The following is a 71305-nucleotide window of genomic DNA, read 5'->3' as shown; positions in this document are numbered from 1 at the left end:
TCGCCGCAAATCAGAGCGCGCTTAGCCAGCGGCGCTCAGCAAATCACGCCAGGGCCCGCGGCATCGCTCGTGCTTATCGATGCGGGCCAGCGGGCCACGCAACGGTCACTCGGGAGGGCCAAAATCACAATTAAATACAAATAACAACCTTCAATTTTAAATAATCATCGACAATAACAGCAGGCTCGATCTTTCGCAAAAAACATATAGAAACTTCTAGAATACTAAAATACCGTTAACACCATCTCTGTTTTTCTTCTTTTTGCTAATTCCCAGACAGCACAAAACATCCTCAGGATCATCCTGAATATGTCCAGGACGGTTCAGGACATTTGTAGGATGTTTTAAGATATTATTATAAATATATTTATAAAAATTTAATATGCATAATTATTTTTAGTTGTGTCGGCTATTTAATATAATTTAGAAATCTTAAGTATTATAATAAGTATTAATGTCCTATAAATGTCTACTGGATAACCCCTGGATGTCTGTAGGATATATCTGCCCTGTCTATTATATTGGATGTCTTTTGGATTTCCAGAGGACATATACATGTACAATTAATTGTTAACATTAATTCCGTTTAATATTAATAATTGAATTTGATGCGCACATTTTCATATATCCAAAATTATTATTTATTTAATATTTTATGAGAAATGTTACTGTTCGCAACATTCCAAAAACTTTACAAACAGTAGTATTCAACCGCTAGTTTGTTTGTTTACCGCTATGCGACACGCGAACTCGTATTTGAGATTTGGTCATGAAAATTATATAAAGCTTGCAAAGAGCAACTGACAGGAAATTACAAATGTAATTATTTTCTATCAGTTCAATTTCTGATGCAATCCCAACATAGGGAATTCAGATATTGGATTGTTTAGAAAATATTACACAACTCAAACCCGGGAGCCAAACCTAAAATATTCATGTACAGCATGAAAGCCTCAAATATTAAAGAACGGTGAACTATTTTTAATATTAGATTTTTAATATTGGCAGTAAATAACAAAACATAATTTTAATTTATATTTAAATTTTAAAATTTGCTCCTTGAAACATACGAAAAATATCCCTAACATATCCTATAAAAATCCTTAGGATGTTCCACAGGATCTCCCTGGATTCTCCAGAGGTTAATATACGGCTATCATTTACTCTTCCTCAGGACATCCAAAGGAGATCTAAGGATTACAATGGGATATCCTGAGGATATCCTACATTTATGTCCTGGATGCCCTTTGGACGTCCTAAGGACATCCTTGTGCTGTCTGGGTATGATATAAATATTACAAAATATTACATTGTGATATATCGAAATGTAATATCTCAGTAATATTTCCGTAATATTTCATTTTTATTCTAATATTACTGTAATATTGTAATATCACTGTAATAATACTGCAATATTACATATGTGTGTTGTGTGAGTTGTAATGTACAATTCTCGTTCCATTCTCGTTCCAAGTCGGCAAACACGTACTACTGACATAAGTAGGAAAATACACGAAAAGTGTTGATAAATAGAATGCAATAACACTTATATCCATTACTTACTTGAAATATAATAATTCTGAGAGAAAGGATGTTCAGAAAATATTTACAAAAGGAATATTAAAAACTATATGATTGAGATTACCAACTTTAAAAATGCAGGAAGTGATGAACAACAAGTATCTAATTGCAATACACAATAGTATAATAGTTAACAACAGTAGTGTACAACAGTAATAATCAAAACAGAAAAGAATAAAGAAAATATAGTGGTTAAACGAAGACATAGGAAGCCAAATGAGCAAGAAATCTACATAGAAATTAGAAATTAAGAATATATTTTCACTGTTGATGGAAGCGGAGAAAGATCAAGGCAATTTTAATATGGATATAAGTAAGGAGATAAGAAAGAAGATAAATACAGAAAAGCAAGAAAAAGAATAGAAGCCACTAGAATTGGTATTGCATGGCAACATAAATGATGATGCAGAATTTGTTGAATTAATAGAGCAAAGCGTTGAAAATAAATTCAATATTAAATACCATGAAGAAAATGTGGTAATATTATGATATAATAAAAATGATTATGATATGTTGAATAAAGAATGGAAGGACAGAACATCAAATTTCATACATATACACCGAAAGATGAAAAAAGAAAAACATATTATACCAGCAAATTATTAGCAAATTTAATTATGATATTGCAGCATGCTTAATATAACATCGATTAAAAGAAATCACTTTACTTGCACTATTCCACAATACCTTTATTCGAAACTAATAAAATAGAAATAAAACATATTTAATGTAAAATATTCACACAATCACATATTGGATCATTTTTTATCCTATAAAACATTTTCATCAATTTCTTACACTCGTGTGGTATTTGTGTTAATTCTAAACGGTTGTTAACGGTTGATTGGAATGAATTTTATATGAACCGGATGAGAAGGACGAATTATAATATCGGCGGTCAACCGAACATCCTTTAAATAATCAACGGGCTCCAAATAAAAATTGTGCACCAAAGGAGCTATCATAGCTTTCAACTCCAGCAGACCGAATCGTTGACCTACAATTCAAAATCTTATCAAGAACAATCGGCATAAGAAGAAATATAAATCGCGAGCAATTTACCTATGCAATTCCTTGGTCCTGCACTGAACGGCAAATAGGAATAAGGATGACGATTCTTTATCTTCTCGGACAAAAATCTATCCGGATCAAATATTTCTGGATTTGACCAAAAATTGGGATCTCTATGAACTCCGTAGATATTAAGATATAAAATCGTTCCAGCAGGTATAACATATGAATCTGAAAAGCGTATTATAAAATTACAAAATATTAAAATTTATAAAAATAAGAGTCCTTTTGAGAAATAAAATATACATAATATTGTATTCTTTGAACATTAAAGCAATTGAACTTATTTTACATTTGAAAATATATATACTTCGTAAAATGACATATTCAAAGATATATGCAAAAAAAGTGATTAATTATTACGTAATTTTACATCCTCTTCAACGTTTCGTAATATGAAAGATACGCTGGGATATAAACGTAGCGCTTCCTTTAAACATCTATCTAGTACTGGTAAATTTTGCAACGATCGCATTGTAAGTTTCCCTCCGTTCTCCTGCATCGTGTTATCGACTTCAACCCTCACACTTTCCTATGTCATCGATAATAATTAAAATGTATTTCTTAATATATATATTCTATTTTTTATATACATGAATACAAAAAAATTTAATAAACAAAAAAATAATAATAAATTCCAATAAAAGTTTGATACTTGTATTAAGTAATTTGAATAAAAATCGCAATTTAAAAAATATATCGCAATATACTGAAAAAATGTACCTGGATATCTTTGTGTTCAGCTAATAGTAATAAAGCAAAGGTTATACCCATCGCTGTTGTATCGTGACCCTGTAATCATCGTCATATCATTAAACGAGCTTACATAATGTGTACCAAAAATAAAACAAGAAGATTATAAATATATACCTCAAACATAAAAGTATCGACTTCTTCTCTGATGTCCAAATCAGTTAAAAAGTTGTCTCGAGATGCTGCTATTAAGAGATCCAACATAGCTAGCCGCTTTTTCTTAACTAGAAATAAAAAAGCACATTAGCGTCGATCTTATTTTTGTATGTTACGCTTTAATTATATGACATTATACTGGTTTAACAAATCCAGATTTTCTATAAGAAATAATAATGATTTAATTTTACGGCAAACATATGTTGCGTTACGTGTGATATTATGCATTTAGAATAAATATTACAAGCATAATTTTAAATATTTTAGATTGCGTCAACAAACTAAAATAGAAGCTGTGATTTCTTATGTACCTCCAAATACTTCGACATCATGTATCTCCGTCTCTTTGTCATTTTCAAGGTTTTTTAAGTATCGATCATTGGTGTGTTCGTGATAAAGTTTTCTTTCCGCGATGATCTACATATGAATAAAATATTAAATTTTTAGATTTTTCTATTAAATAATAATATCACATCGTACTATACCATAAATATTAATAGCATGATGTGTTATTAACATTTACGATTAATCACGTAATCTTCCGATTCGAAGATTACCAGATTTAGTATAATTTTATATAAAAAAAAAGAGAGTGGAGACGATTTAAAATATTATATAATTTATAGCGTACTTTTTCCGTAAATCCATGCAATATTCTCAAGATTTTTTTTTGCTTTCTTCCTTGTGGCGATAATGAGAATAACAAATCGTTATAGAACCAAGGCCTGAATGTTCTAAACCATAATTCAAAAACACTATATAATTTCAAAAATGATATAATTTTGTAAAAACCTTATTTAAAGCCGTCATAAAATCTGAGAGTAATCTTTAAGTAATCTTATAGATTGTAAAGAATATAGGTAAAAAAAATTTTTTTAATTATGTGTGGTATTTAAAAAATTCAAAAAACATAATATCTTTGTTTTAATTATAGATTTTTTAATTATAGATAATTTCTCTTCAAATTTTATTGCGCAATTTATTTTATTTAATATTTTAATATTCTAACAATTTTAATATTTTCAACATTTTAAAAATTGCAAACAATTTTTATTTAAAAATAAAACATTTAACGAAATGACGTCTTACACTAATTGTTTACCTTCATATGGTTATATAACAATAATTATATTTTTTTCAAAGTGTATGGCAATATCACAATCATAACTGGAAGGATCATATAAATGTTACACAATTATTTACTACGTAATAAGTTACCTATAAACCACCAATTCGATTATGTCGTGAGTCGCATTTCGATACTGTTGCTCGAACTCACCAAATTTTTGCAGAGAGATGCCCATGGCAGTTTCTACAAGTGCATTTATTATATAAGATACACAGTCGAAAATTGTCAAAACTGAATATTTCATGAATAGTTTTGAGTATAAAAAATCGAATATTTTCTATTCTTCCTGCAGCATCGATACTTTGTATAGGAGCAAATTATCTTCTAATCTTAACCAATCATATCATTTAGAATGACAACCCCGTACATAACTTAGGACAATAAGAATTTTGCAGAAACTTTACCGCATATGGCGTTGAGCGTATGTTCGCTAATAAATGGTATTAAATCTTTTACAACTGTTCCTCCGACGTCTTTCAAAGATTTTGTCATACAATCGCCCTCCTTGATCAAGATATCAACAAATTGATTCAATATACTGAAATGGAACGTAGGTGTTAATATTTTTCGTCGTGTATGCCACTTAGCACCTAAAACAAAAACGCAATAACGTAAATTATGCAATAAAATACAAATAATATTATATAAGATTATTCTCTCTATTAGTTTAATGTTTATTGAGCAATTCTCAAATAATATTATTATATTACATTAATATTTTTATAATTTTTTAAACTTTCTTTTCATGAAATTTTTGTGATAAACGGAGGTGCAAATATCAACTTGAATTTAATCATTATTTTGTAATTAAAATTTTATGGGTTGGTAGATCGAAATAAACTATAATTTATTAAAAAGCCTGTTGCGTGATGATGTTCATTGTTATAGAATATATTCTTTAATTGAAACATCTATTACATTTATTTACTTGAGAATATATGTATCACGGTGAAATTATCTCTCAATATTATTTCATTTGTGATTTTTTTTTAAATTTATTACTTTTTACAACGAAAAAGTTAAGTTATGTAAGAATTCATCGTTAAAAATAATATTCAAATATAATTCTTACATTTTATTTCATTTCTTGTGATGAAAAATCGAAAACAAAACTATAATAATAAAGTATGTACGCTCATATGTTAAGGCCATTATGTTACCTGTGCTCGTGAGAAGACCTGTACCAAGCCAAGGATGTAACAAGTTATATAGACTACCTTTCTCGATGTGCTTGGTGCTACTTAGTATTGTCTGAAATTATCAAAAACATGTTAAGAACGAAACATTAGTTTATTATATCACTCAATGTTAGATACACAAATAATGTATTAATCGTATGTCGAATATATAATTTCGATCAAGTATCGATATTTTCTCTATTCTATCATTTTAAGGAACCTTTTTTTTACGAACAATAATCTTTTTATGAATCGCAAGATTTTTAAATCTAACTAAATTGTAATATCTACAGAAAATTGAATTTCTTTTATTACCTCCAGATCATCTGGATGACGGATTTGCACAATATTTGTGAAGATAATCCTCAATTTGTAAATGGGATAATAGTTGTCAGATAGACTACAAAATAGTTTCCAGATTTTTTCTGAAAATTATATTATAAATATCAAAAATTAATTTTATCATTATTTGGTTGCATCTTTACTCATATACGTTGAAAATAAATAATTAATAGTTATGATAATGATTTGCAAATGGATATTGCTGAGAGAAGAACTAAAATATGTAATCTGTATGTGGATATTTTTGATAGATATACGTTCCAGAGCACAAGGTTTTATGAATTTAACTTGTGCTTGTATGTGTGCATGAATAATGAGTTGATTGCCAATTAATGTAAATAAATTAGAAATTTTATACTTGCCTGCTGAAATATGAAATTGTAATGCATTGCCAATAATCGGATCACCCAGTGGTCCCGGTAAAAGATTAAGGAGTCGCATAGTTCTTCCATAATGTACGTAATGATAATATGCCAATAAAATAAACGTGGATAATAATAATATAGTGATAAACATTGTTTCTTGATGTTCTTGACCGTTTAATTGAGCTTGATCTTCTTTAGTTTACTGTTTTACTGATCCTTGAATACATATTACAAGAGCCTTTTTTGTTTTTGTTGTTTATTTAATTTATTTAAAAGTTTTTGTAAAAATAATATAATATGCATTTAATAAGATTATAACAATCGAATCAAGCTAACTTGCGGTATTTGAGAAAATTTATGTAAAAATAACGCGTTCACTCATTGTGATATTATTAAACATTATTTAGATTTTGCAATAAAATGTTATAAAGTTTTCATTTTATACAAATACTACCGATTATATAAGAGATTCACCTTATGCGAAGATCAGTTGAAACACATTCAAATGTTTGAAATGGAATTGCAAATATCTTCAAACAGATACATGTGCTGGTAAAACAAATCTATGCGAACTGATAATAAAAATTTAAGCCACCTATATTTATAGTCGTTTTCCAGTTATATAATCTCGATTGCTATAGTCAATTTGTCCAATCAATAGGCTTCGTCTATCGTCATCGCTCATGTCAGAGCAAAATTCAAAGGTTAGTATCGATAATCATCATTATTAATCATCATCTTTCAATTGTAACAAAAAGAGCAGAATATCAGAGAACAGCGTATAAAGATCTTAGTTTGCTGAATATAAGTCTCTTGCATCTGCATTTATATATCATTATTTAATGAGTTTGCGTCGTAAAAAAAATTAACATTGAAGCCAATGAGATAATAAAACAAGATGTCAGTCCACGCCAAAAAAATTGTTGTGCTAATGAACATTGCCAAAGTGTACATGGTCGAACAATTAAGTTTCGCGACTCGCTTTGCATATCCGAAAGTTTGATTCGTTTGTGTTGCCATTTTAGAGAGAATTTCGAATCTTAATATTTCGATCGTGTACATCTTATTATTTAAAAATCTGCTTTTTTCTGCAAAAACAATGTTATACTTTTTGAATATTACGGTCATTAGAAATAAAGAGAGAGAGAGAGAGAGAGAGAGAGAGAGAGAGAGAGAAAGAGAGATGAGCACCATAAAATTTTATTCTTTTCATTTAACATGTTTTTAAAATATCAAAAATTTAATGTTATACAGATATATTACCGAATCTAATCTATATTACCGAAACTAATATATATATAAATACATTTAATATTATACATTTTAAATCCTATTTAATATAAATACATTTTATATTACGTGTTATTTCTGTGTTACATAACAGTTATATTCTGTGTTTGCTGGGGTACTATCATAACTAGTGTAAGCGCGTACTTTTTACATAAGTTTTCTTAAATACCATAACCCATTGTTGTGCCTCCGTAGAGGCACGGTAGTTGGGATCGTTTGCCGGAAGGAATTTAAAAATTCGGGCTTCGCCCGAGAACTTCACTAACTTTATTTAAATAATTCAGACACTTTCCACATTAAATAAATAGATAAATATTAGCTTTATTTGTGGTTTGGCTTATTTACAATGTTCCCGCACTTTCGCTCGCGTCGCGTATCGCGATAGCGGATATCTTGTCGTGCGCGTATCTAGAGTCGAGTTTCGGTCTCGAGACTCACTTCTTGCTTCTTTGTATGTATTTCTGTCGACTGCGTGGCTATTCAATATTATAATAACTATTGACACTCGCTTTGACACTCGCGGCTGTTAGCGATATTACTCGCGTAAAGGAATAAAGATTGCGCGCGTATGTAAATTAATGATCAAGACTGCCCGCGTAATATTAATGATAAAGACTGCCCGCCGTTCGTTAGCGCTGGGCCTTTTTATTAACTCCTTTTGGCTTCCCGGGAGGGGGTCGTTTAGCGACAAGGCTGTGTGTCGTGTCGCTTGATTTTGGCAATATCCGGATGCAAGCTAAGAAGTTCTAAGTAAGACTTCTTTGTTTGCACTTTCGCAATTTCTTTATTCTTTTTTATTTCGCTTTTAAGTAGGACTTCTACGTTGCATTTTCGCAATGTTATTCTTCCGCTTACCCTGATTTCCGCATTTTCGCAATGAAATGATTGCACGGTCGCTCGGGCTTCACGCGTGGCTCGCGTTGTCAGCGCTTTGTTCAACGCTCGTAACGTGATCTGTATTCGCGTTACACGTTGAGCAATCATATAAAATAATATGTATTTAGAATAATATATTTAATAATTCGTGTATAGCCTGTTCGGGCTATAACACCCATACAGCACCGAAAGATTGCAGAAATGTTGCATAGACCTTGCATTGAAACATTGTAATATTGTATGGAAATTGCGAAATGTTTCTGCAATGTTACTGCAAGTCTGCGTCAAAGTTGAAATGTTCGCCCTTAGAAATATTACAATGTAATATTACAGTAATGTTACGGTGCAATGTAATATTGAAATGCGTTGCTACAAATATGCAGAACCCTTCAAATTTGATAGATAAACTTTGAAAATATGTAAAGACATCTATTAAAATCTGAAATATCGTGCATATTAAAAAATTATTATCAAATTTTTGGTTTTATATAGGAATGGAAACTATTTAACAATTTCCTGTTATCTAGTTAACATCGCTATTTTATAAATAATTTAAAATTTTACTTATATAGATATTAGACTCTATTTTACATCTTAAGTAGACAAGTAACAAATAATTTTAACTTTTTCGTATATTTATGTATCCGATTACTGAACAATCAGTTCAATATCTGAATTCCCTGTGTTTCGATTGTATCGGATAAATTAAACTGATAAAAATAGTTATATCTTCAATTATATTAGCCACTCTTTGCAAGCTTTATGTAATCATCGTGACTGAAACTTAAATGCGGGACAGATAACGCAACGCGCGCCGCATAGCGGTAAACAAACGAACTAGCGATTACCGAAAACTGTTTTTTGTAATGTTTTTGAAATGTTGCTGTAACTTTCTCATGAAATATTACAATTATATGTTCCAATAATGTCTCAACAATATTACATTGCAACTTGCAAGATTGTAATATTACTGCAATGTAATTGCAATGTTCTGTGCTGTATAGGTACATGCATGGATAGGAAACACGCACGCGCGCGCGCGCGCGCGCGCACACACACACACACACACACACACACACACACACACACACACATATATACATACATGGAGGGATGCAAGGAGGGCCTTCGGCTCCCCTCCCGCACCAACCCCATCGATAGGATGGACCTCGCTTTACAACTTACAAAATACATGCTACATTATAAAGTTCGTATCAGACGATCCATTGAAGATTGAGATTGAAGATTGAAGATTGAAATTTGATCAATCAGGACAAAGAAATTTTAGTTTCTTTTGTTCTGATTAGTCAAATTCCAATCTTTAATCTTCAATACTGAAAATAGTTCACGATCTTTGATATCTGAGACTTTTGTAGTCTAAATGAATATTAAGCTTTCGAATATTTGGCTATCGGAAGTGAGCCATATAATATTTTCTAAACAATTCAATATCTGACTTTCCTATGTTGAGATTGCATCAGAAATTAAACTGATAGAAAATAATTACATTTTTAATTTCTTTGCTCTTCAGTTGCTCTTTACAAGCTTTATATAATTCTCATGACCAAATCTCAAATACGAGATCGCGCATTGCATAGCGGTAAACAAACGAACTAGCGGCTGAATACTATTTTTTTGTAACGTTTTTGAAATGTTGCGCACAGTAACATTTCTCATGAAATATTAAATAAATAATAATTTTGGATATATGAAAATGTGTGCATCAAATTCAATTATTAATATTAAACGATATTTCATAGTTTTGTAATATTTTCAGCATATGCAAAAAGTGAAATGTTAGCGCGTAAGATTGTTAAAATATTGAAATAAGGTTCCATTAATCTTCCGCCAATATTATAAAGTACGGTCTTATTGTAAGATTACTGGTATACAGTAACATGATCATTAAAATATGTAAGTTTGTAATATCCCTATAATCTTACTGCAACCCAGCAAGCAAAATGATGCAAACCCGAGCATGTCTTTACAGCAAAATTGTAACAAGGTGTGTCCGGAAAAAGCTTAGCTTTTGCTGGCAAGGCTTGTCGCAATAGTGTGATGCACATTTTACGCAAATAATAGAGCACACCTTGCTGTGCACGGCATGACAGCAAATTTGTGGCAAGAACAGGACAAACCTTGCTGTGCACGGGATGACATCAAATTTGTTACAAGAATAGGGCAAACCTTGCCGTGTACGGCATGATAGCAAATTTGTGATAATTCTCTGTATAGGATGATTCAGAAACTCTGCGACACACACACAAACCCTGAGGAACGATAAATCTCGCAGAGAGGAATATTTTTTGTGAAGCAATCCATCATGTTTTCTGACGCGTCGTTTAAGAATATGCGACCGAGCAGACAAGAGTCTTAGGTGGCATTTATTATAATTATGAGATGATGATAATATATGAATAATTAAAAATGAATTTATAATATAATGAATATATGAATTTTATATATATATATATATATATATATATATATATATATATATTTACATTTTAAATAAACAATAAACGGATGATTTAAACTTTTTTAGACATTTATCTGCCCGATCTAAGAGAGACAATCAGTCCAATATCTTAATTCCCTAAGTTTGGGATTGTATCAGTAATTGAACTGATAGAAATAATTATATTTTTAATCTTCTGTCAGTTGCTTTTTGCAAGCTTTATATACTTCTCAAGACTAAAAATCAAATACGAGATGGATGCATGTAGCGCATCGTATAACGATGAACAAACGAACTATTGGCTGAATATTTTTGTAAAGTTTGTAATAAAGTATAAAGTTGTAAATTTGCTGTCATACCATGCATGGCAAGGTTTGCTCTGTTATTTGCGTGAATTTTGCATCTCGTTGTGCCAGAGTATACTTTGTTCTATTCTTTTCGTAAATATGTTATCATATTGTGTACAATAAGGTTTGCTCTGTTCTTGTCGTAAATTTGCTATTATAGCGTGTATAATAAAATTTGCTACTAATTGATGTAAAGTTTGTGTTACACCGTGAATAGCATCATACATGTTCTTCTTTGCGTAAAATTTACGAGCAAACCTTTTTCTATTATTTATAGCATCGTGAGACAAAACATTTTGCCGTCAATTTGCTTCAAACTTTTTGACAAACCAAAACAAGACAAATGTTTGCTAGACAATTGTTGTCAAAATTAAAGCACACCTTGTCGCAAAGCTTTGGCAAAAAGTGATTTTAACATTCTTGGCTATCTGGGAATGTTTGGTGCTGTGAGGGTAATAACGCGTAAAGATGTCATTAATAGAAAGAAATCCTAAGAACAGAACATCATGACATTAAGATCTGAATGCCGACTTATGACACTATTTTATATATGATGCGTGACATATAGAATTTTATGACCATTTATTCACTTGACAACAATGCGTGATGTTTTATAAGTAATTAATTAGTATCTCATCTTCCTCTCTCATTTCAGACGTTGAAGAAGGTCTAAAAAAAGGATACAAAAAAAGGAATAAAAAAATGTGTGTTACGCGTTAATTATTGCGCTGACTCTCATTGCTTTTTGAACTTTGATTATTATTACCGGAGCCTTAGACAATATTCCTTTTAAAAAATTATACATATTATACAAATTTATTCTTTTATTAGCATGTTTCAATATATTGGTAAATATACATAAAAGATTACATCACACCGATTTCATCGCTACTCAAATATGTTGTAGGGGAGGTTCTTCTGAGTAATTCCCCGTAAGAAAAAAGTGGGGGAAAGCTTTCGTTTAGAAGATATAATAAATTAAAATTTCACAATTTTAATGTTTTCTTTGAAGTATTATAAAATAAAATTAGGAACAGTGATATTTGTGTACAGTTTATTTCGTGCAGAGGACGTAGAAAATGTTTTTGTTTATATTTACGAGATAAGTACAGAGTCATAGATGGGTCATATATAACGTAATCCAAACCAGATTTTAGTTTTAAATGAGAAATAGGTTTGAGTTAGGTTATATCTTCCGGAAGTGGAGTCCCTCGGTAGAGAGGGCGGAACCCATTGCATCCACGCATACTCTTTCCCATTCACACAACAATTGTAAGATGGACCTCTCCTTGCGTTGTAAAGTATATGTGGACACAGTTGGTTCCGCCCCCCTTCTCCCCCGCCCCCCTATGGGGAGCTCCACTTCCGAAAGATATAATCTAACCCAAACCTATTTCTGATTTAAAACTAAAATTTGGTTTGGATTACATTATACAACCTAAATTGTAGCTTTGGGGTAAAATTTGTTCGGCGTGGGGGTGCAGGGGGAAGGTCACCCGCCCACGCGTTAAAGTCGTAAGTTTTTTTTCAATAAAAAAATAATAGATTATTACAGCATACACAAATTTTTATGTCAAACTTTAATTTGTCGTATCTTCTAAACAAATGCTTTCCCCCACTTTTCTCTTGCGGCGAATTACTCAGAAGAACCTCATCCCCTACAACATATTTGAGTAGCGATAAAATCGGTGAGGTAACCTTTTATGCATATTTACCTAATATATTTAAAATATTTAATACCAAAAAATCCAATATATTATTGTATGTATATTTTACATTAAATATATTTTACTTATAATTAATCCTTTTATGTGTAATATCTTTCTGTCTTATATTTTATTAGTTTCGGTAATATAGATTAGATTCGGTAATATATCTGTATAACATTAAATTTTTGATATTTTAAAAACATGTTAAATGAAAAGAATAAAATTTTATGGTGCTCATCTCTCTTTCTCTCTCTCTCTCTCTCTCTCTCTCTCTCTCTCTCTCTCTCTCTCTCTCTCTTTATTTCTAATGAACGTAATTTTCAAAAAGTATAACATTGTTTTTGCAGAAAAAAGCAGATTTTTAAATAATAAGATGTACACGATCGAAATATTAAGATTCGAAATTCTCTCTAAAATGGCAACACAAACGAATCAAACTTTCGGAAATGCGAAGCGAGTCGCGAAACTTAATTGTTCGACCATGTACACTTTGGCAATGTTCATTAGCACAACAATTTTTTTGGCGTGGACAGACATCTTGTTTTATTATCTCATTGGCTTCAATGTTAATCTTTTTTACGACACAAACTCATTAAATAATGATATATAAATGCAGATGCAAGAGACTTATATTCAGCAAACTAAGATCTTTATACGCTGTTCTCTGATATTCTGCTCTTTTTGTTACAATTGAAAGATGATGATTAATAATGATGATTATCGATATTAACCTTTGAATTTTGCTCTGACTGACATGAGCGATGACGATAGACGAAGCCTATTGATTGGACAAATTGACTATAGCAATCGAGATTATATAACTGGAAAACGACTATAAATATAGGCGGCTTAAATTTTTATTATCAGTTCGCATAGATTTGTTTTACCAGCACATGTATCTATTTGAAGATATTTGCAATTCCATTTCAAACATTCGAATAGTGTTTCAACTGATCTTCGCATAAGGTGAATCTCTTAGATAATCGGCAGTATTTGTATAAAATGAAAATTTTATAACATCTTATTGCAAAATCTAAACAATGTTTAATAATATCACAATGAGTGAACGCGTTATTTTTACATAAATTTTCTCAAATACCGCAAGTTAGCTTGATTCGATTGTTATAATTTTATTAAATGCATATTATATTATTTTTACAAAAACTTTTAAATAAATTAAATAAACAACAAAAACAAAAAAGGCTCTTGTAATATGTATTCAAGGATCAGTAAAACAGTAAATTAAAGAAGATCAAGCTCAATTAAACGGTCAAGAACATCAAGAAACAATGTTTATCACTATATTATTATTATCCACGTTTATTTTATTGGCATATTATCATTACGTACATTATGGAAGAACTATGCGACTCCTTAATCTTTTACCGGGACCACTGGGTGATCCGATTATTGGCAATGCATTACAATTTCATATTTCAGCAGGCAAGTATAAAATTTCTAATTTATTTACATTAATTGGCAATCAACTCATTATTCATGCACACATACAAGCACAAGTTAAATTCATAAAACCTTGTGCTCTGGAACGTATATCTATCAAAAATATCCACATACAGATTACATATTTTAGTTCTTCTCTCAGCAATATCCATTTGCAAATCATTATCAGAACTATTAATTATTTATTTTCAACGTATATGAGTAAAGATGCAACCAAATAATGATAAAATTAATTTTTGATATTTATAATATAATTTTCAGAGAAACTCTGGAAACTATTTTGTAGTCTATCTGACAACTATTATCCCATTTACAAATTGTGGAGTATCTTCATAAATATTGTGCAAATCCGTCATCCAGATGATCTGGAGGTAATAAAAGAAATTCAATTTTCTGTAGATATTACAATTTAGTTAGATTTAAAAATCTTGCGTTTCATAAAAAGATTATTGCTCGTAAAAGAATGGTTCCTTAAAATGATAGAATAGAGAAAATATCGATACTTGATCGAAATTATATATTCGACATACGATTAATACATTATTTGTGTATCTAACATTGAGTGATATAATAAACTAATGTTTCGTTCTTAACATGTTTTTTATGATTTCAGACAATACTAAGTAGCACCAAGCACATCGAGAAAGGTAGTCTATATAACTTGTTACATCCTTGGCTTGGTACAGGTCTTCTCACGAGCACAGGTAACATAATGGCCTTAACATATGAGCGTACATACTTTATTATTATAGTTTTGTTTTCGATTTTTCATCACAAGAAATGAAATAAAATGTAAGAATTATATTTGAATATTATTTTTAACGATGAATTCTTACATAACTTAACTTTTTCGTTGTAAAAAGTAATAAATTTAAAAAAAAATCACAAATGAAATAATATTGAGAGATAATTTCACCGTGATACATATATTCTCAAGTAAATAAATGTAATAGATGTTTCAATTAAAGAATATATTCTATAACAATGAACATCATCACGCAACAGGCTTTTTAATAAATTATAGTTTATTTCAATCTACCAACCCATAAAATTTTAATTACAAAATAATGATTAAATTCAAGTTGATATTTGCACCTCCGTTTATCACAAAAATTTCATGAAAAGAAAGTTTAAAAAATTATAAAAATATTAATGTAATATAATAATATTATTTGAGAATTGCTCAATAAACATTAAACTAATAGAGAGAATAATCTTATATAATATTATTTGTATTTTATTGCATAATTTACGTTATTGCGTTTTTGTTTTAGGTGCTAAGTGGCATACACGACGAAAAATATTAACACCTACGTTCCATTTCAGTATATTGAATCAATTTGTTGATATCTTGATCAAGGAGGGCGATTGTATGACAAAATCTTTGAAAGACGTCGGAGGAACAGTTGTAAAAGATTTAATACCATTTATTAGCGAACATACGCTCAACGCCATATGCGGTAAAGTTTCTGCAAAATTCTTATTGTCCTAAGTTATGTACGGGGTTGTCATTCTAAATGATATGATTGGTTAAGATTAGAAGATAATTTGCTCCTATACAAAGTATCGATGCTGCAGGAAGAATAGAAAATATTCGATTTTTTATACTCAAAACTATTCATGAAATATTCAGTTTTGACAATTTTCGACTGTGTATCTTATATAATAAATGCACTTGTAGAAACTGCCATGGGCATCTCTCTGCAAAAATTTGGTGAGTTCGAGCAACAGTATCGAAATGCGACTCACGACATAATCGAATTGGTGGTTTATAGGTAACTTATTACGTAGTAAATAATTGTGTAATATATATATGATCCTTCCAGTTATGATTGTGATATTGCCATACACTTTGAAAAAAATATAATTATTGTTATATAACCATATGAAGGTAAACAATTAGTGTAAGACGTCATTTCGTTAAATGTTTTATTTTTAAATAAAAATTGTTTGCAATTTTTAAAATGTTGAAAATATTAAAATTGTTAGAATATTAAAATATTAAATAAAATAAATTGCGCAATAAAATTTGAAGAGAAATTATCTATAATTAAAAAATCTATAATTAAAACAAAGATATTATGTTTTTTGAATTTTTTAAATACCACACATAATTAAAAAAATTTTTTTTACCTATATTCTTTACAATCTATAAGATTACTTAAAGATTACTCTCAGATTTTATGACGGCTTTAAATAAGGTTTTTACAAAATTATATCATTTTTGAAATTATATAGTGTTTTTGAATTATGGTTTAGAACATTCAGGCCTTGGTTCTATAACGATTTGTTATTCTCATTATCGCCACAAGGAAGAAAGCAAAAAAAAATCTTGAGAATATTGCATGGATTTACGGAAAAAGTACGCTATAAATTATATAATATTTTAAATCGTCTCCAAACTCTTTTTTTTTATATAAAATTATACTAAATCTGGTAATCTTCGAATCGGAAGATTACGTGATTAATCGTAAATGTTAATAATACATTATGCTATTAATATTTATGGTATAGTACAATGTGATATTATTATTTAATAGAAAAATCTAAAAATTTAATATTTTATTCATATGTAGATCATCGCGGAAAGAAAACTTTATCACGAACACACCAATAATCGATACTTAAAAAACCTTGAAAATGACAAAGAGACGGAGATACATGATGTCGAAGTATTTGGAGGTACATAAGAAATCACAGCTTCTATTTTAGTTTGTTGACGCAATCTAAAATATTTAAAATTATGCTTGTAATATTTATTCTAAATGCATAATATCACACGTAACGCAACATATGTTTGCCGTAAAATTAAATCATTATTATTTCTTATAGAAAATCTGGATTTGTTAAACCAGTATAATGTCATATAATTAAAGCGTAACATACAAAAATAAGATCGACGCTAATGTGCTTTTTTATTTCTAGTTAAGAAAAAGCGGCTAGCTATGTTGGATCTCTTAATAGCAGCATCTCGAGACAACTTTTTAACTGATTTGGACATCAGAGAAGAAGTCGATACTTTTATGTTTGAGGTATATATTTATAATCTTCTTGTTTTATTTTTGGTACACATTATGTAAGCTCGTTTAATGATATGACGATGATTACAGGGTCACGATACAACAGCGATGGGTATAACCTTTGCTTTATTACTATTAGCTGAACACAAAGATATCCAGGTACATTTTTTCAGTATATTGCGATATATTTTTTAAATTGCGATTTTTATTCAAATTACTTAATACAAGTATCAAACTTTTATTGGAATTTATTATTATTTTTTTGTTTATTAAATTTTTTTGTATTCATGTATATAAAAAATAGAATATATATATTAAGAAATACATTTTAATTATTATCGATGACATAGGAAAGTGTGAGGGTTGAAGTCGATAACGCGATGCAGGAGAACGGAGGGAAACTTACAATGCGATCGTTGCAAAATTTACCAGTACTAGATAGATGTTTAAAGGAAGCGCTACGTTTATATCCCAGCGTGTTTTTCATATTACGAAACGTTGAGGAGGATGTAAAATTACGTAATAATTAATCACTTTTTTTGCATATATCTTTGAACATGTCATTTTACGAAATATATATATTTTCAAATGTAAAATAAGTTCAATTGCTTTAACATTCAAAGAATACAATATTATGTATATTTTATTTCTCAAAAGGACTCTTATTTTTGTAAATTTTAATATTTTGTAATTTTATAATACGCTTTTCAGATTCATATGTTATACCTGCTGGAACGATTTTATATCTTAATATCTACGGAGTTCATAGAGATCCCAATTTTTGGTCAAATCCAGAAATATTTGATCCGGATAGATTTTTGTCCGAGAAGATAAAGAATCGTCATCCTTATTCCTATCTGCCGTTCAGTGCAGGACCGAGGAATTGCATAGGTAAATTGCTCGCGATTTATATTTCTTCTTATGCCGATTGTTCTTGATAAGATTTTGAATTATAGGTCAACGATTCGGTCTGCTGGAGTTGAAAGCTATGATAGCTCCTTTGGTGCACAATTTTTATTTGGAGCCCGTTGATTATTTAAAGGATATTCGGTTAAAACTGGGTATTATAATTCGCCCTTCTCATCCGGTTCATATAAAATTCATCCCAATCAGCCGCAAATAACCGTTTAGAACTAATACAGATACCACATGAGTGTAAGAAATTGATGAAAATGTTTTATAGGATAAAGGATAAATGATCCAATATGTGATGTGTATATTTTACGTTAAATATGTTTTACTTCTAATTAATTCTTTCATTTCTTTTATGTATAATCTTTCTCTTATATATTTTATTTTGGGTATATTTAGTTTCGGGTCTTCATATCTTTATTTACTTTACATTTTCAATATTTCAAAAACATGATGTTAAATGAAAAGAATAAAATTTTATAGTACTCGTACTCTCTTTATTTTTAATAAACTCTCATTATTAATACACTCTTTAGCTGAAGAACGGTTATAAATACAGATCTCAAATTTTTTTTGTCAGTTTGCAAAAATTTATTTTACTAATACATGAATCTGTGTAAAGAGATTCGTAATTCCATTTTAGTAGTATTTCAATTGATCGTCATATCAACGATTTTATTAGGTAATCGGCAGTATTTGTATAGAATAAAATTTTATAACATCTTATTGCAAAATCTGAATAGTGTGATTACCTAGTCCCAGCAAACACAGATATATAATAATTAAATTGCTATGATATAACGGAATGTAACATTTAATATAACCCCAGTGAGCATTATTGAGAGGATGAGCTTTTTAAGAGGACTTTTTAAAGACTTAATTAAATTTTCTTAGAAATGATATCAGTAAGTTATCTTTTTTAAGATATCTTTCAGAAGAGCTCTTTATGATATCTCTTCATAGATATCTCTAAAATCTCTAGCAAGCGTGCCATTTTAGATATTTTACAAACGCCGCACACATGTGCAAGAAACGTACGTGTGAACTAGAGACCCTGTGCCTTGTGTTCTAGTGTGAAGTGTGAACTGCGTGTCATTACGTCCTCTAGATTTCGAAGAGATAACATCTTCAATATTAACGTTTTTAAGGTAATCTTTCTTTCTTAAATTATAAATATTATTAAATATGTATTTGAGCATAAAATAGATCAATATTTTCATATATATTTTTATTATTTCTATATCCAACCTAAGAAGTTGGGTTATGTCTTCAAAAAGCATATGTTGCAAAATCATAAATTTTTTTTTATTCATGATCTGGGCATTTTAAAATCTGTTTTAACATCAGAATCGGATAGGATTTAGGATGTCTAATATATATATATAGACTACAATTAAAAAGAATTTTTATGATTGCAATATGTGTTTCTTGCAGATATAACCCAACTTCTCTGGTAAGCAGAGCAATATAGAAGCTGCAACATAGAATAAATATAATAAAATGCCAAAATTATTTTACTTTTTTTATTGAAATACACATTGTACCACTTCATCCTTGGTACGTACATTATGAGTGTTTTATACATTTGCGATATGTATCACAAAAGTATAAGCGCTTAAATTGCAAAATAAGTTACTCTTAAGCTGGGTACTCACTATGACCTTCAACATGCAATGCAACAGTATATAGCTATCTAATGAGTACGTTTAAATATCCAGATCAAGACGTACTCATTAGGCTGCAACTACTGTTGCATTGCATGTTGCAGGTCATAGTGAGTACTCAGCTTTAGAAAAGTTCAAGCTACAATTGTAATTACATATTTGTAAAAATTTATATTTATAGCTATAATCCTATAATTATTTGCTATATGGGTGCTATATTATATGATTGTAATTTTCTATTAATTTTTTGTACAGTATATAATATACTGAAAATAATAAAGAAGTTGATTTATTATTAGCAGAGAAAAAACAATACATGAAATGTGTATGTAAATCTAAATAGATATTAAAAAAGTTTTTATCAATGTACATTTCTAAAGAAAAAGTATTTTTAAATATATATAATAATAAAATTACATCTTTTTACAGAAAAAATTAATTAAAACTGCAGGAGGAAAAGATGCAAAACAACATGTAAGAAACGCACTGAAACTTGCTTTAACTGTGATCATTTGGCGTACTTTCATGGACAGGACAGAAAGAAACTATTGAAACGAAATGTATGAAATTTGTCGACGTCATTATCGGTATGTTTGTTTTCTTATATTTTATTTATTATTTTTAAATATGTTATAATTATATATATATATATATATATATATATATATATATATATATATATATATATATATTGTGACGTTGCCGTCTCGCGCGCGTCTGCCGAGTCCCTCTCCGATCGAAAAGCGCGGACTAAAGGGCCGCGCCAGTCGAATCATTGCGAGAACCGTACCGTTACCTCCAGAGAGGCGTCATTAATTGAGATTTCGAGCTTAATATTAATTTCGTTTATGATTTTCTTTCGTATGAATAATTCATTTGGGAGCCTCATCGGCAGAAGGAGCGGAGAGTCGCTGAAACGTCACGGAAAATACGATCGTCAATCAAGGAAGATCTTAGAGGGGCAAGGAGCCAGCAATTTGGAAATCCAAATTAGCTAACGGCCAAGCTAGCTACGTCACGACGGGATCCGGACCCGCACACGTGATGCGCGACGCACGGGACAGCGAAAAAATCCTCGCGCAAGGGCTCAGGCCCGTGCGGATACGGTCCCCGCGGAGGGACTACAATCCTGCACCCGATGGCGTGACGCGGCCCCGGAAGAGACGGAAAGAAAGGTGGCAGCGATGTTTCCGGCCAAGCCGTTCGCCTTAGACCTCGCGACGGCCCCGCGGAACGGGCCCCAGCGAATTATTGTTCGTAATACCGGGGGCGCGCGCACCCCCGTTACGACCGTGAGCGCGCCGCCCGCCGGCTACAACGCGTGATAACGCGTGATTGGTCGCGATAATACGCACCCCGTGTGCACAGCCCCGGCTGGCCCACAAGTATCGATTCTGGATCGCGACGATCCAGGAGGAGACTGGCGTGAGCTTGCGTGCGAGCAACAGCGTAATCGAGAGGACTGTTTGTGGCGAGAACAATTGCGAGATCGTTGCTGCGTGAACGAGCGGAGAGGATCCCGGCGATCGACGGCGAAGAATTGTGAGCGCGAGAGAACTTCGTCGACCCCTGACCGTCCCGACGGAAGGAAGAGTACCGGTGAGGTTGCCCTCCGCCATATTCGCCACTCGCGATTGCGCCCGGAATCGTTTCGTTCTGTCGTCGTCGCCGTGAATTCGTACTTTGGTGTACGGGCTAAGCCCGATTCCTTAGTGTAGCTTTTCGCGTCACGGCCACGTCGTCAAGCGATTCGAGCCCCGGAGCCTCGAAAGTATCGGTTTCCGCGGATCGAGACATTACTTCGCGTTTTTAATAAACCGTGTGTCGTCTCTCTGGAGATTCGGATTCCGTAGATTATATTTGCGTTGGGTCTCGCACGTCTAGCGTTTAAGACTCGTTCGTACTGTATGTCGGTCGTCTGAGTGTGAGTGTGTTTCGCGTCAATTTGTTATATTCTTCTTGTCTCTCGTTTGTGAATCTTCGCGTCGAAACTGTGCGTACACGCCCGATGCAACTTTCTTTCGCGATTATTATTCGGGTTATGTGAGAGTGTGAATCGCGTAAATTCAACGTATCATATCGGCTGAAAAGCACCGCGTCTCGAAATTGTGAGCGCGTTTTGGTGAGACTTTCCTCGCGATTCTTGCATGAATTGCGTGCGTGTGTGTGCCGAGCATTCGATTCTGCGTAATATGTCCGTCCGAAATCGAAGCCTGTCTGCGTTGTATTAAGTGCCTGTTAATCTTAAGTTGCGTCGTAATAATTCCGCGGTAATAGCGGGCGATAATATCGCCGTTGGCGAGGCAATATCGAGAATTGATGCGGTCTTGCACCCGAATTATAGAAGAACGTAATATTCAATTTCTTCGCAGTGCGAGGCGTAATTCAAGCCGAGCGAACATTCCGGCTGATCTAACGGGTCGGTCTCGGCGTACGCATTACGGGGTTTCGCGCCCCGCGTCTAACACCCAGTCTCGCAGCCGCGTTTCTTTTACTGCAGCCGTATATCCGCGTGGTTTATCATTACTATTCTCGAGGAGCTGCGGCTCCCGCTATTATAATAAATCTGTTAACCTCTTTGTTTAATTGGCGAGTTTCTTTTCAGTTGTGTTTGTCGTTTCCGTAATTGTCGCCTCTTGCATAAATTATCGCGTTCGATCAACACTCGCCCTGCCCCTCTACCGTTAGGCGAGCTAGTCAGCCCGTGGCGAATTCCGACAAATTTCTTTCGCGTTTCTTTCGCGTTTATTTCGCGTGTTTCGTGAATTGATACGTGAAAGATCGTATCTGGCGCCCAAGTTCGATTCTCGCGATTATCTCTCGGATCTCGTCACGGTACGCGCGGAACTCCTAACATCCCGTTCCCACCTGGCGCGTGGATCTTTTTCTCCGTTTTCCCGTTTTTGTCAACGACCATTCCGCCTCTCCCATTCGGCGAATTAGCTCCTGTTCGTCGGCGCAATTTACACCCGCGCGACGGAGAGAACGAGTCGGCGGCCGCGTTTATCGCTCAGCCGCGAGACGGTAGGAAAAGTCGTCGCAATATATATGTATAAATATATATACATATATAGAACGACATCACTGATATAGTGACTGACACTTGATTTTTCAGTAACGCCCTAGAAGTTACTGATGATATCTAGTAAGATAAATTCGCTATACATTTAACATTTTCGACAGAAACACTCAATATAGAACCAGTGTGGAGCATCGGCGTGGAATTTGTCTATTTCGTAAATCAACCAATAGTGTAATTATGTACATTAATCGTTCCTGGTAGACTCTAATCATTGTTATTCATAAAATAATTACTATTTATTCTAACTGTTGATGTTTTGCATTGGTATAACGCATATAGCGTCACAATATATGTAAATTTTACGCTAATGCTACCGGTTCTGCACTGATCGTGTTTCTGCTGAAAATGCTAATTATATGTGTATATATATATATATATATATATATATATATATATATATATATATATACATAAGCAAAGCATTAGGCACATTACAATGCATAGCTCATGGACGTAAAACGTTTGCTTAAAGAATGGTGCAGATTGATTACATTGTACTTAATATTTATACGCCGATTGCGTCATTTTTGGAATCTTATGCATTTTTTCATTAATATTCTAAGATTGAAAATATATAACTAATATTTAAATAATTAAAATAAAATAATTTAATTAATTAATAACATAATTTAATAAATTAATTTTATTTTTACTTTGAATATATAATTTTCTTTCCAATTTTTAAAACGTACAAAACAATTTTTAATACGTACAAAAGCATATTATATTGCATGATGTTATTACTGTTCGCTAGTGTTTACTGGGTTCTTACTATTTGTGCTCAGTGCAATTTTCATTATTATAAAAATATATTGACAAAAAACAAAATGATAAAATAATAATAAAATATAACTAAAAAAAGAAAAATGTTGTTTAAATATTGTTATATATTATCGTTATATTTAAATGTTGTTGAAAAAGATGTTTAAATATTATTAAATCAATAAAAATTATATATATACTATTATTGAATAAATAAAAATATTATAATTATATATAAATATTATGTAATCTAATAAAATGTTGTCTGTAATCTTACAAAATGTAAAAAAAAATAGTTATAACATTTTTGTTGCATTTTTTCCATAATATTTTAATTAATGTGTTATTATGGAGATTATTACTTTTAGTTAAATTTTTTTCATTAATTGTTCATTCCATATTTTTTACGTTCAAGACTTACTTCCAAGAATTGATTTCTTTTGGAAACATTTATATTTTTACACTTTTTAATTAATAATTTCTAAATATTGTATAATATATTCTGATATTATTTTAGAAAATAGTAAATATATGTTAAAGAATTTACATTTTTAATAATTTTATAATAACTTTATAATTTTAATTTTTTATTACCAAATTAATTATTAAAATTTTTTTCAGAAGTGATCACCAGTATTAGCGGGAAAAATGTTTCTTTTCATTCGATCCAAACTGTAATAAAAAGTTGGCTATAGCATGCTGGAGATCGAATAAATTAACATTCAAAGCGATATAAAAAGAAGAAATGAAACATTTAGAAAAAATATTTTTTACTTGTGTGCAATATGGCAATTACCTGAGTAAATATAATATAAAATAAAAAAAATAAATATAAGAAAAGTATTAAAAATCAAATTTTAATATTACTTTTATTATATATTATTTTTATATGTAAGGATCATATTAGCATTTCATAGGTAAATTGTACTAGTCACTATAATAAATAACAATTTTCAATTCAAATGTAGCTAAAATTTATTCATAATCTATAATGATATTACCTTTATTACTGACATATCTTCGTAAGTGTTGCAAATTAGTGTTGATCTAAAGCTAATAAAAATTTTAAACAGTCTACTGAAAATTACAAATTTGTTACTTAATACAATTTACCTCTGAGGTGCTGATATACATACAGTCCTGTATATTACATACACCAGTATTAATTTTTTTATTTTTATATGTAAACACAAAAAAATTTTGTGTTATTCAAATGTACAATATTTCTAAAATATGTATGATACATAGGTTCTATATATTTATAATAAAAAAGTTATATACCCAGACAGCACAAGGATGTCCTTAGGACGTCCAAAGGAAATCCAGGACATACATGTAGGATATCCTCAGGATATCCCATTGTAATCCTCAGATCTCCTCTGGATGTCCTGAGGAAGAGTAAACGATAGCCGTATATTAACCTCTAGAGAATCCAGGGAGATCCTGTGGAACATTCTAAGGATTTTTATAGGATATGTTAGGGATATTTTTCGTATGTTTCAAGCAGCAAATTTTAAAATTTAAATATAAATTAAAATTATGTTTTGTTATTTACTGCCAATATTAAAAATCTAATATTAAAAATAGTTCACCGTTCTTCAATATTTGAGGCTTTCGTGCTGTACATGAATATTTTAGGTTTGGCTACCGGGTTTGAGTTGGGTAATATTTTCTAAACAATCCAATATCTGAATTCCCTATGTTGGGATTGCATCAGAAATTGAACTGATAGAAAACAATTACATTTGTAATTTCCTGTCAGTTGCTCTTTGCAAGCTTTATATAATTCTCATGACCAAATCTCAAATACGAGTTCGCGTGTCGCATAGCGGTAAACAAACGAACTAGCGAATAAATACTATTGTTTGTAAAGTTTTTGGAATGTTGCGAACAGTAACATTTCTCATGAAATATTAAATAAATAATAATTTTGGATATCTGAAAATGTGCGCATCAAATTCAATTATTAATATTAAATGAAATTAACGTTAACAATTAATTGCACATGTATATGTCCTCTGGAAATCCAAAAGACATCCAATATAATAGACAGGGCAGATATATTCTACAAACATCCAGGGGTTATCCAGTGGACATTTATAGGACATTAATACTTATTATAATACTTAAGATTTCTAAATTATATAAAATAGCCGACACAACTAAAAATAATTATGTATGCATATTAAATTTTTACAAATATATTTATAATAATATCTTTAAACATCCTACAAATGTCCTGAACCGTCCTGGACATATTCAGGATGATCCTGAGGATGTTTTGTGCTGTCTGGGTTATAATTTTCTATAAGTGGGAAATTACAACTAACGTGTATATTACTTGTAACGTATACGTTATATTAAATGTTACATTCCGTTATATCATAGCAATTTAATTATTATATATCTGTGTTTGCTGGGACTAGGTAATCACAATATTCAGATTTTGCAATAAGATGTTATAAAATTTTATTTTATACAAATACTGCCAATTACCTAATAAAATCGTTGATATGACGATCAATTGAAATACTACTAAAATGGAATTACGAATCTCTTTACACAGATTCATGTATCGGTAAAATAAATTTTTGCAAACTGACAAAAAAAATTTGAGGTCTGTATTCATAACCGTTCTTCAGCTAAAGAGTGTATTAATAATGAGAGTTTATTAAAAATAAAGAGAGTACGAGTACTATAAAATTTTATTCTTTTCATTTAACATCATGTTTTTGAAATATTGAAAATGTAAAGTAATAAAGATATGAAGACCCAAAACTAAATATACCCAACATAAAATATATAAGGGAAAGATTATACATAAAAGAAATGAAAGAATTAATTAGAAGTAAAACATATTTAACGTAAAATATACACACAATCACATATTGGATCATTTATCCTTTATCCTATAAAACATTTTCATCAATTTCTTACACTCATGTGGTATCTATATTAGTTCTAAACAGTTATTTGCGGCTGATTGGGATGAATTTTATATGAACCGGATGAGAAGGGCGAATTATAATACCCAGTTTTAACCGAATATCCTTTAAATAATCAACGGGCTCCAAATAAAAATTGTGCACCAAAGGAGCTATCATAGCTTTCAACTCCAGCAGACCGAATCGTTGACCTACAATTCAAAATCTTATCAAGAACAATCGGCATAAGAAGAAATAAAAATCGCGAGCAATTTACCTATGCAATTTCTCGGTCCTGCACTGAACGGCAGATAGGAATAAGGATGACGATTCTTTATCTTCTCGGACAGAAATCTATCCGGATCAAATATTTCTGGATTTGACCAAAAATTGGAATCTCTATGAACTCCGTAGATATTAAGATATAAAATCGTTCCAGCAGGTATAACATATGAATCTGAAAAGCGTATTATAAAATTACAAAATATTAAAATTTATAAAAATGAGAGTCCTTTTGAGAAATAAAATATACATAATATTGTATTCTTTGAACATTAAAGCAATTGAACTTATTTTACATTTGAAAATATATATACTTCGTAAAATGACATGTTCAAAGATATATGCAAAAAAAGTGATTAATTATTACGTAATTTTACATCCTCTTCAACGTTTCGTAATATGAAAGATACGCTGGGATATAAACGTAGCGCTTCCTTTAAACATCTATCTAGTACTGGTAAATTTTGCAACGATCGCATTGTAAGTTTCCCTCCGTTGTCCTGCATCGCGTTATCGACTTCAACCCTCACACTTTCCTATGTCATCGATAATAATTAAAATGTATTTCTTAATATATATATTCTATTTTTTATATACATAAATACACAAAAATTTAATAAACAAAAAAATAATAATAAATTCCAATAAAAGTTTGATACTTGTATTAGTTTGAATAAAAATCGCAATTTAAAAAATATATCGCAATATACTGAAAAAATGTACCTGGATATCTTTGTGTTCAGCTAATAATAATAAAGCAAAGGTTATACCCATCGCTGTTGTATCGTGACCCTGTAATCATCGTCATATCATTAAACGAGCTTACATAATGTGTACAAAAAATAAAACAAGAAGATTATAAATATATACCTCAAACATAAAAGTATCGACTTCTTCTCTGATGTCTAAATCAGTTAAAAAATTGTCTCGAGATGCTGCTATTAAGAGATCCAACATAGCTAGCCGCTTTTTCTTAACTAGAAATAAGAAAGCACATTAGCGTCGATCTTATATTTATATGTTACGCTTTAATTATATGACATTATACTGGTTTAACAAATCCAGATTTTCTATAAGAAATAATAATGATTTAATTTTACGGCAAACATATGTTGCGTTACGTGTGATATTATGCATTTAGAATAAATATTACAAGCATAATTTTAAATATTTTAGATTGCGTAAACAAACTAAAATAGAAGCTGTGATTTCTTATGTACCTCCAAATACTTCGACATCATGTATCTCCGTCTCTTTGTCATTTTCAAGGTTTTTTAAGTATCGATCATTGGTGTGTTCGTGATAAAGTTTTCTTTCCGCGATGATCTACATATGAATAAAATATTAAATTTTTAGATTTTTCTATTAAATGATAATATCACATCGTACTATACCATAAATATTAATAGCATAATGTGTTATTAACATTTACGATTAATCACGTAATCTTCCGATTCGAAGATTACCAGATTTAGTATAATTTTATATAAAAAAAAAGAGTTTGGAGACGATTTAAAATATTATATAATTTATAGCGTACTTTTTCCGTAAATCCATGCAATATTCTCAAGATTTTTTTTTGCTTTCTTCCTTGTGGCGATAATGAGAATAACAAATCGTTATAGAACCAAGGCCTGAATGCTCTAAACCATAATTCAAAAAAATTATATAATTTCAAAAATGATATAATTTTGTAAAAGCCTTATTTAAAGCCGTCATAAAATTTTAGAATAATCTTTAAGTAATCTCATAGATTGTAAAGAATATAGGTAAAAAAAAATTTTTTTAATTATGTGTGGTATTTAAAAAATTCAAAAAACATAATACCTTTGTTTTAATTATAGATTCTTTAATTATAGATAATTTCTCTTCAAATTTTATTGCGCAATTTATTTTATTTAATATTTTAATATTCTAACAATTTTAATATTTTCAACATTTTAAAAATTGCAAACAATTTTTATTTAAAAATAAAACATTTAACGAAATGACGTCTTACACTAATTGTTTACCTTCATATGGTTATATAACAATAATTATATTTTTTTCAAAATGTATGGCAATATCACAATCATAACTGGAAGGATCATAGATATATTACACAATTATTTACTACGTAATAAGTTACCTATAAGTCACCAATTCGATTATGTCGTGAGTCGCATTTCGATATTGTTGCTCGAACTCGCCGAATTTTTGTAGAGAGATGCCCATGGCAGTTTCTACAAGTGCATTTATTATATAAGATATACAGTCGAAAATTATCATAACTGAATATTTCATGAATAACTTTGAGTATAAAAAATCGGATATTTTCTATTTTTCCTACAGCATCGATACTTTGTATAGGAACAAATTATCTTCTTATCTTAACCAATCATATTATTTAGAATGACAACCCCGTACATAACTTAGGACAATAAGAATTTTACAGAAACTTTACCGCATATGGCGTTGAGCGTATGTTCGCTAATAAATGGTACTAAATCTTTTACAACTGTCCCTCCGACGTCTTTCAAAGATTTTGCCATACAATCGCCCTCCTTGATCAAGATATCAACTAATTGATTCAACATACTGAAATGGAACGCAGGTGTTAATAATTTTCGTCGTGTATGCCACTTAGCGCCTAAAACAAAAACACAATAACGTAAATTATGCAATAAAATACAAATAATATTATATAAGATTATTCTCTCTATTAGTTTAATGTTTATTGAGCATTCCTCAAATAATATTATTATTCAAAATTAATTTTTTTATAAGTTTTTAAACTTTCGTTTCGTGAAACTTTGCGATAAACAGAGTTGCAAGTATCAACTTGAATTTAATTATTATTTTGCAATTAAAATTTTATGGATTGGCAGATCAAAATAAACTATAATTTATTAAAAAGTCTGTTGCGTGATGGTGTTCATTATTATACAAAATATTCTTTAGTTGAAACGTCTATTACTTTTATTTACTTGAGAATATAGGGGAAAGTTGGGTAAAACCGGGTAGGCGGATCAAACCGGGTATCTCTTTCGTAATAAATGCTGCTATCTATGGCTAACTTGTGTTATTAGTTGTAGATTGGCGCCATCATTGTTTTAAAACCAAACGTGCCCCTGTGGACACGATATTTCTTTTTTAATAGAAGTTCAAAGTTTTTAGCCCTAAAAAGATCAATATGGAGACAAGAATCGAGTCGTCGTGCATTTTTTCTATATAGAGCATCCGTTTCGGTAAATGCAGCATTGCATTCTGTATATATTAGAGAATATATTATATTAGTTTTAATCAGTATTTTGTACGCTAGAATATACAACCGCCGTTTTTGTTATTTCCTTTGTGTTGGGGCAAAACTGGATATTTACACATCTCATGTAACGAAAAGAGGAAGAACTGTTATCCTGATTTTGTCTCCCTACAAAAACAGTTGAAAACGAAAACTAACATTCAGAAAAAGAAGTCGTTAAAAGAAAAAGTTTTTTAAGATCCCTAAAATTAAAAAATTAAGTAAGAAAGCCCTGTAGCAATGTCGAACAAGAGGATATCTTTATTTGTGATTTTTGTCAATAGAATACATCTTTATATTATATTTTGATAAAAATAAATCTAGATTTTGTAATTACACGATGCATATTTATAAATAGGTATCCGGTTTGACCCTACCGGTAGGACAAAACCGGGTACTTTGACTTCTCCACAAAATCTTGTTATTTTTGATAACCAAAAAAATTGTTTTTTAGCTACTAGCTATATTTTCTTATAGTTTAAGGTTCAGTAAAGACTATTAACGGTCGGCAAAATTTTTTTAATTCTCAGATTTTTTGTAGGAAGACAAATCCAAAAAGTACCCGGTTTTACCCTACTTTCCCCTATGTATCACGGCGAAATTATCTCTAAATGTCATCTCATTTACGATATTTTTTTCAAATTTATTACTTTTTATAACGAAAAAGTTATATAAGAATTTATCGTTAAAAATAATATTCAAATCTAATCCTAACATTTTATTTAATTTTTTGTGATGGAGACAAATCGAAAACAAATTGTAATAATAAAATATGCTTATATGTTAAGGCCATTGTTACCTGTGCTCGTGAGAAGACCTATACCAAGCCAAGGATGTAACAAATTATACAGACGACCTTTCTCGATGTGCTTGGTGCTACTTAGTATCGTCTGAAATCATCAAAAACATGTTAAGAACGAAACTTCAATTTATTATATCACTCAATCTTAGATACACAAATAAAGTATTAATCGTATGTCGAATATATAATTTCGATCAAGTATCGATATTTTCTCTATTCTATCATTTTAAGGAAATACTTTCTTTACGAGCAATAATCTTCTTATGAAACGCAAGATTTTTTAATCTAACTAAATTGTAATACCTACAGAAAATTGAATTTTTTTTATTACCTCCAGATCATCTGGATGACGGATAAACACAACATGCGTGAATAAAATCCAGAGTTTGAAAATGGGATAATAGTTATCAAATAAGCTACATAATAGTTTCCATAGTTCCTCTAAAAAATATATTATAAATATTGATAGAAAAATTAGTTTTATCATATACGCTGAAAACAGATAACTATTGCAATAATTATGATAATGTTTTGCAAATGGATATTGCTGAGAGAAGAAATAAGATATATTATCTGCATGCTGATAGGTTTGATAGATATACATTCCAGAGCACAAGGTTTTATGAATTTAACTTGTGCTTGTATGTGTACATGAATAATGAGTTGATTGCCAATTAATGTAAATAAATTAGAAATTTTCATACTTGCCTGTTGAAATATGAAGTTGTAATGCATTGCCAATAATCGGATCACCCAGTGGTCCCGGTAAAAGATTAAGGAGTCGCATGTTTGTTCCATAATGTACGTAATGATAATATACCAATAAAATAAACGTAGATAATAATAATATAGTGATAAACATTGTTTCTTGATGTTCTTGACCGTTTAATTGAGCTTGATCTTCTTTAGTTTACTGTTTTACTGATCCTTGAATACATATTATAAGAGCCTTTTTTATTTTTGTTGTTTATTTAATTTATTTAAAAGTTTTTGTAAAAATAATATAATATGCATTTAATAAGATTATAACAATCGAATCAAGCTAACTTGCGGTATTTGAGAAAATTTATGTAAAAATAACACGTTTACTCATTGTGATATTAAACATTGTTTAGATTTTGCAATAAGATGTTATAAAATTTTCATTTTATACAAATACTGCCGATTATCTAAGAGATTCACCTTATGCGAAGATCAGTTGAAACACTATTCAAATGTTTGAAATGGAATTGCAAATATCTTCAAATAGATACATGTGCTGGTAAAACAAATCTTTGCGAACTGATAATAAAAATTTAAGCCGCCTATGTTTATAGTCGTTTCCCAGTTATATAATCTCGATTTATATAATCACTTTGTCCAATCAATAGGCTTCGTCTATCGCCATCGCTTATTTCAGCCAGAATAAAATTCAAAGATTAGTATCGATAATCATCATTATTAATCTTTCATCATCTATCAATTGTAACAAAAAGAGCAGAATATCAGAGAACAGCGTATAAAGATCTTAGTTTGTTAAATATAAGTCTCTTGAATTTGCATTTATATATGATTATTTAATGAGTTTGTGTCGTAAAAAAGATTAATATTGAAGGCAATGACATAATAAAACAAGGTGTCAAGTCCACGCCCAAAAAATTGTTGTGCTAACAAACGTTGCTAAAGTATACATAGTCGAATAATTAAGTTTCGCGACTGGCTTCGCATTTCTGAACGTTTGATCCATTTGTGTTGCAATTTTAGAGAGTTAATCACAATTTAATACTCAACACACGATGCAAGTTTTAAATTATTTGGTTCAATATAGTTAATGAGATACAGTTACGCAAAGTTGTGTTACATAATTTTGTTTAAATTATCGATGTAATGGAAGAAACGCGCCAACATTAAATTCTGCATTAAATTAGTGAAATTTCCAAGCCTAATCCTTTGAAGCATACTTTTTCAAAATTTGATTCACTTTTTTTTTATGTCATCTATATCTTCAAAACGTTACTCTTATACATAGCTGACTCTCCGTAGGCTTGTTGAATCATTTGTAACGTTTCTGATGGAAAATTTTCTAATTTAACACAGAATTTAATGTTGGCGATTTTTAAACAAAATTTTGTAACACTACTTTGCATGACCGTATCTCATTAACTATTGAACCAAATAATTTAAAACTTGCACCACGTGTTGAATATTGAGTTGTGAATAACCGCCTAAAATGGCAGCACAAACCCAGTGAGCATTATTGAGAGGATGAGCTCTTTAAGAGGACTTTTTAAAGACTTAATTAAATTTTCTTAGAAATGATATCAGTAAGTTATCTTTTTTAAGATATCTTTCAGAAGAGCTCTTTATAATATCTCTTCATAGATATCTCTAAAATCTCTAGCAAGCGTGCTATTTTAGATATTTTACAAACGCCGCACACATGCGCAAGAAACGTACGTGTGAACTAGAGACCCTGTGCCTTGTGTTCTAGTGTGAAGTGTGAACTGCGTGTCATTACGTCCTCTAGATTTCGAAGAGATAACATCTTCAATATTAACGTTTTTAAGGTAATCTTTCTTTCTTAAATTATAAATATTATTAAATATGTATTTGAGCATAAAATAGATCAATATTTTCATATATATTTTTATTATTTCTATATCCAACCTAAGAAGTTGGGTTATGTCTTCAAAAAGCATATGTTGCAAAATCATAAATTTTTTTTTATTCATAGTCTGGGCATTTTAAAATCTGTTTTAACATCAGAATCGGATAGGATTTAGGATGTCTAATATATATATATAGACTACAATTAAAAAGAATTTTTATGATTGCAATATGTGTTTCTTGCAGATATAACCCAACTTCTCTGGTAAGCAGAGCAATATAGAAGCTGCAACATAGAATAAATATAATAAAATGCCAAAATTATTTTACTTTTCTTATTGAAATACACATTGTACCACTTCATCCTTGGTACGTACATTATGAGTGTTTTATACATTTGCGATATGTATCACAAAAGTATAAGCGCTTAAATTTCAAAGTAAGTTACTCTTAAGCTGGGTACTCACTATGACCTGCAACATGCAACGCAACAGTATAGCTATCTAATGAGTACGTTTAAATATCCAGATCAAGACGTATTCATTAGGCTGCAACTACTGTTGCATTGCATGTTGCAGGTCATAGTGAGTACTCAGCTTTAGAAAAGTTCAAGCTACAATTGTAATTACATATTTGTAAAAATTTATATTTATAGCTATAATCCTATAATTATTTGCTATATGGGTGCTATATTATATGATTGTAATTTTCTATTAATTTTTTGTACAGTATATAATATACTGAAAATAATAAAGAAGTTGATTTATTATTAGAAGAGAAAAAACAATACATGAAATGTGTATGTAAATCTAAAAAGATATTAAAAAAGTTTTTATCAATGTACATTTCTAAAGAAAAAGTATTTTTAAATATATACAATAATAAAATTACATCTTTTTACAGAAAAAATTAATTGAAACTGCAGGAGGAAAAGATGCAAAACAACATGTAAGAAACGCACTGAAACTTGCTTTAACTGTGATCATTTGGCGTACTTTCATGGACAGGACAGAAAGAAACTATTGAAACGAAATGTATGAAATTTGTCGACATCATTATCGGTATGTTGGTTTTCTTATATTTTATTTATTATTTTTAAATATGTTAGAATTATATATATATATATGTATAAATATATATACATATATAGAACGACATCACTGATATAGTGACTGACACTTGATTTTTCAGTAACGCCCTAGAAGTTACTGATGATATCTAGTAAGATAAATTCGCTATACATTTAACATTTTCGACAGAAACACTCAATATAGAACCAGTGTGGAGCATCGGCGTGGAATTTGTCTATTTCGTAAATCAACCAATAGTGTAATTATGTACATTAATCGTTCCTGGTAGACTCTAATCATTGTTATTCATAAAATAATTACTATTTATTCTAACTGTTGATGTTTTGCATTGGTATAACGCATATAGCGTCACAATATATGTAAATTTTACGCTAATGCTACCGGTTCTGCACTGATCGTGTTTCTGCTGAAAATGCTAATTATATGTGTATATATATATATATATATATATATATATATATATATATATATATATACATAAGCAAAGCATTAGGCACATTACAATGCATAGCTCATGGACGTAAAACGTTTGCTTAAAGAATGGTGCAGATTGATTACATTGTACTTAATATTTATACGCCGATTGCATCATTTTTGGAATCTTATGCATTTTTTCATTAATATTCTAAGATTGAAAATATATAACTAATATTTAAATAATTAAAATAAAATAATTTAATTAATTAATAACATAATTTAATAAATTAATTTTATTTTTACTTTGAATATATAATTTTCTTTCCAATTTTTAAAACATACAAAATTTTTAATACGTACAAAAGCATATTATATTGCATGATGTTATTACTGTTCGCTAGTGTTTATTGGGTTCTTGCTATTTGTGCTCAGTGCAATTTTCATTATTATAAAAATATATTGACAAAAAACAAAATGATAAAATAATAATAAAATATAACTAAAAAAAGAAAAATGTTGTTTAAATATTGTTATATATTATCGTTATATTTAAATGTTGTTGAAAAAGATGTTTAAATATTATTAAATCAATAAAAATTATATATATACTATTATTGAATAAATAAAAATATTATAATTATATATAAATATTATGTAATCTAATAAAATGTTGTCTGTAATCTTACAAAATGTAAAAAAAAATAGTTATAACATTTTTGTTGCATTTTTTCCATAATATTTTAATTAATGTGTTATTATGGAGATTATTACTTTTAGTTAAATTTTTTTCATTAATTGTTCATTCCATATTTTTTACGTTCAAGACTTACTTCCAAGAATTGATTTCTTTTGGAAACATTTATATTTTTACACTTTTTAATTAATAATTTCTAAATATTGTATAATATATTCTGATATTATTTTAGAAAATAGTAAATATATGTTAAAGAATTTACATTTTTAATAATTTTATAATAACTTTATAATTTTAATTTTTTATTACCAAATTAATTATTAAAATTTTTTTCAGAAGTGATCACCAGTATTAGCGGGAAAAATGTTTCTTTTCATTCGATCCAAACTGTAATAAAAAGTTGGCTATAGCATGCTGGAGATCGAATAAATTAACATTCAAAGCGACATAAAAAGAAGAAATGAAACATTTAGAAAAAATATTTTTTACTTGTGTGCAATATGGCAATTACCTGAGTAAATATAATATAAAATAAAAAAAATAAATATAAGAAAAGTATTAAAAATCAAATTTTAATATTACTTTTATTATATATTATTTTTATATGTAAGGATCATATTAGCATTTCATAGGTAAATTGTACTAGTCACTATAATAAATAACAATTTTCAATTCAAATGTAGCTAAAATTTATTCATAATCTATAATGATATCACCTTTATTACTGACATATCTTCGTAAGTGTTGCAAATTAGTGTTGATCTAAAGCTAATAAAAATTTTAAACAGTCTCTACTAAAAATTACAAATTTGTTACTTAATACAATTTACCTCTGAGGTGCTGATATACATACAGTCCTGTATATTACATACACCAGTATTAATTTTTTTATTTTTATATGTAAACACAAAAAAATTTTGTGTTATTCAAATGTACAATATTTCTAAAATATGTATGATACATAGGTTCTATATATTTATAATAAAAAAGTTATATACCCAGACAGCACAAGGATGTCCTTAGGACGTCCAAAGGGAATCCAGGACATACATGTAGGATATCCTCAGGATATCCCATTGTAATCCTCAGATCTCCTCTGGATGTCCTGAGGAAGAGTAAACGATAGCCGTATATTAACCTCTAGAGAATCCAGGGAGATCCTGTGGAACATTCTAAGGATTTTTATAGGATATGTTAGGGATATTTTTCGTATGTTTCAAGCAGCAAATTTTAAAATTTAAATATAAATTAAAATTATGTTTTGTTATTTACTGCCAATATTAAAAATCTAATATTAAAAATAGTTCACCGTTCTTCAATATTTGAGGCTTTCGTGCTGTACATGAATATTTTAGGTTTGGCTACCGGGTTTGAGTTGTGTAATATTTTCTAAACAATCCAATATCTGAATTCCCTATGTTGGGATTGCATCAGAAATTGAACTGATAGAAAATAATTACATTTGTAATTTCCTGTCAGTTGCTCTTTGCAAGCTTTATATAATTCTCATGACCAAATCTCAAATACGAGTTCGCGTGTCGCATAGCGGTAAACAAACGAACTAGCGATTAAATACTATTGTTTGTAAAGTTTTTGGAATGTTGCGAACAGTAACATTTCTCATGAAATATTAAATAAATAATAATTTTGGATATCTGAAAATGTGCGCATCAAATTCAATTATTAATATTAAATGAAATTAACGTTAACAATTAATTGCACATGTATATGTCCTCTGGAAATCCAAAAGACATCCAATATAATAGACAGGGCAGATATATTCTACAGACATCCAGGGGTTATCCAGTGGACATTTATAGGACATTAATACTTATTATAATACTTAAGATTTCTAAATTATATAAAATAGCCGACACAACTAAAAATAATTATGTATGCATATTAAATTTTTATAAATATATTTATAATAATATCTTTAAACATCCTACAAATGTCCTGAACCGTCCTGGACATATTCAGGATGATCCTGAGGATGTTTTGTGCTGTCTGGGAAGTAAGGAGATAAGAAAGAAGATAAATACAGAAAAGCAAGAAAAAGAATAGAAGCCACTAGAATTGGTATTGCATGGCAACATAAATGATGATGCAGAATTTGTTGAATTAATAAAGCAAAGCATTGAAAATAAATTCAATATTAAATACCATGAAGAAAATGTGGTAATATTATGATATAATAAAAATGATTATGATATGTTGAATAAAGAATGGAAGGACAGAACATCAAATTTCATACATATACACCGAAAGATGAAAAAAGAAAAACATATTATACTAGCAAATTATTAGCAAATTTAATTATGATATTGCAGCATGCTTAATATAACATCGATTAAAAGAAATCACTTTACTTTCTTGCATTATTCCACAATACCTTTATTCGAAACTAATAAAATAGAAATAAAACATATTTAATGTAAAATATTCACACAATCACATATTGGATCATTTTTTATCCTATAAAACATTTTCATCAATTTCTTACACTCGTGTGGTATTTGTGTTAATTCTAAACGGTTGTTAACGGTTGATTGGAATGAATTTTATATGAACCGGATGAGAAGGACGAATTATAATATCGGCGGTCAACCGAACATCCTTTAAATAATCAACGGGCTCCAAATAAAAATTGTGCACCAAAGGAGCTATCATAGCTTTCAACTCCAGCAGAGCGAATCGTTGACCTACAATTCAAAATCTTATCAAGAACAATCGGCATAAGAAGAAATATAAATCGCGAGCAATTTACCTATGCAATTCCTCGGTCCTGCACTGAACGGCAGATAGGAATAAGGATGACGATTCTTTATCTTCTCGGACAAAAATCTATCCGGATCAAATATTTCTGGATTTGACCAAAAATTGGAATCTCTATGAACTCCGTAGATATTAAGATATAAAATCGTTCCAGCAGGTATAACATATGAATCTGAAAAGCGTATTATAAAATTACAAAATATTAAAATTTACAAAAATAAGAGTCCTTTTGAGAAATAAAATATACATAATATTGTATTCTTTGAATGTTAAAGCAATTGAACTTATTTTACATTTGAAAATATATATATTTCGTAAAATGACATGTTCAAAGATATATGCAAAAAAAGTGATTAATTATTACGTAATTTTACATCCTCCTCAACGTTTCGTAATATGAAAAACACGCTGGGATATAAACGTAGCGCTTCCTTTAAACATCTATCTAGTACTGGTAAATTTTGCAACGATCGCGTTGTAAGTTTCCCTCCGTTCTCCTGCATCGCGTTATCGACTTCAACCCTCACACTTTCCTATGTCATCGATAATAATTAAAATGTATTTCTTAATATATATATTCTATTTTTTATATACATAAATACAAAAAAATTTAATAAACAAAAAAATAATAATAAATTCCAATAAAAGTTTGATACTTGTATTAGTTTGAATAAAAATCGCAATTTAAAAAATATATCGCAATATACTGAAAAAATGTACCTGGATATCTTTGTGTTCAGCTAATAGTAATAAAGCAAAGGTTATACCCATCGCTGTTGTATCGTGACCCTGTAATCATCGTCATATCATTAAACGAGCTTACATAATGTGAACAAAAAATAAAACAAGAAGATTATAAATATATACCTCAAACATAAAAGTATCGACTTCTTCTCTGATGTCCAAATCAGTTAAAAAGTTGTCTCGAGATGCTGCTATTAAGAGATCCAACATAGCTAGCCGCTTTTTCTTAACTAGAAATAAAAAAGCACATTAGCGTCGATCTTATTTTTGTATGTTACGCTTTAATTATATGACATTATACTGGTTTAACAAATCCAGATTTTCTATAAGAAATAATAATGATTTAATTTTACGGCAAACATATGTTGCGTTACGTGTGATATTATGCATTTAGAATAAATATTACAAGCATAATTTTAAACATTTTAGATTGCGTAAACAAACTAAAATAGAAGCTGTGATTTCTTATGTACCTCCAAATACTTCGACATCATGTATCTCCGTCTCTTTGTCATTTTCAAGGTTTTTTAAGTATCGATCATTGGTGTGTTCGTGATAAAGTTTTCTTTCCGCGATGATCTACATATGAATAAAATATTAAATTTTTAGATTTTTCTATTAAATAATAATATCACATCGTACTATACCATAAATATTAATAGCATAATGTGTTATTAACATTTACGATTAATCACGTAATCTTCCGATTCGAAGATTACCAGATTTAGTATAATTTTATATAAAAAAAAAGAGAGTGGAGACGATTTAAAATATTATATAATTTATAGCGTACTTTTTCCGTAAATCCATGCAATATTCTCAAGATTTTTTTTTGCTTTCTTCCTTGTGGCGATAATGAGAATAACAAATCGTTATAGAACCAAGGCCTGAATGCTCTAAACCATAATTCAAAAACACTATATAATTTCAAAAATGATATAATTTTGTAAAAGCCTTATTTAAAGCCGCCATAAAATCTGAGAGTAATCTTTAAGTAATCTCATAGATTGTAAAGAATATAGGTAAAAAAAAATTTTTTTAATTATGTGTGGTATTTAAAAAATTCAAAAAACATAATACCTTTGTTTTAATTATAGATTCTTTAATTATAGATAATTTCTCTTCAAATTTTATTGCGCAATTTATTTTATTTAATATTTTAATATTCTAACAATTTTAATATTTTCAACATTTTAAAAATTGCAAACAATTTTTATTTAAAAATAAAACATTTAACGAAATGACGTCTTACACTAATTGTTTACCTTCATATGGTTATATAACAATAATTATATTTTTTTCAAAGTGTATGGCAATATCACAATCATAACTGGAAGGATCATAGATATATTACACAATTATTTACTACGTAATAAGTTACCTATAAACCACCAATTCGATTATGTCGTGAGTCGCATTTCGATACTGTTGCTCGAACTCACCAAATTTTTGCAGAGAGATGCCCATGGCAGTTTCTACAAGTGCATTTATTATATAAGATACACAGTCGAAAATTGTCAAAACTGAATATTTCATGAATAGTTTTGAGTATAAAAAATCGAATATTTTCTATTCTTCCTGCAGCATCGATACTTTGTATAGGAGCAAATTATCTTCTAATCTTAACCAATCATATCATTTAGAATGACAACCCCGTACATAACTTAGGACAATAAGAATTTTGCAGAAACTTTACCGCATATGGCGTTGAGCGTATGTTCGCTAATAAATGGTATTAAATCTTTTACAACTGTCCCTCCGACGTCTTTCAAAGATTTTGTCATACAATCGCCCTCCTTGATCAAGATATCAACAAATTGATTCAATATACTGAAATGGAACGTAGGTGTTAATATTTTTCGTCGTGTATGCCACTTAGCACCTAAAACAAAAACGCTATAACGTAAATTATGCAATAAAATACAAATAATATTATATAAGATTATTCTCTCTATTAGTTTAATGTTTATTGAGCAATTCTCAAATAATATTATTATATTACATTAATATTTTTATAATTTTTTAAACTTTCTTTTCATGAAATTTTTATGATAAACGGAGGTGCAAATATCAACTTGAATTTAATCATTATTTTGTAATTAAAATTTTATGGGTTGGTAGATCAAAGTAAACTATAATTTATTAAAAAGCCTGTTGCGTGATGATGTTCATTGTTATAGAATATATTCTTTAATTGAAACATCTATTACTTTTATTTACTTGAGAATATATGTATCACGATGAAATTATCTCTCAATATTATTCATTTGTGATTTTTTTTTAAATTTATTACTTTTTACAACGAAAAAGTTAAGTTATATGTAAGAATTCATCGTTAAAAATAGTATTCAAATATAATTCTTACATTTTATTTCATTTCTTGTGATGAAAAATCGAAAACAAAACTATAATAATAAAGTATGTACGCTCATATGTTAAGGCCATTATGTTACCTGTGCTCGTGAGAAGACCTGTACCAAGCCAAGGATGTAACAAGTTATATAGACTACCTTTTTCGATGTGCTTGGTGCTACTTAGTATTGTCTGAAATCATAAAAAACATGTTAAGAACGAAACATTAGTTTATTATATCACTCAATGTTAGATACACAAATAATGTATTAATCGTATGTCGAATATATAATTTCGATCAAGTATCGATATTTTCTCTATTCTATCATTTTAAGGAACTTTTTTTTTACGAACAATAATCTTTTTATGAAACGCAAGATTTTTAAATCTAATTAAATTGTAAAGTCTATAGAAAATTGAATTTCTTTTATTACCTCCAGATCATCTGGATGACGGATTTGCACAACATTTATGAAGTTACTCCACACTTTGTAAATGGGATAATAATTGTCAGATAGACTACAAAATAGTTTCCAGAGTTTCTCTGAAAATTATATTATAAATATCAATAATATTACAAAATTATATTATAAATATCAAAAATTAATTTTATCATTATTTGGTTGCATCTTTACTCATATACGTTGAAAATAAATAATTAATAGTTATGATAATGATTTGCAAATGGATATTGCTGAGAGAAGAACTAAAATATGTAATCTGTATGTAAATATTTTTGATAGATATACGTTCCAGAGCACAAGGTTTTATGAATTTAACTTGTGCTTGTATGTGTGCATGAATAATGAGTTGATTGCCAATTAATGTAAATAAATTAGAAATTTTATACTTGCCTGCTGAAATAAGAAATTGTAATGTATTGCCAATAATCGGATCACCCAGTGGTCCCGGTAAAAGATTAAGGAGTCGCATAGTTCTTCCATAATGTACGTAATGATAATATGCCAATAAAATAAACGTGGATAATAATAATATAGTGATAAACATTGTTTCTTGATGTTCTTGACCGTTTAATTGAGCTTGATCTTCTTTAGTTTACTGTTTTACTGATCCTTGAATACATATTATAAGAGCCTTTTTTGTTTTTGTTGTTTATTTCATTTATTTAAAAGTTTTTGTAAAAATAATATAATATGCATTTAATAAGATTATAACAATCGAATCAAGCTAACTTGCGGTATTTGAGAAAATTTATGTAAAAATAACGCGTTCACTCATTGTGATATTATTAAACATTATTTAGATTTTGCAATAATATAAAATTTTCATTTTATACAAATACTGCCGATTATCTAAGAGATTCACCTTATGCGAAGATCAGTTGAAACACTATTCAAATGTTTGAAATGTAATTGCAAATATCTTCAAGTAGATACATGTGCTGGTAAAACAAATCTTTGCGAACTGATAATAAAAATTTAAGCCGCCTATGTTTATAGTCGTTTCCCAGTTATATAATCTCGATTTATATAGTCACTTTGTCCAATCAATAGGCTTCGTCTATCGCCATCGCTTATTTCAGCCAGAATAAAATTCAAAGATTAGTATCGATAATCATCATTATTAATCTTTCATCATCTATCAATTGTAACAAAAAGAGCAGAATATCAGAGAACAGCGTATAAAGATCTTAGTTTGCTGAATATAAATCTCTTGCATTTGCATTTATATATCATTATTCAATGAGTTTATGTCGTAAAAAAGATTAACATTGAAGGCAATGAGATAATAAAACAAGGTGTCAAGTCCACGCCAAAAAAATTGTTGTGCTAACAAACGTTGCTAAAGTATACATAGTCGAACAATTAAGTTTCGCGACTCGCTTCGCATTTCTGAACGTTTGATCCATTTGCGTTGCAATTTTGGAGAGTTAATCACAATTCAATACTCAACACACGATGCAAGTTTTAAATTATTTGGTTCAATATAGTTAATGAGATACAGTTACGCAAAGTTGTGTTACATAATTTTGTTTAAATTATCGATGTAATGGAAGAAACGCGCCAACATTAAATTCTGCATTAAATTAGTGAAATTTCCAAGTCTAATCCTTTGAAGCATACTTTTTCAAAATTTGATTCACTTTTTTTTTATGTCATCTATATCTTCAAAACGTTACTCTTATACATAGCTGACTCTCCGTAGGCTTGTTGAATCATTTGTAACGTTTCTGATGGAAAATTTTCTAATTTAACACAGCCCAGTGAGCAATATGTTATCAAAAGAAATTCATAAAGTACTCAAGTTTAAGAGTCGGACTTCCGAAAACACCATCAAAATGATAATATTATGATATCAATAAGTCCTCCAATGCGTCGATTTTAGAGGAAAGAAAGACATCATATAATTGACATCTAAAAGAATTCCACAATCTGACTTCTTTTAAATATCAAAAAAATGTCACCGTTAAGAACCGTTCTATTTGTAGTATCATATTTTTGGACGAGTTTTTTAATTCATCGATTGATCAATCTCATGATGCGCAAGGACAGCAAAGTCCTGGATTTGCTACATTTGTGCATCATGGGATTAATCAATCGATGAATTAAAAAACGCCCTTTACATTTTTTTATTTAAAGAAAAATATAACTCTTAGTATACATTTTTTAATAACATTTTATTAGAACTTTGCAAAATACAACATTTGCTAAATTATTTTTGTATAATAAAAATAACTTTTTATAATACAATCAATTTGATAATAAAATAAAAAATTTGCCATATAATTGCACATAGATTATTATTAACAATGAAATGCTTTATTCTATTTAAAATGAAAAACATTTATAATATTGCATGAAAGAAAAACAAATATAAGCATATACATATACCATATATATACTTTAGTATTGCTAAAAAAAATTCAATTTTATCTTTATAAGAAAAATGTAAGTATATCTTTATGAAAAAATGTAAAGTAAACGAAATAAATCGTTATTACAAAAACTAAATTTGAGTATGCAAACATGCTGCTTGACGTTAAACAATAATGTACGCATTTACATAAATATTTGTGAAAAACAATATATTAAATTGAGCAGCCTTCAATCAAATAATAAAGGAAAATAATAATTAATATCACACAGAATACGTTTTTTCGCCTTAGAAAAAATCTTTTTTAAATATTTTTGAAACTTTTTTCTTCTTCTATTTCTTCTTTTCACTGGCGTGTCTCTTGGAGTTTTGATTAATCCTATCTCCAGCATGCTGAAGCCAATTTTTTATTACGTTTTGGACAGAATGCGAAGAAATTTTTTCTCTAATATCGATGATTACTTCTGAAAAAATTTTGTTACAAAAATTAAATGATAAAGTGATTAAAATAAAATTATTAAAATTATAAATTATAAATTTTGTTATACATTTATTATATATTTTCAGTATAAATATATTTTCTTGCTATTAATGATGAATTTTTATTTTCATAAAAACATAATAACAAAATAAAAAAATAGCATTACATATGTGCGCGCGCGCGTGAGTAATGCTTTTTAATTAAATAATATTAATATATTATTAATTCTGATATATTAAAATAAAATATAAGAAAACATAAATACCGATAATGACGTCAACAAATTTCATACATCTCGTTTCAACAGTTTTTTTCTGTCCTGTCCATGAAAGTTTGTACGCCAAATGATCAGTTAAAGTAAGTTTCAGTGCGTTTCTTACATGTTGTTCTGCATCTTTCCCTCCTACAGTTTTAATTAATTTTTTCTGTAAAAACATGTAATTTTATTATTATACATATATACATTTGTTTTTTAAATTTAATTGTACTTACATATTAGATAAAGTGTACTTACATATTGCAACAAAGATACGGAGTCTTGTATTAATAATTTGTTAAATTTCTCTAGTGCTTCTGGTGTTCCAATTGGTAAGTTTAAATTTGTAGTATTTTTTTGTGAAGAATGTGGGTGTTCATCTAATAATAATTGTTGGATCGTAATTAACAATCGTATAATCTTTTGAATGTCATCGCGACAACCATCTATATTTAACAAAATTTATAATATTTAATACATATGCATATTAATTATATATATATATATATATATATATATATATATATATATAGAGAGAGAGAGAGAGAGAGAGAGAGAGAGAGAGAATCAACTAATATGCACAAAGAAATAATAAAATAAATCTATTTATATATTTTCAAAAGTAAAAAATATAAAGAAAAGTTGTCTAACACAAAAATTTATTGAAAAAAAAACACTAAATACATTTTAAATATATATATAGACTACAATAAAAAAGAATTTTTATGATTGCAATATGCGTGTTTCTTGCAAATATAAAACCCAACTTCTCTGGTAAGCAGAGCAATATAGAAATTGCAATATAGAATAAATATAATAAAATGCCAAAATTATTTTATTTTTCTTATTGAAATACACATTGTACCACTTTATCCTTGATATGTACATTATGATTTGCAATATGTATCACAAAAATATAAACGCTTAAAATTTTAAAATAAATTACTCTTAGGCTATAGGTACTCACTATGACCTGATAAATCCTATCCGATTCTGATGTTAAAACAGGGTTTAAAATGCCCAGACTATGAATAAAAAAAATTTATAATTTTGAAACATGTGCTTTTTGAAGATATAACCTAACTTCTTAGATTGGATATAGACATAACAAAAATATATATGAAAATATTAATCTATTTTATACTCAAATACATATTTAATAATATTTATAATTTAAGAAAAAAAGATTACCTTAAAAACGTTAATATTGAAGAAATGCTATCTTTCTGAAATCCAAAGCACGCAGTGGCACGCAGTTCACACTAGACACGGGGTCTCTAGTTCACACGTACATTTCTTGCGCATGTGTGCAGCGTTCGTAAAATATCTAAAATAGCACGCTTGCTAGAGATTTTAGAGATATCTATGAAGAGATATCATAAAGAGCTCTTCTGAAAGATATCTTAAAAAAGATAACTTACTGATATCATTTCTAAGAAAATTTAATTAAGTCTTTAAAAAGTCCTCTTAAAGAGCTCATCCTCTCAATAATGCTCACTGGGAGAATTTAATGTTGGCGCATTGTCAAGAGTTTCTTCCATTACACCGATTTTTAAACAAAATTTTGTAACACTAATTTGCATGACCGTATCTCATTAACTATTGAACCAAATAATTTAAAACTTGCACCACGTGTTGAATATTGAGTTGTGAATAACCGCCTAAAATGGCAGCACAAATATAGTATTCAACCGCTAGTTCGTTTGTTTACCGCTATACGACACGCGAACTCGTATTTGAGATTTGGTCATGAGAATTATATAAAGCTTGCAAAGAGCAACTGACAGGAAATTACAAATGTAATTATTTTCTATCAGTTCAATTTCTGATGCAATCCCAACATAGGGAATTCAGATATTGGATTGTTTAGAAAATATTACACAACTCAAACCCGGGAGCCAAACCTAAAATATTCATGTACAGCACGAAAGCCTCAAATATTGAAGAACGGTGAATTATTTTTAATATTAGATTTTTAATATTGGCAGTAAATAACAAAACATAATTTTAATTTATATTTGAATTTTAAAATTTGCTCCTTGAAACATACGAAAAATATCCCTAAGAAATTTAATTGGTCAATTTCCTTATGCATAAGGAAATTGACCAATCAAATTCCTTATGGTTATGATTATGCGCTTATGCAAAAGTGCGTGCTCCCCGCTTTACCGCGTCCCGTGTGCAGAAGCCATAACAGATCTCACTGGCTTTTACTAAATACAGTTATTGGACTTGTTTACACCGATATACTTTAATACGTACTAAATACTATACCGACCAATCACAACCATTTTATTCTTTAAGCCGGTTCTACAATAAGTCGTATGTCGTTAATCGTATGGAAATTGACCAATCACAGTCGATAATTCCAAAAAAAATGGATTGTGGTTGGTCAATTTGCTTACGACATACGACTTATTGTAGAACCGGCCTTAGGGAAATGGCTATGATTGGCCAGTGCAAAGCGGCGTCTACAATAGAGATTTTAAGCCTTAAGAAATTGACCAATCACAGTCGAGTATTCTTCTCATACATGACTGTAATTGGTCAATTTCTTAAGACTTAGGGCTTAAAATCTCTATTGTAGACGCCGCATAATACATATTAAAGATACGATGTAAACTAGGCCTATGTATGAACATACGAGCACAACATTCTTATCTCCTGCAAATCAACCTATCCCACGTATTCCACGTATCCTCATATTTCACATGAATATATATGTATATTATATATACAATCACATACATCTTCTATAACGTAGTGAGACAAACTGAAAAATTTTCTAATATATTATTAGAAATAATAGGAATTACGTGCATTATTGTTTTCTCTGTGTGTATATTATACGATTTTTATGATTGTCATTTTATGATTTAGTCGAGATTTATTTTCGACTAAGTATAATATGATAAAACGTGCAATATTGTTTTATATCATCAAATTATTAGGCTATTATGCTTGATGCAATACGTAAACGCGGATTGATGTGATTCGAAAATAATAAAGTCTCAATCCAATATTTGAAGATATTACTTTTTATCACGACCCAATTAATGGTGCGACGAAGTAGTCGCATCAGCGACTTTTGTGTGTTAAGATGAATCTCGGATATAGTAAGAGAATATTCTATTGGCTGTTCCTAATAATTTTACTTTTTCACCTACAAGTAGGTGCAAATTATTTTAGAACTAACAACAAAAGGGATGACCAATGTTTCTGCAAGGTATTTGATGTCATTCTTGATATCTTGTATCGCACCAAAAACAAAATTTATACTTTTTTTGATTTTTTTAGGCATCTTGCTTTTACGTCTAACATTTTTGAAATTATAATAATCTTCTTCTCTTTTTTTTCTTCATATATTTTTCATTATTTGTTTTTCTAATTTATAATAATTAATTTAATTTAATTTATAATAATCTAATTTATAATAATAGTCCTGTTTACTGATATCTTATTAAAGTTACAATTAAAATTTCAGTTAAAAGGATCTATAGACGACTGTACTTGTAATGTAGATACTGTGGACTATTTTAACAATATGAGAATATATCCGAGAATTCAAAGTCTTCTAGGCAGAGATTATTTTAGGTTTTACAAGGTAAACTTGAACCAGAATTGTCCATTCTGGGCAGACGATAGCAAATGTGCTATTCGTTATTGTCATGTGCTGCCCTGTCAAGATGTAAGTTCTCTTTTTTTTATATACAAAATGCTATTTTTTAAATATCAATGATCTTAATTTTTTATTTTCTGCACTTACTCTATTGTAGAATGATATCCCAGAAGGTTTAAAGGGAGAGATTCCAAGAGATATTCATATTAATGAAAGTCCAGTAGATAAATATAGATCAGATGCACAAATTACTTATTGCAGACATAGCTCTAGAGATCATAATATGGAACTCGGTTTCTTAAACACAACAATTAGGTAATTAAAAAATATATTTAATGCCGAGTAAAAGTCCAAAATAAAATATAAATCTTATTATAGTTCAGAAAATTACAAAGAATTTGAACGATGGCAGCGGCATGATGATGCGCAAGATAATTTTTGTGTAAAAGAGTCTAGTCAAGGGGAATATGTGGATCTTTTACTTAATCCTGAGAGATATACAGGATATAAAGGAGTCAGTGCACGCAGAATATGGCGAAGTATATACATGGAAAATTGTTTTAGGTATACAATTATAGTTATGCTAAGTGTTATCTGTATTTTTTATCTTGCTATCAAATTTATATAGTTTAGTATAATAAATTATTGTTTGCAGACCTGAAAACTCACCTCACATTTTTATACAATCTTCTAAGATAAATAGTAAGTCTTACCATCTTCATTCTTTTTAAATCTTATATGAATGCTTATGAAATAGCTGTCTGTATATTTTTCTTAGGTTTGTTCTTATAATAAAACTTCTTTACAAATATTATTTACATTATTTGTAAAATACAGCTTTAATTGATCTGAAAAGAAGATATGAAAAAGTTACAGTTATATGTATTAAATCAAACTTTTGCATATTTATTTTTTTCAATATAGATATATGCATTATGTTTCAGGAATGTGTTTAGAGAAACGAGTTTTTTACCGAGTTATATCTGGCTTGCATGCTAGCATTAATATACATTTATGTTCAAAATATTTGTTAGCCCTTCAAGATGGCTTGCAAGTCTCGTCTGATAATCAATGGGGTCCTAATTTGGAAGAGTTACAAAGAAGATTTTCTTCTGAAACAACAGGTGATGAAGGTCCAAACTGGCTTAAGAATTTATATTTCACTTTTTTACTTGAATTAAGAGCTCTGGCTAAAGCTGCACCTTATTTAGAAAGAGAAGAATACTATACAGGTAATGAAATGGATGATGAAGATACAAGATTAGCCATGAATGATATATTGAATGTTATTAAGTAAGTATTCTATGCAAGAATATTTTAATTGTTACAATACATATACAATTATAATGAAATGAATGTGATTGTTATATATTGCAGATCATTCCCAGAACATTTTAATGAAACTGTTATGTTCACTGGTGGAACAGAAGCACAATTGTTGAAAGAAGAATTTAGACAACATTTCAGAAATATTTCACGTATTATGGATTGTGTGGGATGTGATAAATGTAAGCTATGGGGTAAATTGCAAATTCATGGCCTGGGTACTGCGTTAAAGATATTATTCTCAGGAAAATTTGATAGATGGAAACCAACACTTAATAATCTTAATCGAAAGTCGTTTTTCCTAGAAAGAAGTGAGATTGTTGCTTTGGTGAATGCTTTTGGAAGGTAGATTTCATTTTTAATATTTATTATAGAGGATGTCTACTTTGAAAAAATATGGAAAACCTGGTATTCTTAGGAATTTTTTTTTTTTTTGTACCTGAAAAGATCAAAAATCTCTCGTGAAATTTTATTGGGAATTTGGGAATTCGTCTTTTTTTTCAGTACATTTCCAAATTTAGCGTTTGAAACATAAGTGACTATAATTTATTTTACGGAGTTGCACCAAAAAAATTTTTTAAATGTTCTCTTTATCTGGAACTTTGAACAAAAATACCTGGAAGATCAGGGAATTTTTTTACAAGATTTGAGTAGACACCCTGCTATAGAAAAATTAATCTAGTTTATTGATAATGTTCTCAATTCTTACAGGCTATCAGAAAGTATTTTTGAGTTGGACAGGTTTCGCAGGATGATGAGATAACATATAGTATCAGCTTATAATTAAAAACTTTTCAATATCATTGAAAAACATCACATAAAGACATCACTCAGATTTTCTACCTTGTTTTAGCTTGCTTTATTTGTAGAAAATGAATTTTGTTGTATTAATCTTATTGAATGCATATTTGTATTAGTATAAGTGTTTTGGATATTATATATTTACGTAACTAAGGAATTAATAATAGAGTCGGTCGGAATTTTTTATCGAGTTTTATCCTTTTTAAAGGACAAGGTGAAGAGAATTTATTATTATATTGGGATCATTTATTCAATTATATCAATATAATTTTGTAACTATATAAATGCCAGTTTACATGTTAGCTCTAATTAGATTTGTAAATATTTCTTCCAATGCTATGTGAAAGCTATGTATATACATATATACACATATAATATATGAGGGGAAGTCAGAAAAAAAGATTTTTAATTCGTTTACTGTTTTACCTTTTTATTTTTATTAAAGTAGTTAAATCTCTCAAATATACATATATCTTTACATTATCTTTTCACATAGTTGCCTTCTCTGTTGAGGTTGTATTTGTCTAGATCGTAGATCTATATCAAAATTCTATCGACAAAAAATGGGGTCCTGTTGAAAAATAGTGTATAAGGATGTATATGTTTGAGAGATGTAAGTATTTCTCAACAAAGTTATATAAAGTATTAAAAAAAAATAAACAAGTTGGGAACCTTATTTTCTGACTTATCTCTTACTTTCTGACTCCTCTCGTATGTATGTTAAGAGACCAATTACACCAGTGTTTATTTATGCAAGTCGATAACCAAGTGTATTCTTCTTATATCAATGAATAGGATAATAATATACGAAGAGAAAATAAAGAAAAAAATCATTAAGCTACTTAACTGAAGGAAAAAATCATTGGTATGATTACACATACATACACACATACATACGATACAGATATATGTGAAAAAATGTAATTAGACATATTTAGTAAGAAGTTGTTCTCTGAATTGATATTTTCTTCCGATTTATATGGTAATTTTTTTATTCCATCTGTGATAAATATTTTATCTACTATTTATATAAATTAAAAATTTATGTATATTATATTTTATGAAAGTGGGGTTTTATTTACAATACGATACATATATTTTTATAATCAATATGAAAAAATTTTATTCATAGTAATAGTTTATTTTTCATAAAGACAAACATTTGTAAGTATATAAATATTTATAAATACAATTTCTTTTATATATATGGTTGGTAACAATCAGAGTTGTATTTAAGTTTATAATTATATGTATGTAAATTTTATTTGTATTATTGGAATATAGCTTGCGATATGTCAAATCTATGTTTAATAGAAAAATTCATCTATATATATATATATATATATATGTGTGCTGGGACATCCTATATGTGTATGTATATATATATATATATATATATATATATATATATATATATATATATATTTTACTCCGTTCAGCGAGAGAATGATCTCGGGTCAGATGAAAACTTGGCCATTTCGCGCAGATCTCCCCCCAAAAAATCCGTATCTACGTATACGGTATTGAGTACCTCGCTATGTTTTCCCCACTTTATCCGCCTATGCACAGACCGAGGTCATTCTCTCGCCGGGCTGTGTTCTGATTCCCCACCCGGGTGCATCCGATATTATAATATACGTGATATATACTATAATATCAGATGCACCCGGATGGTGAATCGGAGCACAGCACTGGACGGAGTATATATATATGTACAGGATGGCCCAGCATATATGTATGTATATACTCCGTCCAAAGAGAGAATGACTTCGGTCCGCACATAAGCAGGCAAAGTGGGGAAAACATGGCGAGATACTCAATACTGTATAATCATAGCCGTATACGTAGATACAGCTTCTGTGGGTGGAGATCTGCGCGCGAGACAAGTTTTCGTCCGATCGAGATCATTCTCTCTTTGGACGGAGTATAGATGAATTTTTCTATTAAACATAGATTTGACATATCGTATTATAGATAGAGAATTTGCGGACACAGAATGCATAGCGTGATTGCCCATGCCAAAAGAAGTAACTTTTTTTTTATATATTTTCATACATATATATACAGGGTATCCGGCGTCAATCGCATCACTGGTCGTGTGCAGGTAAAGCAAATGAAATCGAGAAGAAAAGTCTTACCATTTTTTTCTTTAATACTTAATAAAAGAGTTATTATTGAGTAAAGTCTGGCTAATCTGCGTTCAGCTAAAGGTCGGCACAGATTAGTCAGACTTTATTCAATAATAACTCTTTTATTAAGTGTTATAGAAAAAAATGGTAAAAGATTTTTCTTCTCGATTTCGTCTGCTCTACACGACCAGTGATGCGATTGACGCCGGACACCCTGTATATATATATATATGTGTATATATAATATATGTTCTTATTTTATATATGTTCCTCTTCAATTGTAATCGATGCAATTTAAAAATATATAATTTATTCAATATTCAAAATAATCATTTATTCAGGCATATCATTATAAAAATTTTATATAATAAAAAAATATATATATTTTATGAAAACACATTGTTTCACTATTATAACCAGAATTTAAAGGAAGAAAAATTGTGTAACATCTCAAAATATATCTCAGAGATTATATACTTCATGTCTATATAGGCTGCCTTCCGATATTCACTGCCAATACAGAAAATCTATAGTTACGTCACACACGCGCGTATACTATAGATTTTCAATACTGGCAGTAAATATCGGAACGCAGCCATAGTATATGTATAGAGAGAGGAAATTTCATAGCAATTGTTTTAAATTCTTAATGGATGCCAAATTTCATATAGCAATGGGGAGGTCAAACCTGTGTAATTCTATATATAAGACTATTAACATTAAAAAGTATTTGTTTTAAAATTAAAAATTTCAATAAATATTAAAATAAATTATAACAGAATCTTAGACACGACATAGAGCAGGGTTGGGAAGTAACGCGTTATTACTTTTTACGATAACTGTAACGGCGTTACAAATTTTGTTTGTAACGGAAAAAGTAATTTCATTACATTTTTCGGTAACGAGTAACAAATTTAAGTTACTTTTATCGTTACTTTTTTCGAATTTACTCGGTATAATTTTTATACGAAGAAACATATTAATGAGAGTGTTGGAATGCAGCATTACATGAAAACCACTGAAAGCTCATTTGTTTTTTTCTACTTTATAAGACAATGCTTAAAAATTTTTAGTGCTTAATTTGATCTTGTATTAAAAAAAATTGTATATAAAGTTTGTGTTATATATAAAGAAACTAACGGAAATTATAACGACTTGTTATTTTTGGAGTAACGATAACGAGTTACTTTTTAAAATTGGTAACGAGTAACGGTAACGAATTACTTTTTAGAAAAAAAAAACGGTAACGATAATGAATTACTTTTATAAAGCAACTTTTCCTGACATAGAGACAAGCAGAAGAAAGTTCTTCTTATAAATTTTGCATTGAAATGATTTGGAAAAGAAATATTTGATAAAAAAAAATCCATTATTCTTATATATCAAACATACAAATAAACTATATTTGTTCATATAAAAATATGAATGTATATCACAATACTTATATGAAATATCTCATATCTAATTAGTCGAAAAATTTTTGGTGAGTTATGTTGAGTTTTTGTTGTTTCTCGGATGATTATACTGCTTGACGATACGTGGTTTGAAGCGATCGTGAAGTACATGTGTACGATTCAAGACATAAACTGCAGCTTGAAGGCCACCTACATTTACACCAACCGTTTTTGTCACCCAAAATAAATCGCCAGTTGCCTGCAAAGCCTAAAATAAATAATGCAGTAATATAGTTTAATATTTTACCTTTTTAAATTTAATTCTCACTTATTATAATTCCTTACTTCTTTAAAGCTATATCTATCATATGTAAGCAAAACCAATCGTCCATATGATAATTTTACTACTCGTCCGAGTTCCAGCAAAAAATGCTTGTAAAGAGTTTTGTTGTTCGACTTATTCCCACTTCTTTTACCAAAGGGCTACAGATTATTAAGAAAGAAAATTTTATTATTCTTAAAAAAAATAAAATAAAATAAAAATAAAAATATTTATAAATTGAATAAAAATTTCAAAAATTAATTTTTATACCATATCAGTAACAATGATATCAATAAAAGAATCCTTGAATGGTAATTTTGAAGCAATCCATTGTATAAGATCTATTTTGCAACCAGCTGTAGAGGCATTCATATTAAATTTTGTTCTGTCCACAGCTCTGGAATCATTGTCGCCACATAAGACATACGAGCATGGATAAGCTAATGTTGCCTGAAATTTGTACATAATGATTTCTTGTTTGTTAATGAATATCAATAAACTATTAAAGCTACAGTTCAACTAAACTCTAATTAATTAAAAAAAAAATCACATACAGCAGTTACTTTATCAAGTAATATCTACATTCTCTTAATATAAAAAAAGAAATTATTGACATTATGTTTAACATATGTACAGAAAGATTAAATCAAGAATGATAAATTAGTTAGAAAATTTTATAGACATTTCTAAAAACAAATAAATTAATCTCTGATTGATTGGAGTTTAGTCAAAGCAGTTTCTAATCTATTATTGTGTAAATACATACTTCCACAGGAATAGAACCTCCTCCACACATAGGATCTATTATTATGTCTCCTGGCTTTGGATTTGCCAATCTTAGCAAGTTATAACATATAGTTGATCTGAGGGTAGTTGGCCCAAAACTTGCAATATTTCTGCGATGCTTGGATTCATGTGTTACACGTAAATGCGTTATCAATAAATCTAAAATATTTAAATATAATTGGTCACACCACAACATTTAGTCTATCATTATCAATATATAATTCGTGCTGTTAAGAAACTTAATGTTTAAATTTCCATTTGAAGTTCTTCTAATTTTATCTGTTTTTTAATTTATCGTACCATCTATTAATTTGCAGACAACTTCTAAATGGTACTTTGTTAAATCGACTACCCAGTGATACTTGTCCTGCACTACTTCTCCAGTAATCCTAGCAATATCCTTAGACTCAAACACATGTTTACCAGTTCTCTCGCATGTTACTCTATATCTAAGTATATCACTTTCCTTAGATTCAAAAGGATCTTGACCTCTTTTTTTCCTTTTATTTTCTATTTCTTTTTTTTCCAATACATCCTGTTTTGATGGCTCATGTTCTTCCTTTTCTTCATTATGTATCTCCAATGCTTCTGTTTTGGTTACAAAAACTTGCTCTTTAAATATGGTGTACTCTTCAATTGTTGGATAAAGCTTCCCCATGAATCTTGTTGCATATTTCCACGCATCAAGAGTTTTCTTCCATCTTTTATCTAAGTTTAAGACTACATAATTATGTATAGATTTTAAATCTGTTTCTTTGTCATTGGTAAAAGAAAGTCTTCCTATATCAACTACTATGAATATGTTATCTATCGATCTCATTTGCTGAACCTATAATATGGCAAAGAATAATATAAAATATACATCATGCACATAATAATTAACCAAACATGAAAATATTTAATATATATATATGTATAAAATCTGTAAAAGAAAAAAAATACTTTTGGGAACTGGTCCCAGTCTATATTGAAATAGATTCTTCCACGTTGCTTAACCACCTGTACATCTTTGCCCAATTTTTCCTTGCATTCGTCAATTGCTTCCCATTCAAAACCTATTATCAATCAAATAATGTATTCTAAATTATATAAATTAAATTTAATTCTTTGAGGATACCAAACATATATATATATATGTTTGGAAATTTTTTTCAAAAGACAGCAAGTATATATACATATATGTGTGTGTATGTGTGTGTGTGTGTTTTTAAATTTAATCGATAGATGTTTTTCACTCATTTTCCTCCTAAAATTTAAAATTTTCTAAAAATAGAATCAGTTTGATGATTTCAGAGTCTTGATTGGTCAGAGAAATTATCAATCAATCTGAGCCTAATAAAAATTAAAAAAAAAAAAAAGAAAAAACCAGAAAATATGTCGCTTACAACTAACTAGAGAGAAAGAAAAGATCAAGTATGAATGTAGAAGTCAAGGTATAAACGTATAGTGTGATACTGTGATGTCTCTGTGTAACTAATTGCTTCAAGAAATATCATACTTTAACTCATTTTTAATCCAAAACCATGCTTGTTTTCATTAAATAAATATTTTTTATGAATTTTGCAAAAATCCGATTAAAAAAAAAAAAAAGATAACTGTCCTCAAAGAGCTTAAACACACGTGTCAATTTCTTTTTGATTTACAGTTTATATAAACAATTCTGTACCTGTGTCCACAGTGGTTCCAATCATAAAAATGTTATCATTACACACGTCATTAGACTCTGAAAAGAGTTTTTCTAAAGAATTATGGTCACTCATAATGAGATCCTTTTCCTGTATAATTGGTCCTTCTCAGAGGCTGCGGTCGAAAAGATGCTAGAAATGCTTCGAAGCGTTTGATTGACGAATCAGGGCAAAGAGAGTAAAGATTTCTTTATTCTAATTGGTTAATGCAATGCTTCGAAGCATCTTTAGCGTCTTCTAGACCGCAGCCAAAGAAACGACAATGCAAGCGTACCGCTTGCTGATTGGCTGACCGCTACGGGCCCGTTTCACTTAACGACCGCAACGCTCACGTATCATTTCATCTTTATTATTCACCGAAAGTTAAACAAAGACAGATAATGCTCGCAAGCGTTGCGGTCGTTAAATGAACGCGTTCTATGTTGGCGGTTAGTTTGCACGTAGTGAATCCTATGTGCAAACTAATCGCAACCGGCGTATCGTAAGTGAGAAAAAAGTATATTTGTAATATTATTTAAGAAAAAAACATTTTGAATATTTCTGAGACATTTTTAAGACATTTTAGATTACACATGGACAGTTGCGGGCCCAACATGGCGATCATGGGAAGCATGGAGGGGGCAACGATGTCGCATCACTGATTATGTAGGACTCTAGTCAGAAAGTTCAGAAAGATAGTCGGAAAGTTCACGGTTTTTCGTGCTTGCGTGATGAAACGAATTTTATCAGATGTCACTCAGAACTCATTGTCAGTCGAGTGGATGTTTCATTGCAATAAAGGCAGGGTTGGGAAAGTTACTTTATAAAAGTAACTCGTTACCGTTACCGTTATTTTTTCGAAAAAGTAACTCGTTACCGTTACTCGTTACTAATTTTAAAAAGTAACTCGTTACCGTTACAGTTACTAAAAAGTAACGAGTCGTTACAATTTCTGTTACTTTTTTACAATACAAACTAATAAATTATTTTGCATAAGAAAAACTTTTAAAAAATTGTAAGCAAGATTTCATTCAAAGTTTATTACAAAATAAATGATTAAATTTTATCGAAATTCTTTATTAATTTTTAATAAAATTTGTTGCTCCATAGTATCATCATTTAAATGCCCTCTTTGTGGTGTTAATACAGAGCCACCGATGCTAAACATTCTTTCTACAGATGCACTGCTTGGTAGAGCTGTATTATATTTAATAAAAAGTTTTTTAAGTTTTGGATAGTCGTTTAACATTTCTATATTACAATTATTTGATTTTAAAAACCGTTGCAATTCTTCTTGTTCAGATTCATTTTGCACCGTTTTTTGCTCAAAAATGAAAAAATCATCGTGATCGTCAGATTTTCCAGCTTTTGAAGAATTTTCAGTCGATCGGATTCCCAATAAATCCTCCAAGTAATTTTCAGCACGTTTTCTTTTTTCTCCGGTTAACCAGTTTAACTTAAATTTTGGATGTAAACATGCTGCTGTTATTAATTCTTTTGTTTCAAATATTGTAAGAAATCTAAAATCAAATATAGTAAATTAAGCGACATTGTTTGTTTTATTGAAATTAATACTTTTGAATCAATAGTTTAAAATAAAATAATATTTTTCAATTAAATCCTTATTTAAAATAAAATAACATATGTATTAATCAAATTAATAAGTTACCTTCTATTTAAACCTTGCTGAATAGCTTCAACTAATGAATGGCAATCTATAAGGTCAGATTTATTGAGATTTTCTAATTTTCGTTGCAAGGTACTTAGAACTGGTAGTAAATGAGAGCTCTGCTTTTCCGAAAAGATAAAGCTCTCATTGGATATCGCGCGTCGCGTCATCGCACTGGTCTGCAAGAGCCATAAGTTGATCAATCACATTCAAGCATTTTTACAACATAATAAGAATGCTAATTGGTCGATTTGCTTACGGCTTTACGGTTAAGATAAAAATTTTATCACGCACAATAGCAAGAATAATATCTTAAATAAATCAAAAAATTTGAAAAAAGTAACAATAAAAGTAACTGTTAAATTCGTTACTCGTTACCGAAAAATGTAACGAAGTTACTTTTTCCGTTACAAATAAAATTTGTAACGCCATTACCGTTACAGTTACCGAAAAAAAGTAACTGTAACGGTAACGGCGTTACAAGTAACGCGTTTCTTCCCAACCCTGAATAAAGGATATCGTTGCGACCGTATATGAGCTCTGTAAAGGGCCATCTACTAATGGCAATAACAAGACTGTAGGAGTAGGAGAGTATACTGTTTTTAGTGACGTAAAGGCCGGGAGTAACGAAATGGGCAATTCCCATTTGCTCTTAAAACCAACTCTTAAAATCTTACTCCTCATTCTGTACTGCCATTGTAGAATGCCCTATGCCCGTATCAGACTACGTATTGAAGATTGAGATTCAAGATTCAAGATTGAAATTTGACCAATCAGAATAAATAAATTTTAGTCCTTTTTTGTTCTGATTAGTCAAATTCCAATCTTTAACCTTTAATCTTCAATCTTCGATCCGTAGTCTGATACGAGCTTTAGATCCCTCATGGAAAAGAAATGCATATGTAATATTAAAATAGAGTTATGCATGTTTATATAACATATAGTATTTAATATATCTTATATATATTATATATTAGCATAACACATAATAGCATATATAAAATATATATATATATATATAATTTATAAAGATTTTCTAAAAAAAGTCACTCTCTGTACAGGATCAAAGTACAGGGGCCCGATTTTTGAATTTATTCGCAAGAGAAACGCATGCGCAAATTCCATTCTTATGAGAAATCTATACAAGTTGATTAGCTAAAAGTTATGCAATAGCCAATCAACTTGCAATTTTTCTGTAAAGGTACCATTACATGGCAGCATCGAGCATCGAGTGTCGAGCATCTGCATCTACACAGAAATCATTGCGCAGGAATCTGAATGAGAGAGATTCCAGCTTCTTGCTGCTAATAGCATGATGAATGATATGAATTCGGTCGAGATAAAAGAAATTATGTTCTCCCATACAGCACTGAAGCTTGCAACAACATTGCTGCAACATTGTAATATTGCATATTGCAGTTTAATGTTGTAGAAATATTGCAAAGACATTATTTTACAATATAACTTTAGCAATGTTATAGCAACATTCCGAAAATATTACAAAAAAAGTATTCAATAATCGCTAGTTCATTTGTTTACCACTAAGCGGCGCATGTTGCGCTATCTATTCCACATTTAATTAATCATGATGATTATATATATATAAAGTTTACAAAGAGCGGTTAGTAAGATTAAAAAGATATAATAACTATTTTTGTTAATTTAAGTCGTATAATATGACCCTAATACAGGGGCTCAGACATTGGACTAAGAATTCTTTTAATAGTTTCCATTCTTATATAAAATCAAAAATTTGATAATAATTTTCTAATATGCAAGATATTTCAGATTTTAATAAATAAATTTTGAGATTATATATAGAGACAAGAAAGATGTGAAAAAACTCGTTGTATGCGTAAATTCACCACAATCTTTTTGCATCCGGATATCTGAATATTTCGGATACAAAGAAATTGTGAATTTACGCAATTGCAAATTGAGTTTTTTTTTATTTCTCTTAGATATTCTTTGTCACTGAAGGAAGTCGAATGTGTACTGAAAAATTTACATTTTATAATTTCGTTATTATTATAATACAGAAAAACTATATACACGCTAGATCCTGACTCTTATAGGCCTAATTTCTTATTATTTTTTTCATATGTTAAGGATATAATGTCGATAAATATACATAAAGCATTTTATTGCATATATAATATATATATATTATATTGCTACGTTGCTGCAATATTATATTGCAATATTTCTGTAGGCGGACATTTTACTGTTGCTGCAATATCATAACAACGTTGTAGTAACATTTCGCAATGTTTCTGCAATATTGCAATCTTGCAGAAAAATGTTGCTGCAATGTTATTGCAATCTTGCGGTGCTGTATGGGCTGATACACATTTTACTAATACTGAAAATTGATATTTATTTACATTATACACAATAGATATTATTATTAAACAAAAAATATATAAAACGTTACTATCCCCTAGCAGAATATTAGAATCTAATCAAGGATTAAGGGATGTAATTCTCATAATTTTTTTTCTGCACATTTATAACATACTGCTCCTTTAAATCATTTTCTACTTTTAACAATAGTTTTTCAAACTGTGTCATTTTGTCATTTGTGAATCCCTTTTTGTGTCTTTTATTTATTTGAATATTTCAACCATCTAAAATAAATCTCTTACTGTTTTGTATTTTTATTTTATTTTAATTTATACACTGCCAGAGTAGTAACGTTTTATAATATATTTTTGATTAATAATAATAACACACACACACACACACACACACACATATCTGTTATATAATAAAATAAACGAAATAAATATAATTCTGGGCAACAATATTCCACGCAAATGCTTAACGCTCGACGCTACCATGTAAAGGCACCTTAACGTATGCACGAGAAAGCGTTTCTGGGTCTCGAGAACAATACTGCGCATGCATTGAAAAGTACACGACTAGGGCTGCGGTCGAAAAGACGCTAGAAAGGCTTCGAAGCGTTTGGTTGACCAATCAGGACACAAAGAATAAAGATTTCTTTGTTCTGATTGGTTAATGCAACTCCTCGAATCATTTCTAGCATCTTCCCGATAGCAGCCTAGAGTTATTGAATGTCCACGAGGTCTTTGAAAGAATTAAGAGAGGATAAATTAAAGTGGATATAATTACGCTACAATTTTAATTAGAAAAGTGCCATGAAAATAAAAAATAATTTACGAAAAAATCCTTTAAGTCGACCTAAGGAGAAGATTGACAAGACAAACAATAAAGCCCAAGATGAATTAGGCACCTCGGCAAGTAAAACATCTCAAGAGGTTTTGCTGCCTTCTGATGATAATTTTAATCATATTAAATGCAAAGCTGTGAGATATAAAAAATGCCAACAACTAATGAAGGAGAAGCTGAAGGCGAAGAAAGAGGCGAAAAAGGCGAGAATACAAGAAGGTGTTCCAAAACAAGTGCCGCACACCATAGAGAGCCTGCGAGAGAAGGATGAGACTATGATTGTATCTAATGATTTGAATGATGAGGCGAATCAAGAACTTAAAATCGAATGTGAGCATGATGAATTTGCTGCCTACTATAGACAGGATTATGAGCCCAAAGTTCTCATTACATATGCCGACAATCCAAATAGAAAGACGAGGATTTTTGGCAGAGAGCTCACAAGGATAATACCAAACTCTCTTTCGCTATATAGGAATCGTTCTGGCGTTAAGAAGATAGTGAAAAGCGCTAGTACCAGAAATTTTACAGATATAATAATTGTTAACGAAGATCAATGCAAACCAAGTATCCTTATAAAATTATATGATATTAATATTCTAATATGTAAAGTAATTTTTATAGGAATATAAGCTAATATTTACTATATGACAAACTTTGTCAGATAACTGATAACAGATAAACTGATAGACAATTATTAGAGACTTTAGAAATTTTTTAGAAATCTGCAAAAATGATTTATTTAATTGTTTATTTGCAAAAATTTGATAAGTTCTTTATGTGTTATATAAAATAGAAAATGTCAGATATAATTTAAGTTTTTATTTTTAAAGACTTCCTTACATATTTGTTAGATGGAATGTTAGTCATTCACTTGCCAGACGGTCCTACTGCACACTTCAAGCTCAGTAATGTCAAAATAACAACAGAATTGAGGCGTAGCCACAAGGAAATCACGGAACATAGGCCAGAAGTTATTTTAAATAACTTTACTACACGTTTAGGATTCACAATTGGTAGAATGCTGGGAGCATTGTTTCATTATCAGCCAGAATTTAAAGGAAGAAGAGCTGTGACATTTCATAATCAGAGAGATTACATATTTTTCAGACATCATAGGTAATTTTATAGCAAGTATTTTTAATTCTTAGAGAATGCCATAAATTTCTTAATAATATTGAGTCAGATTTATGTAATCGTGTAAGAAGTTTATTAAAATTCAAGAATTTATAAAAAAAAATTTTCTCAAATAACACTAATTTTGTACATATATGTTAAATTGTATATATATGTGTAAGCATTGCTTATATTTTATTATTAATTACATTTTTTATACCATAAGATTTAAAAGAACTTTGTGATATTTGTGATGGAGATTAATATTAATAAATTTTATTGTATAATTTAATATGAACCAACACCATTTGCAGGTACGAATTTAATCTCAAGACGGGAAAACCGAGATTACGAGAATTGGGCCCACGATTTACTTTGAAGTTAAGATCATTGCAACATGGAACGTTTGATAGTAAATACGGCGATTACGAGTGGATTATACAAGGTCGCAGACATGATATGGAGACAAGCAGAAGAAAATTCTTCTTGTGAACTTTGTATGTTGAAATTATTTGGAAGGGAAATAGTTTGTCCAAAAAATTGATCACGCTTATATGTAAAACAAATAAACTTTAATAATCTTTTTTATATAAAAATATGAATATATATACCATATACAGAGTATATCCTAAAAAGTGGGAAGTATTGCAATGAGAAATCCAGGACACAAAAATAAGAGAAAAAATTCATACAAACATATGTCCGTGTTTTCAAGTTATAGCTTGTTTTATTTTTCAACAGAATTAAGATAATTACGTTTTCGCATACAAAAGTCTGACTACATTATCGTGGGCTAATCTATACATGAGATGTATGTCTGCCATTTCATTGTTTGACCAAACCATAGTTTTCACTTAAACGTACTTCTATCGTTAATAGTACTAACGTACGGCACGAATACTTTACCTTCACTGAATACAAGATATGAACCGTATCACTTACAACACAAATAATACGCATTTATGTTTACAAATTAATAAGATCTTATGTCCTTTAAATCTTGTATATAAACAGCAAACCGATATCCAAGTATGCTATCTTAACTCTATTGGAAAATAAAACAAGCTATAATTTGAAAACAAAGTCATCGAATATATGTTTATATGAACTTTTTCTCTTATTTTTGTGTCCTGAATCCCCCATTGCAATACTTTCCACTTTTTAGGATACACCTTGTATATATCAAGCCGATCAGGCTTCAATGAAACGCATACTCGTTCTTTACCAATCTGCGATTGGCAACAGATGGGAGTAAAAATAACATTTATGAAAATATATATGTCAATTTTTTGTTATCTCTCGAATAATTGTAATGCTTGGCAACTCGCGTTTTAAAGCGATCGTGAAATATATTTATGCAAAATATAAGTTCTAATTTACAGTTTTTTTTTTTTTTTATTTACATCGTTATCGTTTTCATCTCTCAGAATCATTATCTGCTTACAACATTTAAAATAAATTATGTTATTATAGAATTTATCTCAAGAGAGACTACAATAAAATATTTTACTTTAATTCTAAGAATAAAACATTTTATTCATAATTTAATCTAAAATAATTTATGTACTAAAATACATATGTTACTTAAAGTAAATTTTATTTTATTTTAATAATTTTTTAATATTTAACTTTATTTAAGTTTCGCATATATAAGGTGTCTAATAATCGCCTCACCCGTAATGTGCAGATAGAGTGGGTTAAACCGAGTAGGAAAGTCCTTTACCATTTTGCAATTTTTGTAATAATTTGAGAAATTAATTAAAAAAGATCTACCAATTCGCGCGACTATAAGCGCACAGCGAGGAGACAATCCAAAAGTAGGCGCGCGACAAAATTTTGGGAGAAGCGGCTCTACAAATAACAACCATAGATATAATATATCTAGACCGAGTATTAAGGAGTGGGGATCTCAAATATTAGACAAAGGTAGCATGCTTTGTATCACTCTTTGACTATATATCTATGGACTCCTAATGATCCCCACTTTTCCTATTTAAGAGGACGTTCTGTTTTACTGACCATAATAATTATATATATCGATTTGCTTAATATAAAAATTTTGAAGTTTGTATGTACAAAATAAGATAGGTCTCCACTCGGAAATGCATGAAAGAATATATAAGCATTTAGAAACGTGTTTAGAAGCCTAGTAGAAAGATTACTGTGTGCAAAATCCCAAATAGCCAAGTCTGCTAAAAAAAAATTTTATGAAAACTTGCTACAGATTTTGTTGACAAGACGAATGCAAATTTGATACAAGATTCGTTTTATCTGATGATGTCACCACAATGCCAGCAGAAATGTAACAAAATCTGCTGACATAATTTGATAGCAAATTGAAGTAAAAAACCGAGTAAGGCTTGCTGACATGACTGACATTAGATTGTCGGCAAAAACTAAGCAAGGTCTGGCGTGCAGCAAAAACTGAACAGAATCTGCAAATTAACTATTATTTAAAATAGTGTAGCTCAGTTGCTTACCGCTATACAGCGCGTTATTCACTATCTATACCCGTATTTAAATTTTTGTCATGAGTGTATATAAAGTCCGCAAAATATTGCTCTAATATTATTGCATATCTATTTTTATCAGTTCAATTTTTGACACGATTCCCATACAAGGAATTCGGATATTAAACTGATTTCACTTAGAATCAGATAGACATTTAATGTTTATATGTAATATATGTAAATACTAGACTTAATTATAACAGAATCAATATGTTAAACAATATTGTCGCACCAATAATAATTTACACGAAGCATCAAGAAATACCAAATGCGCACTGCATTGATAAATAAAAAAATGAGATGTCTTGACAACGATGCATTCCCGGAAATTTTGCTAAAGAAAAAAAAAAAAGATTTTTAATTTACATTCTCATTAAATATATATCATCAAAAGAATGTTTAAAGGAAAATTAAAATTGCAACTAATTTAATTTTTTGTATTTGTGGAGATATTTATATTTTACATTTATATTCTTCCTAATTATAAAAAAAGTCTTGATGATATTTGTATCTTTATAAAAAAATATCTCTCTAAAATCTAATATTTCCTTCTCATGTAGCATTTTATAAATTTTAATAGTTAAAATAGTTTAAATTTTAATAATTGAAGGCTTTGTCTTAAAAGTTCTTTAAATCTTATGCGCGCGAGAAAAATATATTAAATATATAAAATCAATGTTAATAATATTAATAAAAATAATTCTAATGCAATAAAAACGCGCGCGCGGGACACATAAAAAATGCCTCTTTCATAAAATAAAAAAATAGATAAACGGATAACGCGCGCGACAGATGAGTTACAATTGGAGGCAGACGAGGATTTATGTTTTCAATTTTGCTGATATTACATAACACATCTTTTTATAGTAAGTATATATGCACACTTTTGTGCATAAATTCGAGCGATGCGATAGACACGTTATAAATGGAACTGCTTGGGATATGGGGATGACGGTATAACTTTCCGCGCTGTCAACTAACGCGTGATCGCGTCCGGCAGCGCTCGAAAGCGCTTTCCCGTGTTTTAATTTATTTCATTAATTAAGGAAAATTAATGCCGATATACAATTCCGCGACGATGGACAATCAATTGCTATTTTACGATACCGATAGAATGATAGAAATGTCGCACAATGAAATATACAGATTAAATGCGCTATTGTTGGCCTGCGCGCGACTATAATTTTGCATAAATTAAAAATTGATTTAATTTACGATGTTTATCAGAACCTAAAAATATAACGCGTAAATACAAATATATATATATGAATATATATATATCAATCCTCATAATACAAAATAGCGCTTGCGTCCAGTTATGAAAAAATATTAAATTGTTTTTCAATTGTTTTACTTTATTCTCTTACTATTAGACTATATATTTTTGTTATTACATGTGTAATCGATTATAATCGTTTCCGGAAAAAAAAATGTTTCTACTAAACATTTTCCTCTAAAGAAAAGGCATGTTAACTGAGTGAATTTAGTTTGTATCGAATAATTGGGACCTCTTTTTCGCGATGCTGATTGGTTCTCTCGAAATTTGCGTCACTGCGCGCTTAGTGTCGCTTGTATGGCTATCATCGCCAAGTCGCTTACTTCACTCGTTTGTATGATTTGCTTCACTCGTGTCGTTTGACTTTGACAGTTTATGTAGTTTTACAATTTGAGAGTTATATGAAGAAAATCAAGTTAAATATACTTAAAGTTAATATAAAAAGAAAGAGAAAGAAGGAAAGACGAATAAGAGAGAAAAAGAGAGAGAGAGAGAGAGAGAGAGAGAAGAAAAAGAAATAAAGAAATTTTATTTAAAATTAAAGAAGATGAAGAATAAGCAAAAGACAGAGAGAAAGAGATAAACAGAAGTAAAAAATGAGAAAAAATATAATATTACATAATAATATAAATAAATATATCGTTGAATATTAAATATAATGTTAAATATTATTAATAAATATTATTAAATATTATTAACATTATTATTTAATTTTAATGTTATTTAATATTATCAAATTTAATTTTAGTATTAAATATTATCAAACTTAATTTTAATATTAAATATTATTAAATTATATACTATATTTTTTAAATATTTGAATATTATAATAGATAATAATCTTTTAAATATTTTATTTATAGTTAAAGAAAAGACGAAGAATAGGAAAAAGATAAAGATAGAGAGAAGGCGCAAGAGATAGAAAAGGAAGAAAGAAAGAAGCTTTATTTAAAATTGAAGAAGGGGCAGAATAAGTAAATATATTAATAATTATTATTAAATATATTAATAAATATTATTAAACCTTAATAATATTATCTATTTTATTTAATTTTAAGAGAGAGAGAGAGAGAGAGAGAGAGAAAGAGCGAAGGCAAAAAAAAGGATAGTTTATTTTAAAGTAAAGAAAAGAAAGAATAAGCAAGAGAGAGACAGAGAGAGAGAGAGACCGGAGGAAAAATATGATATTATGTAATAATATTTATGATATTAGATAGTTATGATATTAGATGTATATGATATTAGATATATATGATTTTGTGTATATATCATTAAAAATGTTTAAATGAAAAGAAATAAATGGCGCGCGCGAAGCGTGCACTTTGTGTTGTTTTAGTAAATAATTAAAATCTATATATGTATTATAGGATAAATTTAGGCTAACATTAAGGCTACGTTCAGACAAGACGGATCCGTCCGCGCGGATTCTGCGGGAATGAAACCGCACGGTATCGAGTTGTGTATGGGTTCTTTATATTTAATATAAAAAAATAATTGTTTTTAACAAAATTATTTACAATGTATTTTTTAAAATAATTATTTGTTTTTTTGGCACTAATTAATTTGTCTCATTATTCTGTACATAAAAGTATTACGGTAAGATTATTGAAAACTGAATATTTTACGAAATATTTAATTTTTTATATCAAAATATGTCAGATTAAAATATAAAATAACTCAAAAAGTATTTAATGAAAAAATACTTTATTATAGTGTTTTGGAAAGCTCTCGAGATAAGCTACAAGAATATGTAATGAAAAATAGGGGGTTCCATTTAAGAAATTAAAGATGTCCTTGACTTGACCTTTAACGATGCCATCCAAGATCAAACCAATGACACCATCTTATGTTCCCCTCAAAACCATACAATTTTTCTTCAGAACGTTTTTCTCTAAAATGTTTAGTTTTTAAAAGAAAAGGGGTGTACGAGTGGTCTAGAACATCCTGTATAACAATTTTTTACAAAATTTTGAATTCAAAATTTTCTTGACATTTAACAGTGTTATTAATAAACCTAACCTAATAACCTTTGGTACCTTCATGAGTTTCCCTCTATCTTCTAACATTACGGACATTGTACTGCAAGATTTGGAGAAAAAAGTACTTGATACATTAAAAGTAAGTAAGGTTCATTCCCCCTCTCCCTCTTTTATTTTAGATGTGTGGATGATATTGTTCTTGCGGTCCCGTCCTCTTTGATCGATTATACACTGAACATTTTTAACTCATTCAATCCTAAGTTACAATTCACACTTGAAATAGGAACAAACAACAGATTAAACTTTCTAGACATCACTATGATTTTAAATAAAAACAATGTAATATGTAATTGGTTTCATGAACCGATTTTCTCGGGAAGATATCTAAATTTTTTCTCTCAACATTTTATTTGTAAAAAAAAAAGTACAATTATCGGCCTTATTGATAGAGCATTTTTACTGTTACATCCAAAGTTTCATTCCAAGATCATTAAATTGGTTATAAGATTCTTCTCGACAATGGTTATCCATTAAAGTTTATTTTTCAAATCTTTCATACACGTCTTAGAACATTAAGTCAATAAGTCGAAAAATAGAGAAATGAATATTAATCAAGCAGCGAAGAGTGAGGCTTTCTCGTATTTCACTATATCGTACACGTTCCCTCTATATCCGAGCGATATACTAACATTGCGAGGAATCTTAATGTCAAATTATCCTGTTTTAGTCTTAATAAATTACACAGTTATATTTGAGTTCAGAAAGACTTCTTCTTGAAGCCTCGTGTAGCAATGTCGTTTATAAAATTGATTGCAATAATTGTAACGCCTCATATATGCCAGTCAAACAGTTACGAGGATATCCGAACATTAGAATGCGACGAATATCATTCTGTTTTAGTCGATCACAGATTGGAATTTAATCACGATTTTGATTAGGATGAAATCGGGATTCTGGATAATAAACTTCCGCTTAAGAAACGCTTAATTTTTAAAATGATGTACAATAAAAGAAAAAAAATAGCCTCGATTTATAGACAGATACGATATGTTCCCATACAGCACTGAAGCTTGCAACAACATTGCTGCAACATTGTAATATTGCATATTGCAGTTTAATGTTGCAGAAATATTACAAAGACATTATTTTACAATATAACTTTAGCAATGTTACAGCAACATTCCGAAAATATTACAAAAAAAGTATTCAATAATCGCTAGTTCATTCGTTTACCACTATGCAGTGCATGTTGTTCTATCTATTCCACATTTAATTTTTAGTCACGGTGATTATATAAAGTTTACAAAGAGCGACTAATAAGATTAAAGATATAATAATTATTTTTATTAGTTTAAGTTGTATGATATGACCCCAACACGTGGGATTCAGACATTGGATTAAGAATTCTTTTAATAGTTTCCATTCTTATATAAAATCAAAAATTTGATAATAATTTGCTAATATACAAGATACTTCAGATTTTAATAAATAAATTTTGAGATTATATAAAGACGAGAGAGATGTGAAAAAACTCATTGTATGCGTAAATCCACCACAATCTTTTTGCATCCGGATATCTGAATATTTCGGATACAAAGAGATTGCAAATTTACACAATTGCAAATTGAGTTTTTTCTTATTTCTCTTAGATCTTATCTCTCTGTCAGTGAAGGAAGTCGAATGTGTAACCAAAAATTTACATATTATAATTTCGTTGTTATCATAATACAGAAAATTTATATACACACTAAATTCTGATTCTTATATGCCTAATTTCTTATTATTTTTTTTCATATGTTAAAGATATTATGTCGATAAATATACATAAAGCATTATTGCATATTATATTG

The 71305-nt window shown here is 29.3% G+C and overlaps 7 protein-coding genes and 2 long non-coding RNA genes across 13 annotated transcripts; 4 read left to right on the top strand and 5 right to left on the bottom strand.

Moving 5' to 3' along the window:
- Positions 1 to 2244: 2244 nt before the first annotated feature.
- On the bottom strand, positions 2245 to 6766 carry LOC138939080 (cytochrome P450 4C1-like). 2 transcript variants are annotated; one of them, XM_070306597.1, is made up of 11 exons: positions 6573 to 6766; positions 5851 to 5941; positions 5095 to 5280; positions 4780 to 4873; positions 4193 to 4295; positions 3873 to 3978; positions 3523 to 3629; positions 3376 to 3444; positions 3016 to 3184; positions 2644 to 2823; positions 2245 to 2578 (listed from the first exon to the last, which is right to left on the bottom strand). In XM_070306597.1, exons 1-11 carry the CDS (start codon positions 6660 to 6662, stop codon positions 2415 to 2417), a joined length of 1359 nt encoding a protein of 452 aa, XP_070162698.1. In that variant the 5' UTR covers positions 6663 to 6766; the 3' UTR covers positions 2245 to 2414. The 2 variants fall into 2 exon arrangements, with proteins under 2 accessions (XP_070162698.1, XP_070162699.1); XM_070306598.1 differs by lacking the exon at positions 6573 to 6766 and adding an exon at positions 6184 to 6263.
- A 7366-nt stretch (positions 6767 to 14132) lies between these two features.
- On the top strand, positions 14133 to 19796 carry LOC138939079 (cytochrome P450 4C1-like). The gene is made up of 13 exons (XM_070306596.1): positions 14133 to 14221; positions 14480 to 14698; positions 14978 to 15087; positions 15330 to 15420; positions 15991 to 16176; positions 16398 to 16491; positions 16976 to 17078; positions 17293 to 17398; positions 17642 to 17748; positions 17827 to 17895; positions 18087 to 18255; positions 18448 to 18627; positions 18693 to 19796. Exons 2-13 carry the CDS (start codon positions 14545 to 14547, stop codon positions 18857 to 18859), a joined length of 1536 nt encoding a protein of 511 aa, XP_070162697.1. The 5' UTR covers positions 14133 to 14221; positions 14480 to 14544; the 3' UTR covers positions 18860 to 19796.
- Positions 19797 to 26933: 7137 nt separating this feature from the next.
- On the bottom strand, positions 26934 to 32715 carry LOC138938486 (cytochrome P450 4C1-like). The gene is made up of 13 exons (XM_070305490.1): positions 32627 to 32715; positions 32153 to 32371; positions 31776 to 31885; positions 31442 to 31532; positions 29806 to 29991; positions 29491 to 29584; positions 28903 to 29005; positions 28583 to 28688; positions 28233 to 28339; positions 28086 to 28154; positions 27730 to 27898; positions 27358 to 27537; positions 26934 to 27292 (listed from the first exon to the last, which is right to left on the bottom strand). The coding sequence occupies exons 2-13, from the start codon at positions 32304 to 32306 to the stop codon at positions 27126 to 27128; spliced, it is 1536 nt and encodes a 511-aa protein (XP_070161591.1). The 5' UTR covers positions 32307 to 32371; positions 32627 to 32715; the 3' UTR covers positions 26934 to 27125.
- Positions 32716 to 33849: 1134 nt separating this feature from the next.
- On the top strand, positions 33850 to 36811 carry LOC138938569 (uncharacterized). 2 transcript variants are annotated; one of them, XR_011447731.1, is made up of 4 exons: positions 33850 to 33990; positions 34277 to 34399; positions 34934 to 35091; positions 36569 to 36811. It is a non-coding gene; the product is annotated as an uncharacterized lncRNA (long non-coding RNA). The 2 variants fall into 2 exon arrangements; XR_011447730.1 differs by lacking the exon at positions 34277 to 34399 and having other exon boundaries at positions 33859 to 33990; positions 36569 to 36804.
- Positions 36812 to 38605: 1794 nt separating this feature from the next.
- On the bottom strand, positions 38606 to 43518 carry LOC138938567 (cytochrome P450 4C1-like). The gene is made up of 13 exons (XM_070305638.1): positions 43430 to 43518; positions 42958 to 43176; positions 42538 to 42647; positions 42205 to 42295; positions 41448 to 41633; positions 41133 to 41226; positions 40545 to 40647; positions 40225 to 40330; positions 39875 to 39981; positions 39728 to 39796; positions 39372 to 39540; positions 39000 to 39179; positions 38606 to 38934 (listed from the first exon to the last, which is right to left on the bottom strand). The coding sequence occupies exons 2-13, from the start codon at positions 43109 to 43111 to the stop codon at positions 38771 to 38773; spliced, it is 1533 nt and encodes a 510-aa protein (XP_070161739.1). The 5' UTR covers positions 43112 to 43176; positions 43430 to 43518; the 3' UTR covers positions 38606 to 38770.
- A 1204-nt stretch (positions 43519 to 44722) lies between these two features.
- Positions 44723 to 47022, bottom strand: LOC138938568 (uncharacterized). 2 transcript variants are annotated; one of them, XR_011447728.1, is made up of 5 exons: positions 46867 to 47022; positions 46643 to 46700; positions 45934 to 46121; positions 45685 to 45844; positions 44723 to 45402 (listed from the first exon to the last, which is right to left on the bottom strand). It is a non-coding gene; the product is annotated as an uncharacterized lncRNA (long non-coding RNA). The 2 variants fall into 2 exon arrangements; XR_011447729.1 differs by lacking the exon at positions 46643 to 46700 and having other exon boundaries at positions 46867 to 47016.
- Positions 47023 to 48444: 1422 nt separating this feature from the next.
- Positions 48445 to 52504, top strand: Ero1l (endoplasmic reticulum oxidoreductin-1-like protein). Of its 2 annotated transcripts, XM_070305685.1 has the most exons (9): positions 48445 to 48901; positions 49160 to 49363; positions 49452 to 49609; positions 49673 to 49858; positions 49950 to 49996; positions 50239 to 50418; positions 50506 to 50587; positions 50672 to 50965; positions 51332 to 52504. In XM_070305685.1, exons 1-9 carry the CDS (start codon positions 48776 to 48778, stop codon positions 51381 to 51383), a joined length of 1329 nt encoding a protein of 442 aa, XP_070161786.1. In that variant the 5' UTR covers positions 48445 to 48775; the 3' UTR covers positions 51384 to 52504. The 2 variants fall into 2 exon arrangements, with proteins under 2 accessions (XP_070161786.1, XP_070161785.1); XM_070305684.1 differs by having other exon boundaries at positions 50239 to 50587.
- A 2367-nt stretch (positions 52505 to 54871) lies between these two features.
- On the bottom strand, positions 54872 to 57868 carry LOC138938856 (tRNA (guanine(6)-N2)-methyltransferase THUMP3). The gene is made up of 7 exons (XM_070306200.1): positions 57719 to 57868; positions 56995 to 57107; positions 56353 to 56881; positions 56033 to 56211; positions 55537 to 55716; positions 55290 to 55427; positions 54872 to 55212 (listed from the first exon to the last, which is right to left on the bottom strand). Exons 1-7 carry the CDS (start codon positions 57810 to 57812, stop codon positions 55039 to 55041), a joined length of 1407 nt encoding a protein of 468 aa, XP_070162301.1. The 5' UTR covers positions 57813 to 57868; the 3' UTR covers positions 54872 to 55038.
- Positions 57869 to 62412: 4544 nt separating this feature from the next.
- On the top strand, positions 62413 to 65211 carry LOC138938645 (probable ribosome production factor 1). The gene is made up of 3 exons (XM_070305807.1): positions 62413 to 63141; positions 63429 to 63693; positions 64005 to 65211. The coding sequence occupies exons 1-3, from the start codon at positions 62544 to 62546 to the stop codon at positions 64180 to 64182; spliced, it is 1041 nt and encodes a 346-aa protein (XP_070161908.1). The 5' UTR covers positions 62413 to 62543; the 3' UTR covers positions 64183 to 65211.
- The last annotated feature ends 6094 nt before the right edge of the window (positions 65212 to 71305 follow it).

Source organism: Polyergus mexicanus, unplaced genomic scaffold (genome assembly GCF_030449975.1).
Source record: "Polyergus mexicanus isolate NDT 795.1 unplaced genomic scaffold, iyPolMexi1.0 SCAF_13, whole genome shotgun sequence".
Classification (NCBI taxonomy): domain Eukaryota; kingdom Metazoa; phylum Arthropoda; class Insecta; order Hymenoptera; family Formicidae; genus Polyergus; species Polyergus mexicanus.
The sequence above is the reverse complement of the archived record's forward strand: the minus strand, read 5'-3'. Positions and strand labels throughout refer to the sequence as shown.

What these genes read in the sequence shown, in the direction of transcription:
- LOC138939080 (XM_070306597.1), bottom strand. Translation starts at nt 6,662, where the DNA reads ATGGAAGAACTATGCGACTCCTTAATCTTTTACCGGGACCACTGGGTG. An exon ending in ATCGAATTGGTGGTTTATAG is followed by an intron (nt 4,296 to 4,779) that starts GTAACTTATTAC and finishes ATTATGGTTTAG; the next exon opens with AACATTCAGGCCTTGGTTCT. An exon ending in TGCATGGATTTACGGAAAAA is followed by an intron (nt 3,979 to 4,192) that starts GTACGCTATAAA and finishes ATTCATATGTAG; the next exon opens with ATCATCGCGGAAAGAAAACT.
- LOC138939079 (XM_070306596.1), top strand. Translation starts at nt 14,545, where the DNA reads ATGTTTATCACTATATTATTATTATCCACGTTTATTTTATTGGCATAT. An exon ending in AGGTCTTCTCACGAGCACAG is followed by an intron (nt 15,421 to 15,990) that starts GTAACATAATGG and finishes TTTTTGTTTTAG; the next exon opens with GTGCTAAGTGGCATACACGA. An exon ending in TGATGTCGAAGTATTTGGAG is followed by an intron (nt 17,399 to 17,641) that starts GTACATAAGAAA and finishes TTTTATTTCTAG; the next exon opens with TTAAGAAAAAGCGGCTAGCT.
- LOC138938486 (XM_070305490.1), bottom strand. Translation starts at nt 32,306, where the DNA reads ATGTTTATCACTATATTATTATTATCTACGTTTATTTTATTGGTATAT. An exon ending in AGGTCTTCTCACGAGCACAG is followed by an intron (nt 29,992 to 31,441) that starts GTAACAATGGCC and finishes TTTTTGTTTTAG; the next exon opens with GCGCTAAGTGGCATACACGA. An exon ending in TGCATGGATTTACGGAAAAA is followed by an intron (nt 28,689 to 28,902) that starts GTACGCTATAAA and finishes ATTCATATGTAG; the next exon opens with ATCATCGCGGAAAGAAAACT.
- LOC138938567 (XM_070305638.1), bottom strand. Translation starts at nt 43,111, where the DNA reads ATGTTTATCACTATATTATTATTATCCACGTTTATTTTATTGGCATAT. An exon ending in GTCATCCAGATGATCTGGAG is followed by an intron (nt 42,296 to 42,537) that starts GTAATAAAAGAA and finishes TTATGATTTCAG; the next exon opens with ACAATACTAAGTAGCACCAA. An exon ending in AGGTCTTCTCACGAGCACAG is followed by an intron (nt 41,634 to 42,204) that starts GTAACATAATGG and finishes TTTTTGTTTTAG; the next exon opens with GTGCTAAGTGGCATACACGA.
- Ero1l (XM_070305684.1), top strand. Translation starts at nt 48,776, where the DNA reads ATGAATCTCGGATATAGTAAGAGAATATTCTATTGGCTGTTCCTAATA. An exon ending in ATGTGCTGCCCTGTCAAGAT is followed by an intron (nt 49,364 to 49,451) that starts GTAAGTTCTCTT and finishes ACTCTATTGTAG; the next exon opens with AATGATATCCCAGAAGGTTT. An exon ending in ACAATCTTCTAAGATAAATA is followed by an intron (nt 49,997 to 50,238) that starts GTAAGTCTTACC and finishes ATTATGTTTCAG; the next exon opens with GAATGTGTTTAGAGAAACGA.
- LOC138938856 (XM_070306200.1), bottom strand. Translation starts at nt 57,812, where the DNA reads ATGAGTGACCATAATTCTTTAGAAAAACTCTTTTCAGAGTCTAATGAC. An exon ending in ACTGGGACCAGTTCCCAAAA is followed by an intron (nt 56,882 to 56,994) that starts GTATTTTTTTTC and finishes GCCATATTATAG; the next exon opens with GTTCAGCAAATGAGATCGAT. An exon ending in ATATCATTGTTACTGATATG is followed by an intron (nt 55,428 to 55,536) that starts GTATAAAAATTA and finishes AATAATCTGTAG; the next exon opens with CCCTTTGGTAAAAGAAGTGG.
- LOC138938645 (XM_070305807.1), top strand. Translation starts at nt 62,544, where the DNA reads ATGAAAATAAAAAATAATTTACGAAAAAATCCTTTAAGTCGACCTAAG. An exon ending in CGAAGATCAATGCAAACCAA is followed by an intron (nt 63,142 to 63,428) that starts GTATCCTTATAA and finishes CATATTTGTTAG; the next exon opens with ATGGAATGTTAGTCATTCAC. An exon ending in ATATTTTTCAGACATCATAG is followed by an intron (nt 63,694 to 64,004) that starts GTAATTTTATAG and finishes CACCATTTGCAG; the next exon opens with GTACGAATTTAATCTCAAGA.